This window comes from Cotesia glomerata, linkage group LG1, assembly GCF_020080835.1.
Source record: "Cotesia glomerata isolate CgM1 linkage group LG1, MPM_Cglom_v2.3, whole genome shotgun sequence".
Classification (NCBI taxonomy): domain Eukaryota; kingdom Metazoa; phylum Arthropoda; class Insecta; order Hymenoptera; family Braconidae; genus Cotesia; species Cotesia glomerata.
In genome coordinates this window covers 34,968,417-35,040,505 of record NC_058158.1, presented here as the reverse complement: position 1 = coordinate 35,040,505, position 72,089 = coordinate 34,968,417, and the positions used below count along the sequence as shown (strand labels likewise).

The 72,089-nt window shown below is 27.2% G+C and overlaps 1 protein-coding gene across 2 annotated transcripts; it reads right to left on the bottom strand.

Moving 5' to 3' along the window:
- Positions 1-19,153: 19,153 nt before the first annotated feature.
- Positions 19,154-54,964, bottom strand: LOC123263326 (netrin receptor UNC5C). Of its 2 annotated transcripts, XM_044725989.1 has the most exons (12): positions 54,339-54,964; positions 50,337-50,596; positions 46,794-47,519; positions 44,436-44,726; positions 38,475-38,642; positions 36,750-36,782; positions 36,244-36,408; positions 32,799-32,855; positions 32,427-32,570; positions 24,862-25,473; positions 21,501-22,518; positions 19,154-19,439 (listed from the first exon to the last, which is right to left on the bottom strand). In XM_044725989.1, exons 2-12 carry the CDS (start codon positions 50,437-50,439, stop codon positions 19,268-19,270), a joined length of 3,489 nt encoding a protein of 1,162 aa, XP_044581924.1. In that variant the 5' UTR covers positions 50,440-50,596; positions 54,339-54,964; the 3' UTR covers positions 19,154-19,267. The 2 variants fall into 2 exon arrangements, with proteins under 2 accessions (XP_044581924.1, XP_044581928.1); XM_044725993.1 differs by lacking the exon at positions 36,750-36,782 and having other exon boundaries at positions 19,155-19,439; positions 54,339-54,963.
- Between the last annotated feature and the right edge of the window lie 17,125 nt (positions 54,965-72,089).

Below are 72,089 nucleotides of genomic sequence, written 5' to 3'. Positions count from 1 at the left end.
CGAAGTTGTATTGGCAGAAGTAAAAATTTTCCTTGAAATTCTAGTCTTGGTATAAGTAATTTTTTCTTAATTCAAATTATCATAAATACTTGATACAATAAATTTTTATATTTGATCAAGATTTTTAGATACTTTAGGGAAGCAGCGCCACCTACTTCAGCTAAGAAAAAAAATTTTCTCACCGTGAGAAAATTTTTCTCTTGAATATTTGAAACCCATTTTATATTATTTTAGCGTGCAATTATACATATTGAATGAAAAAAAATGATGAAATATTATTTGATCTTCATATTTGACATGTTAATCAATAAAAATATTAATGAAAATTTACTTTTATCTTTATATTTAATTTTTTGGAACAAGAGAGAAATTTTCTCAAGACAAGAAAATTTACTTCTATTAAGAACTAAATTTTTTGGAGCAAGAAGCTGAATTTTCTTAAAACAACAAGATTTTCTTGACTTAAATAAATTTTCTTGGATCAAGATACGTATTTTTTAAAGCAAGAGAATTAATTTTATTGGATTAAGTAAAATTTCTTGTCAAAAAAAAATTTTTTTTCGCTCAAGAAAATAATTAGGAAGAAAAATATTTTCTTGGCTCAAGTGAAACCTTTTTTTTCTGATTGTACCTTAATATCCTTGAGAATTATAAAAAAATTCAGGAATTTTATGTCTCTCTCCAGCGCGACAACTGCTGTAATAAATATACAAAAAATTAAATACGAGACAAACTAAAACACGAACAAAAGGTTAAATTAAAAAATTAAAAACTGTTGACTTCTGTGGGATAAAATTTATCGGAAAAGTTAATAATATTTTTAGCTCCGCTTGGGAATGTAAAAGTTGGGAAAAAATTTACGTGGTTAACGCACTTCGAATAGTTTAAAAGTTCGGAATCATAAATTAAGGATACATTCATTGAAATTTTTAAATTAAATTCTTGTATTTCAATTTTTAGGGTTGAATTTTTTAAATTTCATCGTAGGCTAAAAAGAAGAAATAAATATCAATATTGTAAAAAATATGTATTACTTTGTTAATTTTTCACAGAAAAGTGGACAACTCGGATTATAATAATTAAGACAAAGCGAATCATTTAAAGTCAAATTTTTTTCATTTTATTTTCTTTTTTTAAGCCTAAGAACTAATTTTTTATATAAAATTAGTGACAAAGTACTTGTAAGGCTTCAAAATTTTTGCAAAAAAGTCACAAGTGTGTTAAATATAATTATTAAGGCAACCTGAGATGTGTATTTGCTCTTTCTCTGAATAACCATCCGTTGAAAAAAACATTAGATCAAATTATTACAAATTTTCACAGCTCTATTGTAAATTTAGAGATTAAAATAACAATATAAAAAATAAGACAACTAACCAATAGTAAAATTTGAAACTATGAAAAATTTTCAATAATTATTGTAATTAATCAATGACCGTGAATTCAATTAATTTTTAATAATAATCATGAAGAACTACATATTATGGTAAATATTGAAGTGATTTTTGTGTAATCATATTGTATTATATATCGACATGCACTGATAGAAGGATTTATTAATTATTGATTATTTAATTTATTTGAAAATTATTTAATTAATTAAATTTTAATCAATTGTTTTTAACATTTAATAAATATTCATTTGGGAGGAAAGTACATTTATTAATAGTTAACAAATATTTATTAATCATCTTTATAAATTATTTGCATTAATTATATTACATTATAATAACGTTTATTGTAAAATATCAAATTCTATCACAGCTTATAATTATCTTTTATATTTTTAAGTATTAAATACGTTAATTTATTGAGTGAATTGAATTATTATCATGTATTTCAGCTGTAGGGTTATAAAAAGTGTCAGTAGAAAATTGCTATTTTTGCTTTTTATTTTAAATAAATATTTGTTAACAGTTAATAAATTACTTATTAACTGTTAATAAATCGTATTTAATAAATAATTTATTAATTTTTAATAAATATTTATTAAATCCTATGATCTTAAAAAATCATTTATTAACAGTTAATAAAGCTTATTAAATATAAGCAAATCCTTCTATCAGTGTTTCTATCGAGTGTTTGTCTATAGATGCCTGATGATCAAATAAAATGATCGAAACGTCGCGTAATCAATTTAAGTAATAATATTAAATCTGTCATCTTAATTATTATAGCTTGAGTTGTCTACTTTCCTGGGAAAAATTAACAAATTATATTAAGATGAATGAAAATTACAACATGGATAATAAAAATTGCTTTTTTTGATTGAAAAAAAAAAAATTTATTAAAAAATATTTTTGAATTTTTTGATAAACTAAAACCCTCGTTGTCTCAATTTGATCCCTTGATAGAAAAATAAAGCTGTATGTAGAAGCGAAGATAATAGCGTGTACGTTGTAAAAGTAATAAGAGACGGTGGTGCGTCATATCACCGTGTCGCGGTTGACTAGATCGGAGCATCTCGGCGTAAAGAAGTAAGAAGCATCAGCCGTAGAGCAGCACGAATCATTAACCACGCGGCGGGCCAAGAGCCCTCCGTTCTACTCTTCTATACACTGTACTCGGTGAGTCGGTGAGTTGAGCTTTGGACCCTCTCTTTACTTTTCAGCTCATCCTCAGCGACCCCACAGCCAACTCCTTCATCACTGGCATAGCCTCTTACTCTTCTCTTATTCTCCTGCTGTTCTGCAGCTCAAACTCAAAGTCTCTTTCTCCCACACATTCTCATTCTTCAGCTTCCACTGAGGCTACTTATTTTTTTTCCTCCAACTTTTATTATTATTATTATTATTATTATTATTATTATTATTATTATTATTATTATTATTATTATTATTATCATTATCATTATCATTATCATTATCATTATCATTATCATTATCATTATCATTATCATTATCATTATCATTATCATTATCATTATCATTATCATTATCATTATCATTATCATTATCATTATCATTATCATTATCATTATCATTATCATTATCATTATCATTATCATTATCATTATCATTATCATTATCATTATTATTATTATTATTATTATTATTATTATTTTTATTATTATTATTATTATTATTATTATTGTTATTATTGTTATTATTGTTAGTATTTTAATAAAAAAAAATGTAATTACAACACTAGATGTTAAATATTTATAAAATAATGATATGAGAGTGAAAAGTAAATAAATAAATACGAATGTGGTATAATGAGTTACCCACAGCAATTAAGAATTAGTCTAGACTAAACAATTTTTAAAAGACAGCCCAGGAGGTCTGATCATTGCCGACGTTTAATATAATAAGAATTTTAAGTGACATAATTATTAAAATTGATTTTCTTGTGATAGTTCAAGGAAAAATATTATTTTATGTAATTATATTTTTGTTTTGATTTTTTTATCAATGATAATTTATTCAATTAAGGAAATAATGATAAATTTTTTAATTTGGTACTCAAAAAGAAAAAATTTTTAAGGACCTTTTTAATTTAAAAAAATGCCATTCGGCCTCACCTGAAATGGAAGGTAGATTTCATTTGATATAAAATTCTCTTTATTTTCACTATTATAATTTTTTGAAAACCAAATTTTCAAATTAATTACAATATAAAAGTTCTGCAAAAGTTTTCTTGGTGTATTTTAACTAGTTTAAAGATGAGCAAAATCTGTAAATGATTTTTTAATAATAAATGATCAATCGTTAGGTTATGTCTACTAAATTCACGGTGATATGAATATTTCGATCATTGATAAGTAAAATAAATTAAGTTAATGAAAAATATTTAACTTTAATTATAATATCGAAGGTAAAAAAGAAAAAAAAGTCCATGTTATGTGCAACAAATCAAAGGCAATTTCATGAGATTTCACATGAATTTTTCGAAAATTAGCTATCTTTTTTCAATCGAAAGTTATTCATCGATGAAGCCACAAAAAACGTGATTTTCACTATCTTAATAATTTTGAAGAGCTACTACTTCGAAACTAATTTACTGATTTCGTCTATCCTAGGACTCATGCGAGCTAATTATCCAAGAAATCTATGTACCAAATTTCATCAGTATTTGTTGAGAATTCTTGATTGAATAACATTCATAAGTTGGTTGTACTACACATTGCCTGAAAATGGTTGAATAGACCTCTTAACTTTCATAAAATAACTACAAATTGACAAAAATTCAATGTTATGTATGTCAAATTAAAGGCAATTTCATGAGCTATCACATGAATTTTTCAAAAATTAGCTATCTCTTTTCAATCGAAAGTTATACATCAATGAAGTGACCGAAAACGTGATTTTCACTATTTTGAAAATTTTTAATAGCCGCTATTTCGGAACTAATTGACCGATTTTGCTCATCTTCGAACTCATTCAAAGTAATTACCCAAAGAATATATGTACCAAGTTTCATAAAGATCGGTTGAAAACTTTTGCAGATATCCTGATGACAAGGTCGGTTATATTACATATATACATACATATATAAATTTTTTAACTGATGGTATTTTTGGAACTTACTTGACTAATTATGACACATGATAGCAAAGTCAGGTGAAAATTCCACCATGAGGACTAATGCAATAGTTAGATTTCTATCAAAATCTACCTAAAAATAATATTATGCTAGCTTCACCATTGTCCAGAATATTAAATATTAAATATATGTAATTATATTTCAGTAAATTAGGAGACTCTTGACTTCACGAGTTTCAATCAGAGTCAAAACTACAGCACCAATGTAATCTCAGCTCTGTTAGTATCTCTCAGATAAGAAACAAGTCAAATTAATAAATTAATAATCATGTCCACATTCAAACTAGCAAAATATTAATCTCACTTTCAATTTATTCCTCATATCTCTAGTTAAGAACATGTAGGACAGAGAATATTCAAATTTTGGACAAAATACTGAGACGCTTTTTGACCAAGTAATTTTTGAATAAAAAATCATTAAACTTGGCAGGAGTATGTTAATAATAGTCTTTCGTAAATTGATTCTTTTATTTTTAAATTTAATCATTGAAAAAAAATAACAAAATGATAAATAAATAGGTAGAGTTCGCGCGTAAAACTGCCTTATCTCCGGGTCCATCACATATTCAAGTAAATAAACTTTACTATAAGGAAATTACTAATAAACTTACAACCAATATAATCTTCGTGATTGATTTATTTTTTTGGTTAATCTTTACTTTAGTTTAGATTACTTATAAGACAGAATTATTAAAATGCAGCTAGGTTTGGATAGAAAACTAATTATCAACAAAAAATTTCATTTACTATAGTAAATAAACTATAGTTTAATTTTTTTGAACAGTGTTTGGAGTATTGACAGTCAGCCTGATAACCTCCAGTACATTTTTATGTGTTTCAAATAAACAATCCGATATATTCAATTAGAATTTTTATCACTAGTCCAGACTGAATCACCGACAACAGACTATACTACATGCTCTTAAACATCTTCAGTTAATTTTTAGTAGATTTTATAAAAATCTAACTATTGCAGCCGTCCTCGTGGCGCAACTTTTAAAAAATTTAGCCATTTTCTGACTTAGTTTGTCGAGCTGAGTCAGAAAATATATATAGTTCAAAAGTTTATATATGTATGTATTTATATATATATTTATACGATATAACGCGGCTTGTCAGCATGATAGCGTTTTCAATTTATGACCGATTCTTCTCAAACTCAGCATGCTTTATCTATCGATCAAGACCAAGGTTAAGTTCGAAGATGAGCTTAATCGGACGAGTAATTTGGAAATGACAGGATTTTGAAATTTTGAAAATCGTAAAAATTGATGTTTTTACTACTTCAACTTGGTATAATTACTGAACTAGACAAGATATTGAAATTCGGTAAAATGCATTGTAAAGCTCTTTTAATAAGCTTCAATTTTCACTACTTAAAAGTGGTAGTAGCCTCAATATTACTCCTTTGAGAGTTCGTTTAATGAAACAGTTTTACTGTTGCAGCCGTTTTAGAATTATTGTCTACATCATAGCTTAATCATGATGTAAATTCAATAATTACGATATTGATCAGTCTTTCGTGTAATGTTTTCAGGAAGGTTGTCAGTAAATATGTCACAAATTAGTTCTAACCATTGTTTTCTTCAACTAAAATTTTATCCGGTTGCAACATTCTGATTAACTTGAAAACTGTTGTTTCTAAGCAGTTACTTAAAATTTGGACATTTATAATTCAAATCTTATAATCTGTGCAATTCTTTGGTAAATATTTGAGAAACTTGTTCTTCACAAGATAATTTTTTTTCCAAAATTTGTTGTAAATAGTTTTAAATTTATTATTGAATTTTGATTTTAATTCATGAATTAAGTTATACATTATCAGTGTTATTATATTATTTTATTAAAAATCAATTTTTTTTATTTGAAAAATCTACTTCCATTTCGGCTGCCGAATGGCCTTTTTTATATATTATAATTATTATTAAATTAATATTATATTATATCTATTGGAATATCTCTCAAAATTCCAGTTTTTTTTTTTTTTTTTTTTTTTTTTTTTTTTTTTTTTGTATTATTACTTCTCTTTTGTAAATGCTACCAGTACAGCGCACTTAGTTTTAAGTTATACTATGTAATCTGTATAAATTTATTTAGAGATTCTGTTATTGGCCTTTTGGCTGTTGGATTGTATAAAAGGAAATAAATAAATTTAGTATACTCGAAAAAAAAAAATATTTTTCAAAATTTTATTGACGCAAGAAATTTTTTTTTTTTTTGATAATTATAGAGAGCTTAACCTGAATTTATGTTTTGTCTCGGTTAGAATTTAGAATTTAGAATTTTGTTTATTAATGCCAAGGCACAGGACAAATGAGAAATTTCATTACATAGTACATTTATTACATAAGGAAACATATAGTTGTGAGTACATAGTACAAATATATGAAGTAAGAATATTTTAAATAAATTTGGTTTATAACTACATCGATATTCACTAGGTAAATAATTATTTAAAAAATAATAGTTTAAAAAAACTAAAAACACGCTTTTTATAGAAAACCAAACTAAAAAATAGAAAATAAATTTAAATTAAGAATAGTGTTAAAAATTTCAATAAATATAAATTAATAATAGTGTAAATAAAAAAAATGTATTTTATTTTAAAAAAAGCGTGAGGTGCATGGTGTCAATAGTTATAAATATTTTATTGACAGATATGAGTAGAGTGATTATCATTTTGATAATATCTTAAAAAAGCACCCCACGCTTTTTTTACAATAAAATACATCTTTTTAATTTACACTATTATTAGTATATGTTTATTGAATATTTTAACACTGTTCTTAATTCAATTCTATTTTCTATTTTTTATTTTCGTTTTCTATAAAAAGCGTGTTTTTAGTTTTTAAACTATTATTTATTTTTACTTTTAGTTTGGTTTATTTATAAAAGCGTGATTTTTTAGTTTTTTTAAACTATTATTTGTTGATTATCAAAAATATTCAGGCGCGCAAATTACCCACGGAGAGTTACATACTGACATACAAGTGAAGCTAATAAAAAATAATTATTTATAAATATTATAAATACGGGGAATCAGAGTTTGATTTCGGAGAGGGAGCCTGAGAAACGGCTACCAGAACCAAGGAAGGCCGCAGGCGCGCAGATTACCCACGGAGAGTTACTGACATACTGACAAACTGACAAACAAACAAACTGACATACAAGTGAAGCTAATATAAAGCGTGTAAAAAATAAGAATTTAAGGTACAAAGCTTTAATTTCACTTTTACTAAGTTCAACTAGTAATTTTACGAATTACTCTGAGTTTTTAATATCATAGTCACTAGAGAATCAAATTTTTGTCTTAATATACAGTATTTGAGAGTTTATCATATACTTACTCTTCATTAGACGTTATTCTATCTTTCTATTATTTAATAATAATAAATAATTGAAGACTTCTTTGGGTTAAGTATTTTGTAATTAATAATTAATTTATCATTTAAATAATTAAAAGAATAAGCAAAATTTTGTGAAAATTTTATTTTTATTTTAAAAGAAATTTTTTAAGTTAAATTTGATTTTATCAAAAATTTTTTTGACGACTTTATATATTTTGTAGTTAATAAATTTTTTAGAGAAGTTTTGAATAGTTTTTTGGTTCTATAAATTTTTCCAACAAAATTTTATATTAAATTGTTACCAATTAATCCAATTATATTTAAAATTAATTTCAAAAGTCTCCAAACTAAGTACAAAGGAAACAATTTAAAAATTCATATTGATACATAAGTAAAAAAAATATCTTCTTAAAAAAAAAAAGAATTTTAAATTTATAAAAAATCAATACCATTATGCAATTCAGCAATTCTATTTTCTGCATAAAATCTTGCAACCCATTTGATAGACTCGCCAGATTTTTCATACGATCAACTCGGATATTAAACCCCAACTTCATATCGAAACAATCGTCTTATCGCTTTGCCGCATACAAATAAACAGGACATTACGACGTCCCTAAATTCCGGTCGATTGAATAATATCAATAAAGACAGATAAATTAAATTACGTCTTCATGTTTTAAATCTTACCCAAACAATAATTAAATAACTTCATTTTTATCGCGATCTAAAGACATATCGTGTCTGTCTTTTAATTTCTGTCTGGAATTTAAGCCCGGCAATCGAAATCTCAGAGGACGTGACGCTTAGCGAGCACGTTTCGGGGACAATTCATCCACACAATATCCACCCACTCTATCCTTACGGCTTACCCCATCCTGGTCTCCCTCAGCAAAGAAATCTCAGTTTAATGGCCGGACCACAATGACTAGGATCTCTCCGGAACTGAGAACAGAACAGAGGACTGAGATCTGGGAAACGGAAAATAGACGTTCTTATTCCCAGGAAGAGTCGCCCGGAATTTAGGGGAACTACCAACTTTTCCGCGAGTATAAAAGTCAACCCTCTAGCTGACTTCGCTTTGGCTTTCAGAGTCACTGCTATGCTGTATACCCGAGCAGAGGCAGAGCGGCTGTTGGTGACTCTGCTCTTTCTCGATGACTCACATAATAGAAAAAAAAAATAAAAAAAGAGAAAGAGAAAGAAGAGAGAAAAGAGAGAATAATACCGAGAGACACAAGAGCAGTTACGTCCGGTCCCCTAACGATTTATATGCGCATCTTCTTTCACCGATGATCGAATGTATCAAGCTATAACACACACGTCAGCAAATGTCCTCTATATTTATTTATTATATTTATTTTTTGCTCTACCCCAATTCCATTTAGATTTCCTCATAACATCCTCTCAGTTTCACCCCGTCCCTGTTTTTATTTATTTATTTATCTATATGCTCCTGGTTCTTGCTTCACATAGCATCGTATAGTATCAGTAATAGTTGGTGTATAGACAGAAAAAGATGACTTAGTATTTACTACACGGGGTCTATCTCCTGCCGCGTGGCTGTATAATTGAAAATAAATTGAATGCCTTATACTTACGTGTGTCCGTGATTCCAAGAAGTCTCTCTTCTTCGCTTATATAAACCCGTCACATAATAAACTCATCGATAAATTAACAACTACAAAATACATATGTTATTATAGCCCCTATATACTTTATAGATACTACTTGTACCAGCTTTCTTCCTATTCTGTATCAGGTATCAAGTATCGCTTGTCCTTATTGGAGCATTAGCCGGATCCTCCAATTTTAGATGTAGTGATGGCTTTGTAGATCTATTAATCGATCCAATTACTCAACTATTTTATTGTTGATTCATTCGAATTGAACTTTTTTTTTCGAGAGGTAATACAGAGTAATAATAATTAATAATTGGATTTAATTGAAGGAACAATTGGGGGGAATTATAGAGGGTTTGATAAGAAGAAATTAGTGTTTATTGTTATTAAATGTTTTTTTATTTTTTTGATAATTTTGTTTAATTTATAATTGATTTTTATTTTTATAAGAATTATTAGTGATAGAAAATTTTCTATTGAATTAAATTAATTTTGTTGCTATGAATAAATTTATAAAACTTATTAATTAGTATCAAAATTTAAAAAAAATTTTTTCTGCTCGTAATAAATTATCAAAAATTTTATTTTATTTTAACTTTAAAATTAAAAAAAATTTTTTTTTTAACTAATCAATTATAAAATATCAATTTCAATTTAAATTTTCACTAATAAAAATTTAACTTAATTAAAGAGTAAAATTCTTGAACTAAGAAAATATTTTTTTTATTCTGAATCAAGACAAAAAATTTTGAAATTTTTTTTCCAAAACTTTTAATTTTGATTTTTAATCTATATTTTTAAAAAAATAAGAAAAATATTTTTTCCACTTGAATTTGTTCCTTTTCAAGGTTTCATTTCATTCTCATCGATAGCTTATTCATTATGATAAATATATTGAGGCTGCATTCGAAAATACTCTATATCTAGATACATAATTAAGAAATAATCTTGTATCTTGGGAAATATTGACATTTTCAAAGATATAAGCTCACCCCGACATTACACTCATCGAGACCTTTCATTTGAATACCCACATCAATTTTTCATATATTTTATATATTTATATATTTATGAATATATGAAAAATATATCAAAATGCATGTTGTTACTCAAATGAAAGCTCTTGATGAGTGTAACATCGATATAAGCTTATATCTTTAAAAACGTCAATAGCTAAGAAATTACAGTGCAATTTAACATAATTAAGAAACGACCTTGTATCTTGTGAAATGTTGACATTTTTAAAGATATAAGTTCACTCCGACATTACACTCATCGAGACCTTTCATTTGAGTACCCACATCAATTTTTCATATATTTTATATATTTATATATATATTATATATATGTATATATGAAAAATATATAAAAATGCATGTGGGTACTCAAATGAAAGCTCTTGATGAGTGTAACATCAATATAAGCTTATATCTTTAAAAACGTCAATAGCTAAGAAATTACAGTGCAATTTAACATAGTTAAGAAACGACCTTGTATCTTGTGAAATATTGACATTTTTAAAGATATAAGTTCACTCCGACATTACACTCATCGAGACCTTTCATTTGAGTACCCACATAAATTTTTCATATATTTATATATATTATATATATGTATATATGAAAAATATATAAAAATGCATGTGGGTACTCAAATGAAAGCTCTTGATGAGTGTAACATCAATATAAGCTTATATCTTTAAAAACTTCAATAGCTAAGAAATTACAGTGCAATTTAACATAGTTAAGAAACGACCTTGTATCTTGTGAAATGTTGACATTTTTAAAGATATAAGTTCACTCCGACATTAGACTCATCGAGACCTTTCATTTGAGTACCCACATCAATTTTTCATATATTTTATATATTTATATATATTATATATATGTATATATGAAAAATATATAAAAATGCATGTGGGTACTCAAATGAAAGCTCTTGATGAGTGTAACATCAATATAAGCTTATATCTTTAAAAATGTCAATAATTAAAAAAAGTACAGTGCAAATTAACTATAAAGTTACTATTTAATAATGCAAAATTTTATTCATTTATAGTTCACAAGTCACAGCGGTCACATACTAGTAAAATATTAAAATCCCACAAAATAAAAACCTATATAAAAAATTTTTCCTATAAAATAAAATGATCCGGAAAATTTCTTATCAAATTTACAGCTTCTATCACTCGAATTTTTGTTACTGGCGATATAAAATAATAGATAGCGTGTCCTGGAACATAATGTCCTCGAATAATGTGTGTACAAACCACTAGACAGAACCACTCTTGTTACTCTATACTCTGAAAGTTACTCTCGTTTGATTTTTTTCATTTCTCTTTCTTACTCTGAAACTAAACTCAGTCTTTATATTAGAGCCCTGCAAACGTAAACGGTGAACGGCGAAGACTCTGGCCTCTGGTACGATTTTATACATAACATTAGCCGTCGTGCCCGTCTTCTGGTGCTTCAGTCTCTTACTTTAATACCACGGCAAGTTTAAGTCAGCTCTCAAATGCTAAGTCTCGGCAAAAGCTTATACTTACTTATACAGCGTTCATATCAGCAAGCACCAACACATAGCCATCAGTAGAAGCTAAGTAAACCGGTTTTTAGTGTTGAACGTGAACGTGGCTCTTACTCTTACTCCAATCGGTTCCTCGTTGTTGTTCCTCGTCTCTACTCTACTCATGATCCACTCAGCCTCGAACCGCGACTTAGACTCGACCGCGCTTTGTTTACAGCGACCACCAGGATCGCCGGCACCAAGCTATGCTATACTAAGAGTTGTCCAACGTCAGACCACGTATGAGTATGAGAATAAGACTGAGGCATATTTAACCAAACCGCGAACCGCGAGTTAATAAACTACCATTTTAATTCCAGGCTACTATACGAGAAATGATATGTGAGGCCACTCCGACAATAGAATTTAAATTATACTCTTCGCTGCCAGATCCAGGATCAAAAGACCAGGCAAAGTAATGCAAAGAAAAAAATTGTTATAATTGCCGAGTATGCAATTATAGGAAATTTAATTAATTGGGCCACGGGGCAATCAAACCAATTACCAAACCAATCAACGATCGGAAGCCCACTGTGGCGCCGGTTTTTTCTCGGATGACAAAGTCTCTTAATTACAGGGAGGGTTACGTTGGTCATACCCAAGTGATAGTGGGTAGATGCGAGCATCGAGCTTTGACAGTACCAGCCTACGGGCGACGGGTAAGTTACGGTGATAAGTTATATTCTGGGGAATTTCGAGTGGGAAGCAAAGGAAATTTTTTGGGGTGCTAAAAAGAGTTTGTTTTTTTATTTTTTTATTTTGAGATTGAAATTTTGGGAGCAAATATTTGGAATTGGATATCTTAAGGGAGAAATTTTGAGTTTCATTGAGAATTTTAGATACAATATCAAAAAAATTAGAAATTTTTTTGTAAAAGATCAATTTTTATATAACAAATTTTCTTCAATGTTGATAATTAATATTCTGGGGAATTTCGAGTGGAAAGCAAAGTAAATTTTTTGGGGTGTTAGGAAGAGTTTGTTTTTTTTTTTTTTTTTTTTTTTTATTTTGAGGTTGAAATTTTGGGAGTAAATATTTGGAATTGAATATTTAAAGGGAGAAATTTTGAATTTTATTAAGAAATTTTTTACAATATCAAAAAAATTAGAATTTTTTTTTTAAAGATCAATTTTTTTAAAACATTTTCTGTTTTTTTTTTCTTCACTGGTGATAAGTTATATTCTGGGGAATTTCAAGTCGGAAGCAAAGGAAATTTTTTGGGGTGCTAAAAAGAGTTTATTTTTTTATTTTGAGATTGAAATTTTGGGAGTAAATATTTAGAATTGGATATTTGAAGGGAGAAATTTTTATACAATATCAAAAAAATTAGACTTTTTTGTAAAAAATCAATTTTTTTATAACAAATATTCTTTTTCTTTTTCAATATTTTACTCAAAGTTAAAATTTGAAACTTTTAGAATTACTGTTTATATTTTTTGCCCTTAAAAAGAAACTATTTTTTTATTTTTGACTCAAATTTGAACTATAAAATACGAGATATTTAAATTGACAAAAGTTTTTTTTTAAATTGAATTTTTGGTCAAAATTTTTGTTATTTTCATTTTTGTTTCAAAAATTTGAGTAAAAAATTTTTCTCTATGATTTTTGACTAAAAAAGAAAAGATATGAAAAGATCGAATTTTTCATAACAAATTTTCTTTTTTTTTTTTCAATATTTTACTCAAAGTTAAAATTTGAAACTTTTGGAATTTCTGTTTATATTTTTGCCTTTAAAAAGAAACTATTTTTTTTATTTTTGACTCAAATTTGGACTATAAAATACGAGATATTTAACTTGACAAAAATTTTTTAAAATTGAATTTTTGGTCAAAATTGTTGTTATTTCCATTTTTGTTCAAAAATTTGAGTAACAATTTTTTTTCTATGACTTTTTACTAACTAAATTAAAGATATGAAAAATTTGATCAAAATAATCTTTCTCACAACTTTTTGTACATGTCACCTCCAATTAAGCCTTAAAATTTTCCAAATACCTCTCAGCTTAATTAACCCATCTAAACTCCACTAAACCCGTCAGCAATTCAAAATACTCTTGAAGATTCCCCTAAAATCTCAGAATTAAATCCAAAAATTCGCCTCCACTAACTCACTGGCGTGTAATAAATGTCAGAGAGTTGGTCGTCGGCGTGCGTGCCTGGTTATTTCCGTCTACTCTTCACCTTTCCGCGTACATCAGTTATTTTGCGCTTAAAGAGCAAAAAGAAGTAAATAAATTCAAGCATATACACAATAATATACACAGATATTAATACATAAATACAAAAACATACACCCAACATTCAACATTAAGTGCCCGGGCGTAGAGAAAATAATAAAAGGTGTATTTACAGTTAGTAGCAAACATTGTTGACATTCGCCTCTATTCCCTGAAAACAAGCTCGACAAGATACAAGAGACAGTTGCCGGATGACGGATGGCATATTTGACGATCAGAAGAAAGAATCAGCCCGAATTGTAAACTAATTTTATTTAATAATAATTATGATTGTGATAAATGTCGGTTTGAAAAGCCCGAGAGATGTGGATGTAAAATGTAAGATGAAAGATGCGTATGGGAGATATCGCCAAGCAGATGGTAAATTTCATACTTAAGCGATATAAGATGTTGATGTCGGGGTTGTCGTTAATGCTGACGTATTCGTAGATCTTTCCGATGCGATGGACATCGTTATGTTGAAAAGGAACTAAATGAACTACAACTACAACTACAACTACAACTACTGCCACAACTACAATTCAGACAACTACAGACGTAGTTTGTAAGAAGGAGAGAAGAAAAGCCGAGATGAGAGCTATTTTTACGAGTTAGAGTTAGAGTATCTCAAGTTGACGACTGTAGTAACACGTTGAAGCACTTGAGCAACACTCAAGAGCGCATTCCTCTGTTTCTGAATCGTGCTCTACGTCTATTCCATGCGTGGTTACGTCGAACACACGCTCAAATAAAAAAACCAGACGAAGACTGCTCGCCGATAAGACACATCATGATAATAATAATGATAATAATAATGGAGGACTGAGTTTTAGTGAAGAACCACTTCAGCTCGACTTCTTCCAATTCCATCTTCCATCCCTCTTGTCTTTCGCCTGCTGTCGGCTCATTTAATGCGACGTCCAAATAAATCTCAAGTGTATCTTAGTTTTTATTTTTAATAGTCTTTCTTTAATAGTTTTTTACCGTTTGAGTACATACAAGAATATTTTAATATTTTATTCATCCAAAGTAACAAATTTACAATTTTTTTTAAATAAATCCGGCCTTTTTTTAATAATCAAATTCTTTTATATAAATAATAGAAATACAAAATTTTGATTACTGACATCAACAATTAATTAATTACAAAGTTTAGTACAAATTGGTTCAAAGAGACAATCATCTCGGTATTTATAATTATAATAATAGTTACAATTTTAATTTAATTAAATTTGTCCGCTAAAGTAGTAAAAGATTTTTTTGTGGGTTAGTGTGAGATTTTATTCGGCAGTGATTTTTTATGGTTTGTTTATGAGATGAGAGCAGTTTTTTGAGTCGCTTCTGAGTAATGTTATATTATATATATTTTGTGTATAAGAGCTTTTTATATAATATGTAATGGCAGTTTTAGGGGAGACCGAGGCACGAAGGTCCCCTGAGATTAATTATTTCTTGAGGCTTTCGAGCACCGGATACAAATTGTCTCGGGCTATTTCAACAAATTCAACATCACTTTTTGATAATGTCATTTAAAGAGCTTTTTTTCTAGGAACCACAGCTCCCCTAACCAAATTTTATGTTTTTTTTTTAGTGTTTTAATTATCTGTACGGTTATTTTTTACTCGTTTCGGAGAATCTTTAATAAGCTATCAATAGTTTTTTTTTTATTTTTTTTAACTCAATAAAAAAAACTTCAACTCTTTTTTTAAAAAATAAAATTCATATGTTTAAAAATTTTTTTAATAAAAAAATTAAAACATTTTTAATAAAAAATAACAATTTTCTTAATATAAAAATTAAAATTTTTTTAATAAGAAATGAAAATTTTTTTAATAAAAAAAATTTTTGGAAACTTATGCCGCGATTTAAAAAAAAAATTGTTTGATATAAACTCAAAAAATGGATATAAAAAATCCACAAATAGTTTTCATAACTTTCCAAAAAAAATTGAATTAATATTTACGTATATTATTTTTTACTCGTTTCGGAGAATCTTTAATAAGCTATCAATGTCTTTTTTTAATTTTTTTTAACTCAATAAAAAAAATTAACTCTTTTTTTTAAAAATAAAATTCATATTTAAAAATTTTTTTAATAAAAAAATTGAAACTTTTTTAATGAAAAAATTAAAATTTTTTTAATAAAAAAAATTTCGGGAACTTTTATGCCGCGATTTAAAAAAAAAAATTGTTTAATACAAACTCAAATAATGGATATAAATAATCCACAAATAGTTGTCATAACTTTACAAAAAAAAATTAAATTAATATTTACGTATTTTATTTTTTACTCGTTTTTGAGAATCTTTAATAAGCTGTCAATAGATTTTTTTTAACTAAAAAAAAAACTCTTTTTTTAAAAAATAAAATTCAAACATTAAAAAGTTTTAGTAAGAAAAATATTTGGGAACTTTCATGCCTCGATTTTTCTAAAAAAAAATTATTAAATTGTTTAATACAAACTCAAAAAACGGCCATAAAAAATCTACAAGTAGTTGTCATACTTTACAAAAAAAAATTAAATTAATATTTACGTATATCGTGTAGATAAAAAAAAAGAACTAATAAATTTGGCACAATCCGCTTTTTATAACTCAGTTGCGTACTTAAACGGAAAAAACGCGGCTTACAAATGACTGGCCATCTGTCTTCAGTCTGCATTAATAAAAATGTTTAATATAACTTTATCTTTTATTTACCATTTATCATCCATTAATATTATATATGTACACATATTTTATACTTCATATATATCCATCATCTAAACGTTATCATATATACTTATACTTAATATATAATTTTCCTCAATTTAATTATCAATATTATTTAATTTTCTATTTTATTACTACAAAAGTTGGTATCGTTGCGATTCGTCGTTCAAATTTAATATATATTTATCTCTATATATATATTTATATATATCCATTCAATATTTCATATATCCATTTATAATATTTACTTTTTTAATATATATTTATATTTATATTCAATATTTATAATTTTCGCTTTCTAATATTAAATTCGATGGTTTATTTACAAGGGAATTAATGAGACAATTATTTACTAAATTAAATCTTTAAATATTATTTTTTTTTTTTTTTTTGTTAAAGGAGACCGAGAATTTTCTTTTTTTCTAGCAAAGAGGGAGATGGCAAGCAAGCAAGATGAGATCGAGTGCGTACGCACCGTTTTTAAGGCAATGTTTTTCGATAGACCCCATCGGAATTTAATATTATCTTTTTATATTTATTTTAATTCCATTTGGCACGTGTTATCTCACACGAGTTTTAAATTTTTCGTTACTCGTTTTATTTTTATTTTTATTTCTTCTTTTTTTGTTCGCTTTAATTCATTTCGTTTAGTACGGCGTTTAATCTCCCTCGCTTTAATCCTTTTTTGCTTATTCATTTTTTTTTCTCTACTAGTATAGTTTTTATCATTAATGTAATTACTATTATTTTTAATAATAGTACAATATTTTTATTTTTATTTTTATTATTACTACTATACCGCTATCACTATACTTTACTTAATCGCTTTTGTTTAATTGGCACGGTGCGAGCTATCTATCGGAATGCGCCGCTGCAGGTTATACATTTTACATTAAACATTATTTATTATTCTATTTGTAGTTTGTAATGCATAAAAGCTCGAAAGAGGAAAAAAAAATTTTTTTTTTTCTGTAATTATTTATACAAGTGGGGTCCACGATTTTTATTTTCATTTTTTTTTAACAAAATTTCTATTTGATTTTATTGATATATTTTTTTTTGAAAAATATACATTAAAAAATGAACAATTAAAAAAAAGTTTAATTATTACAATTTTAACAAATTTTCAAAAAAATTTATAAATTTTTTTGAAATAAAAATATTGTTTAAATAAATTATAAATTAATTATTTCTTTGTAAAATATTTTAGATGTTAAGGATTGTTTATTATTTAGAGCAAGTAAAAAATATTAAAATTAATTTTACGAATATTTTCAACAATTATTTGCATATTATTTTGTTAAAAATATATTTTTAACAGAATATTTTTTTTTCAGTGTTTGATTTAAGAATTTATGATTATTAATTAATAAATTTTTAAAAGAAAAATTCTTGATTAAAAAGAATTATACTTTCAATCACTGAATAATTAAAGAAGAAAAATTCGGTAAATATTTACAAGTTGTTTTAACAAATTTTCAAAAAAATTTATAAATTTTTTAGAAAATTCCGATATTCAATTTTTTTTAAATAATAATATTGTCCAAATAAATAATAAATTAATAATTTCTTTGTAAAATATTTTAGATGTTAAGTTTTGTTATTATTCGGGGCAAGTAAAAAATATTACAATTAATTTTACGAATTTTTTCAAAAATTATTTGCATTTTATTTTGTTAAAAATAGATTTTTAACAGAATATTTTTTTTCAGTGTTTGATTCATAAATTTATGATTATTATTAATTAATAAATTTTCAAAAGAAAAAATTCTTGATTAAAAAGAATTTTAATTTTAATTACTGAATAATTGAAGACGAAAAATTCGGTAAATATTTACAAGTTTTAACAAATTTTCAAAAAAATTTATAAATTTTTTCGAAAATTGTGATATTCAATTTTTTTTTTAAATTGTTCTTTTTTTTATGTATCTTTAAAAAAAAAAAAATAAAATAGAAATTTTATCCAACTTTTGAAGGCAAAAAATCTTTTTTTTTTTTCTTTCACGACATTTTTTATCATAAATGCGCCGTAAAAACAAGCAGAATTAAAAAAAAATTAACAAATGTCAATTTTTCACTTAAATATGGCCAAAAATAGAGTGAACCCCATTTTTAAATACTTACCAAAATTTTTTTTTTTTTTTAGTAAAAATTGTTTTTTTTCGGTAAAAAAGGCAGATAATTAAAAGTAAGTGGATAAAAAAATAGTAATAATAATAAAATAAATGTAAGTATAATCTAAAACAGTCTATTGGCGTCTAGGTCTAGAGCCAGGCTCCCAATTGTGCTTCGAGGATAGTCGCCGCGTCGGTTCTTCCCATTGTACGTAAATGGTTAAGTAGATCGGTAACTGCGCTTGCCTCGCGATGTCGTGCCTCCCAAAGATCCAGAATGTGCTCCGTGGGGCTGGCTTTTGTGGCGAAGTAATTGATGTATCTACGGGACAGACAAACCTCAAGTAAAGGAACTTACTTTTTAATCTGGTATTTGTCAATGCCAACAAAATAACAGAGTCATATTTTTTACGGAGATTAAAAGATAAAGGATAGTGTTTTTTTGTCCTTTTTTTTGCTGGGGGTCTAAGAAAAGAAATTTATTGTTGGGAAATTTTGATGAAAGATATGGAAACAATAGGAAAATAATTTAAATATCATTTTTTTAAGTTTCTTTGTTGGGAAAAAAAAAAAAAACGTTTGACGGGTTTATTATTTTGTAAAGGTGGGAACAACTATCGAAAGTTTTAGAGGGGAATTAAAATTGAGAAGAAATTTAATAGTATATTAGATTAGATAGGTTTTTTATGACTTCTCTGAGAAGAAACTTTGTTCGGAAAAAATCGTAAAATCTCAGCTTGAGGCGGAAGGTCGTTTTATTATTGAAATGTGAACTAATTTCTTTGTGATAAGATGAAAGAATTTTTTTTTTAGCTGCTGAAGATATATAGGGTGTTGAATTCTTCTGAAAAAAGATTGGGTCTTTTATGTTGTACATTTGAGATGCATCATAATAAAAAAATGAGGATGCTTTTATCACTTTAAGAAAATTTGAGATAATTTTTTTTAAGTACAGAAAAAAATTGAAATGTTTTTTGTGTTTTGTTTGTAATCTAAATTTTTGAGCTTTTTTTTAACACACTTGTGGCTTGTTTGAAAAAATTTTGAAGCCTTACAAGTACTTTGGCACTAAATTTGAATAAAAAATTAGTTCTTAGGCTTGAAAAAAGAAAAAAATGTGATTTCAAATGCTTCTCTTTGTTTTGAAGTCTCCTTTAATGACAAAGTAAGAATTTGATTAATCTTTTGGAGACTCGAAAGTGGTTAGATAAGAAAACTCAGATTTAATGGTTCAAAAATTGTATCTCGGTTAAAAACATATGTTTCTATGAAAAAGATGATTAATTGTTTTTTATAAAGAAGAAAAGATTTTCTTGTCTCAATAAATCATTTTGATGGATAATTTTGTAACTAGATACTTTCAATTTGAAATAAATGGAATGTAAAGTGTTACAAAAAAGAAGTTGATACCAAATTTAAGATAAAATTACTTTCTCCACTACTCAAGATAAAAAAAACTAATTAAATTTTCGTCCAATATAATTTTAATAATAACTTTTCTTTAAATTTCCATTTCATCTTTGAAAGTAGAATCAAACTTAATTTTTTATCTTTCAAAAATTGTTCTACAAAATTTATTCCTTTAAAAAGTATTTCTGCATTTAACAAATCAATTTTTGATCATCTTCATACATTGATAAAAAAATTACTTTGATTCAAGAGAAGAAATCTTGAACTAAAAAATAACTTTTAAGAATTTCACTGTCTAAAATTACACAATAAATATTTAAATAACTTAATCTTGGGAATTTGGACAATAAATGAAGATGGTAAATTATAAGAATAGTAATTCAACAATTTAGCATATTCATTTATTGTCCAAATTCCCAAGATTAAGTTATTTAAATATTTTAAATATGGACGAGAACTTAAATATTAATTACACAATAAAATTTTTCGGAATTAAGAAATTTTTTTTTGTTCAATCGAACTTCCAATCTTTCTTCAAAAAATTTTTTTCTGCATAATTTGTATACTTATTGTTTCAAAAATTTAAGATTTTACTAACTTAATTTAAAAAAACTAGTTAAACATTTCTCTTCTTAAACCCAATTAATTTTTTTATTAATACACGGAAAAAAAAATTAACTTAAAAAATTTTTGAACCAAAAAATGAATTTTAAAGATTTTATCGTCTTCAAGAGCAAAAATTCTTAAATTAAGTAAAATTTACTTGAATTGCAAAAAATTTCTTAAACAATTTTTCTACTCAAATTAAAAAGAAAAAGTTCTCCAAAATAATTTACTTGATTAAATAATTTTTTTTCTGTGTAAAAATCAAAAGCCTATTAAAACCTCATTTCTCTTTGAATAATGTAAACTTTACCCAGCATTTCAAACAAAACCAAAAAAACAAAGTGTCTTAAGCAAAAAAAAAACCAACCTGTCAACTTGTAGTCTCTGAGCGAGCATTCTCCAGTCATTGCCGAGTGCGTTGGGCGGGTCGAGGCACTGGCAGAGTTGTTTCCTGAGGGATCTGGTGAACCTGAAAGGCCCGCGGGCAGAGGAGTCCGTAGACGTAATATTATTGGCACCAACACTGCTAACGACGGTAACTTCCCTGAGCGGGCGAGTAACACTACCCGAAAAGACCCGTTGCTTAATCACGTCGTAGACGATGCGAAATACCTGCCTCTGGGCGTCAGAGGTCCGGCCTTGGCATACCTGGAGCTTGTAGCTCTTGGTGGTCGTAACCGCATCGAAACTTTCGTCTAGAGTAAACGCGACGTGGCTCGAATTGCTGGGACAGTTCCAGACATCAGCAAACGCGATTTCCTGGTGCTCTGTCGGGGACTTGCTCTGCCACTCGTTGCCGACCTGCTCAAGGCTGACCCAGAGATTTTCCCCGCTGTCGCGGAAGAGGAGAGGCCGCGGCTTGTCGAGGAGGTATCCGCGAATTTGAGCCTCGCGGTCAGCGATTATCTTTATTGCGGCTTTTGTGTCCTCGATTACGTAGACCCGGACGCAGTATTGGCTCGCGTAGAGCAGGACCCGGAGTCTCTTGGCGGCGATCGCGTCTTCCGCGCTGGACCCGACCAGGACGTAGCTCCGGAGCTGCTCGGTGACGATAAAAGCCTCAGAGTGGTCCAGTTGGGTGAACAGCGGCGTGTTTATCGTCTCGCTGCCCAGCGTGAGGACTTTTGTCCAGGTGACTGGGCTGAGCTTGTCCAGGCTGGAGTCCCCGCTGGACGTATGGTGCGGGTGCATCAGCTTGCTGTCCTGGGCCGTCTCCTCCTCATCAGCTGGCCCGTCAGGCTGGTCGTCAGACGCCCAGACGCTCAGTTCCCACGTACCCGCGGGGTGCAACATCGCTGCGTGCTCGAACTGGAGGATCACCGGCTTGTCGAACGCGACAGCAGGTGGCCCGCAGTAGATCGCTGCCGATAGTTGAGTCATGCCCTCTGGGAACAGTTTTTAATTGCGTTTAAGGGTATTATATGTGCACGAGGATGATTCGAGAGTAATTGGAAGGGAATAATTGTTTTTTGTCGAGGGGTTCATCGAGATTTTGGGGAAGCGGGTGATAACCATTGAGATTTTGGTTTTTAATAAAGGAAATTTTTATAGACGGTCTAATGGAGTTTTTATCGAGTTTAATGGGGGTTTCAATATAAATTTTTTAGTAAAAAAAATACTTTAATTTAAGGGAGGAGAATTTTGAGTATTAAACTGGTTATAATTTTTGAATTTACAGAAAAAAAATTTAATTGAATCAAGTAAATAATTTTGAAGAACTTCATTTTCTTGATTTGAGTAAAAAAATTCTTAAACTACACGGAAAAAACAAGATGACACTGGATATCATCCCAGATTATACTCAGTGATATCTGTGGTGAAAAAAAATTTTAGATAGTAGCTAAAAAAATCCAGATTATACTGCGTGATATCTGGATTATACTCATTGTAATCGGGATTATACTAGCTGCTATCTGAAATTTTTTTTCGCTCAGTATAATCTGGGATGATATCCAGTGTCATCTTGTTCTTTCCGTATAAGATGCATAATTTACATTTATTTAGGTTTTTTAATAAAAATTTTTTACCTAAGAAAATAAAACAATAACTAAATATGTAAAAATTATATAAATTTATAATAACAAACAATATCTGATACAATTATAAGCAAAACTCGCGAGAAATTGTATATTTAATACATTTACAATAAGGCAATTGCAAGAACTGATGTACAAATTTAATTATGTCAATAATTATCTTTAAAACTGAAAACTCTTAAACTAAGAAATTTTTCTTGGTTTAAGTAAATTTTACTTGATTCAAGAATTTTTCTTTTGATTCAATTTAATTTTTTCTGTGTAGAAGATTAAGAATTTTGATACCGATTGCTTTAAAAAAGTTTGAGCGAGGGTGTGAAAAAATAGTTAATTTTTATGGAGGGAAGGAAAATAATATGAGTTTAATTTTTTTTTTAGGTTGAGCGGATGCATAGTATTTTTAATTTATTAACGGGTTCCTGAAAATATCGACTTTCTTATAATTATTGTTGTTTTTTAAGCTAATAATTATTTAACTTACTAATATTTGATGATTTATAATGATATCTAGGGTAGAAGTACCGTTTGTGACCACTGTACCGTTTATGGCCATTTATTGTTCAAATAAACGATAGAAATGAATTTATATTAATAAACCATTAAAAACTCAATTTTTTTTAATATAAATTTTTTAAAATTCAACAAAAATATGGTTATAATATTATAATTTTTTATAAATTAATTCAAATGTTAACTGGCCAAAAACGGTGCTAAGATGGCTAAAAGCGATGCTTCTACCCTACTAATTTTCAATCATTATTTTCTTTTAAATCATTATGTAAAATTTTGGTTACACAAGTAGGAAAATTTTAGTAAATTTTGATATTATAGTTTTTCTTTTTTTTAAGCGATTTATTAATATTTCTGATGAAAATATTTGAAGATAATTTTTTTCAGTGTTAAAATCACTGTAAACATTTAAAAATTCACTCAAATTTCTATATTTAATACCATATTGATAAAAAAATAACTTTGATTCAAGAAAAAAAGTTTTGAATAAAAAAAAAAGTGTTTTAAACCAAGCATAAAATTTCTTAAACCAAACAAAACTCATAAATCATAAAAATTTATAATTGAATAATCAAATTCTTCCAAAACTTTTTTTCTTGAACCAATACAAACTATTTTTTCTATCAGTGTCCAATAAAATTAAAAAACTCTCTTATTTATTTTCAATAAAAAAAAACACGTATATTATCATTAACCACAAAAAAAAAAAAAAAAAAAAAAATCAGGACACTAAAAAGTAAAAAGAAAACAACAATATTGACTCTTAAAAATATCGAACAGCTCCAATTCAAATATTTATTTTCCAATTACTCACACCCAAGCATATCAATATATAAATTAACCCATCGAAAGTAAACAAAAAAAAACTAAAAATCGGTCAAATAAAGAAGCCGAATAAAATCGATAAAAAATTCACTAAAAATAACAACAATAACAATAACAAAGATGAATAATATATTGTAGCATTAAATAAATTAGCATAACAATGGAGGTGATATTTACGATAAAAGGACGATCGGATTGTTAAAAAAAAAAGACGATGATGGATATGATGAATGAGTGAGTGACTTTCCGACAATGGGACTTGATAATTTGAATTTTATTACCGGCTTAAGCGACTACTAGCTCCGCTAATCATAAGTCATTATTCATTATTCAAAACATAATTACAGATAAAAGTACCTGGCAATCTCGGGCGGAACCTGTCCTCGTCGAGAACAGATAGGTCGAGCTGTCGCCGTCCTTGGGCCTTGGAGATCGCGCCCTCCGGTACCGAGAGGGACACTCCGGAGTCCGGAAGGACCAGGAGGGCCCCCCGTGCGTTGACCGCGGCCCTCGCGACGTTGCCGGACTGCTCGAGCTTGGCCGCGGCGAGCCTCACGCGCTCCGAGGCGACGTTGTAGGTCGTCGTCGTCGAATCTGAGGACGGGTACGAGGAACTTCCGACGCTGGTCCCGCTGTTTTCACTCCCGGAGTAAATTTGCTTGTCGGCGTTCGCCGCGCCGCTGCAGGACTCCTGGCTGCTGAGGATGCTCGGGCTGGGCGATGACACTGACGGCGACGGATGTTGCTGCTGATGATGGTGTTGGTGCTGTTGCTGTTGCTGTTGTTGCTGCTGTTCCTGGGCTATTGAAAGATGGGGCACGTCGTAATGGTGCTCCGAGAGGGAGCGGGACAGAGAGAGCTTCGGATCGAAGGGATACTCGTAGGAGGCTTGGACTGTTGTTCCTGCTGTTAGATCCGGCTGGAGACACATTTTCTTATCGTGTTCTGGAAAGTACTCCGGCTGGAAATCTTCATGCGCAAATACACATATGTGTTGTTAGTTTTTTATTTTATTTTGTTTTATTGGGGTTTTATTTCTCGGTTTTGCTAAGCATAAACAACGGTGAATATAAATATATTATTCTGCTATACTACCGCTGGCATGTTGGGATTGTCAGTAAGATAAAAGAATAAAAAATAGTACAACAACTCTGACATTTATATGTGACTCTGACGAACAAAAGATGTTGCTTTTTTAAACAGATAAACTTTTGAGCTTTTAAACGTCCGGCTTAAACTACACATTCTTCTATCTTTTATTTTATTCCCCCTTTTTTTTTTTATTTTTTATTTTACTTTGTTCTTTACTGGTGAGTACCCGCACTCACCTACACTCTACATTGTCAGTTTACTTTTACGATGATTGTCGGGAACTATGTTTCTTGGGAATAAATTTTTTATTTCAGAATTTATTTTATTGATCGAGAGTATTGAAACTTTTCGATGGTAAAAATAGAATTCGGCAAATGGAATATTTTTTTATAATAGATTTTTTAATATAAAATTTTTTGATTAAAAACTTGAAATAAAAATTATTTACTTAAAAATCTATTCAATAGTAAAATTTTATATTGTCTAAATGAATTATAAATTCATAATTTCTATGTAAAATATTTTTGATGTTAAGGCTTATTATTTGGCAAGTAAAAAATATTACAATCAATTTAACTAATTTTTTGAACAATAATTTGATTTTTATTTTGTAAAAAATATATTTTTTTCGGTGTTTGATTTATGAATTTATGATTACTAGCAACCTTGCAGTCACTATGTGACTGCCGTGACTTGTGTACTAATTGAATAAAATTTTACTTTATTAAACAATGAATTTTGTTAAATTACACTGAAATTTTTTAACTATTGACTTTTTTAAAGAAATAAGCTCATCCCAGTGTTACACTCGTCAAGAGCTTTCATTTGAATACCCACATGCATTTTGATATATTTTTCATATATTCATATATATAAATATATAAAATATATGAAAAATTGATGTGGGTACTCAAATGAAAGGTCTTGATGAGTGTAACATCGGGATGAGCTTATATCTTTAAAAATGTCAATATTTCTCAAGATACAAGGTCATTTCTTAATTGCACTGTACTTTCTTAACTATTGACTTTTTTAAGGATATAAACTCATTCCGATGTTACACTCATCAAGAGCTTTCATTTGAGTACCTACATGCATTTTGATATATTTTTCATATATACATATATATAAATATATAAAATATATGAAAAATTGATGTGGGTACTCAAATAAAAGGTCTCGATGAGTGCATCATCGGGATGAACTTATATATCTTTATTATCTTTATATATCTTTATTATATCTTTGAAAATGTAAAAATTTCTTAAGTTACAAGGTCATTTCTAAATTGCACTGTATTTTCTTAACTATTGACTTTTTTAAGGATATAAACTCATTCCGATGTTACACTCATCAAGAGCTTTCATTTGAGTACCTACATGCATATTGATATATTTTTCATATATACATATATATAATCCATATAAATATATGAAAAATTGATGTGGGTACTTAAATGAAAGGTCTTGATGAGCGTATCATCGGGATGAGCTTATATCTTTAAAAATGTCAATAATTCACGAGATACAAGGTTATTTCTTATTTCTGTATAGAGCATTTTCGAATGCAGCCTAAATACTTATCATCATAAACTGACTATTGGTAAGAATGATATGAAACTTTGAAAAGGCACAAATTCAAATCAAGACTTTCAACGATACCAAATTTAACCATAAAAACTCATTTTATCATATAAATACACTGGCCACAAAATTTTGCTTATCCTCTTAATAATATAGATTATTAATTAATAAATTAAAAAAAAAAAATTCTTTATTAAAAAAAATTTTAATCACTGAATAATTGAAAAAGAAAAATTCTATTTAACTCAAAATAAACTTTTTAAATTCAAAAATTAGTTTTTTCAATCAATAATTTTCTCTAAGATCAAGTTAATTTTTTTTACTGTACAAAAATTTGTCATCTGAATTTAGACGGAAAAATTTTAATTCTAAAATTTTGGAGTACAAATTTCTATAAAATATTATTAATTTATTTAATTTGTCAATTTTTTTATAATAAAAAAAAATTGTCACAAAATCTGTTAAAGTTAATTAATCACATGATTGAAAAACTCGAGCAATATTAATTGTTTGCATCGTTGCCAAAAGCAAGTGAAGCTTTAAACACTATCATGTGCCATAATTGTACGCATGATAACTTCAACGTCAAATTAAACTCACAAAATAAGTCGCGCAAGAGACAAAAAATCCATTCTATTATTTTATATATTTTACACGCCAGAGAGTTTATATTTTATATTTGGAAATAAAATCACAGCTATAAATAATAAATATAGGAGTTTAAAATTTGGATGGACTAATCGTGTTTAGGTTATTGATACGATCACTTTAAATTAAAAGGCGTGGATTTCTAGAGAACATGACCGATGAAAAGTATAATCTGAGATATATTATATTTTAAGAAGTAATATATAATAAAGAATAAAGAGTAGAGATTTGTATTTTATTTTTTATGTGTTCGCCAGTGAAAAGTTGAGATAAATAAAGTCGTAAAAATTACTCGGCGGATTTGAGAAATTTCAATGCAGGAATAACTGGCATCGACTAATCGTGTTTACTTTTTCGATATAATCAGCATTTTAAACGGGGCGGAGATTCTCTCGAGCGGCCAATGGAGCATTAAATATTAAATATAAAAGGTTAAATGTAAATTCGGTGTATTTTTATAAAAGTTTAACCAAGGAGAAGATGAGTTAATGTTGGCGGGTGAGTGAAAATATAAATAATTACTGTCGTAAAGATTATTTTAGAGAATTGAAATATTTCGATGCAAGAACAACTGACGTCGACAAAGTATTTTTATGTTCGGTGATAAAATCAATTTATTAAAAAAAAAAAAAAAACGGGAATTTTGATGACAGTTTAAAGAGAAATTTTTTTTTTCAATTAAATTTTTAATGTTTCAATTTTAAATATAAATATTGTGGTAATTATTGAAAAATAATGACTATTTTTAGAGCCGTATATTTATAAAAAAATTCTATCTTTTAACGACCATTAAAACCGGGATTTTTCTCGGAAATTTATCTTCACTATTAAGAATAAAATGAGTCAAAAATTTATTTACTAAATTAGAGAAATATTTCTTAAAATTTATGTCCAGAGAAATTTATTTGAAGTTACATTTTTTAAAAGATATTAAATAAATTTTAATTAAGTAGGTTAGTAGAATTTTATTTTTTTGTAATGTTTTATTGAAAAAAAATGAAGTTTTAAATACTCTTTTTTTTTACTGAAAATTGTAAATGTTTAGAAGAACGTAAAAGATGTTTCACTTTGACCGTTTTTTTTTTCGAACATGAAAAAATGTGTTAGATTCGAAGAAAGACAGTTGGAGACCCTCCCACACAAATAAATTTATTTTTATATACTGCTAGTATTTTTCAAATAAATAACCCCTTTTTCCATTCAAAATTGGTAATTTATTTCCAATAAATAATTTTAAAAAATTCAATTTTGATTTCTTAATAAAATTTTTTTTTTGTTTTAAAGTTAAGAAAGTAATAAATAAAAAAAATGAATAATTTTGAAATTATCTGGGTTCAATAAATAATTTAAAAAATTCAATTTTTATCTTTTAATTTAAAAAAAATTTGTAATAAATGATCAAATTTTATTTTAATAAAAAATTAAGACACTAATAAAAAAAAAAATTCGCTTTATAATTTATAAATTACAAAAGTCTAATAAATAATTTTAAAATTGATTTTTTAATTAAAAAAAATTTTTTTTCTAAAAAAAAAGTAAAGAAAATAATAAATAAAAAAAAATGAGTAATTTTGAAACTACACGGGTTTATTAAATAATTTTTAAAATCTAAATTTTATCTTTTAATTGAAAAAAAATTTACAATAAATGACAAGATTAAATTTTTTTTCTAAAATTAAGACACAAATAAATAAAAAAAAAATCTCTTTATAATTTATAAATTACAAAAGTCCAATAAATAATTTTAAAAACTCAATTTTAATTTTTTAATTAAAAAAAAAGTAAAGAAAGCTATAAATAAAAAAAATGAATAATTTTGAAATTACAAAGGTTCAATAAATAATTTAAAAAATTCAATTTTTATCTCTTAATTTGAAAAAAATTTTGTAATAAATGACAAGATTAAATTTCTTTATAAAAAAAATTAAGACTCTAATAAATAAAAAAAAAAAATCGCTTTATAATTTATAAATAATTTAAAAAACTCAATTTTGATTTTTTAATTAAAAAAATTTTTTTTTCTAAAAAAAAAAGTAAAGAAAGTAATAAATAAAAAAATTAATAATTTTGAAATTACAAGGGTTTATTAAATAATTAAAAAAATTTAATTTTTATCTCTTAATTGAAAAAAAATTATAATAAATGACAAGATTAAATTTTTTTATTAAAAAAATTAAGACACTAATAAATAAAAAAAAAATTCGCTTTATAATTTATAAATTACAAAGGTTCAATAAAGACTTAAAAAAATTTCCTAATTACAGAATATTGCCGACTTATTTTCCAGTTTCTTAAAAACTAAATTTATATTACTCGGTCAGTGAGACGGGCGATGGATAATTTCAGGTTTCTATAAAATTGATGATACTTTTATTTAACGATCGATAATTGACAGCTGGATGAAAAAAATAAAAAAAGGCGTTTTAAAAGACCAGACAGGGATAAAATTATTTGAAATATCGTTATTAATATTTTTGACGTTAACATTTAGCATTAAATTTGTTTTAAAAATAAATTCGATGTGTAGTTGAACGAGACTGGCTTAAGTGGTCGGCAATCGAGCACGAGTGCCGTTATTATATATATATTACGTATATTGTGTATGTTTATATATATAGACAGATATATCGTACATCAAAAAATATATTTCGAAATGTAGTTTCATTGGTTCCACTCGTACATCGGTGTAGTACCGTACTGATAAAATGTAAATACCGACTGTTTGCTTTTAACCTTTATCGATTAAAGTAATCTTAATTACCACCAATAAAAAATTAAATTAAATAAAATAAAAAGTAAATGGGCGGAATAAATATATTACTAAATAATTCAAAGATGTGTCGACATACCTAAATAAATATAAATATATATTATATTGAATTATCTAATAAATAACTAAGCCCACTGTCTTTTAGAGTCACAATAATAGAAGCGGAATAAAGGATAAAAAAATCTCGGAATAAATTTTAAGTTTCTCTATCCTCTACTCTACTCTGCTCGAATAAATATGGAAATAAATCAACTCTTTATTTTAAATTCAATTTTCATTACCTTTTTTTTTAAAGCTAGGTTAAATTAAAAATTTAAATAAACGCCTACCGAATACACAATTATAAATATGTCAATGCCCGTAATCACGTGTACCGGCGAAAAAATGAATAAATTTGTTGTATGTATATTTCCTAACTCTTAAAAATAAACGGAAGTACTTTTTTTTCAGACATAAATATAAATATATGGAAATATTCATCGAAAAAAAAAAACATTTGTTTCAAAAAGTGAATTTTACTGTGACTTTTTTTCTGATGTTTATTTATGAGAGGTAAATTTATTTTATAGAATTATTTGAAGTTTTTTCTCTTTTAGATACAAGTTTTTTTAATTCGGATTAGGATATATTTAAACTTTGTTAATTCTATCATAGACTTATTGAAACTTTAATTAGACTTGATAATTAATCCCGATGGAAATTTAACAATACTGTCGTAAATTTAGCCTGAATTTAAATTTAGTTGCGACAATTATTTATTTATTTAAAAACTTTGGCATGAAAATTAATTTAGCATATAATTTTTAAAATTTTATAGCAAATAAATTAGAAAAAAAAATGGAATGTAAAAATTTTTAAAAATAAAAAATGCAATTTTTTAAAAACAATTTTTTGGAATAAATTTTTTTTGATAAATAAAATTAAAAAATTAGTTTTTCCCAAATTTTGATTTACAATTTTTTTTCTTTATAAAAAAACAAATTTTAAGAAAAAACTTGTAAATTATTGAATTTTTAATTTTTATTAAATAATTTTTGAACACAATTTTGGTCATATTAAAATTTCAGACTTATTAATTAATTAAAACTAAAAATTTAAACAATACTGACATAAATTCAGACAAGTAGAATTGAAATTTAATGCTATACAATAATTAATTTATTTAAAAAATTTATTTTTGAATTTTTTAGTGTTTAGATAATCAGATATAATAAAAATTGATTAATGATCACTTATGGATTATGTTTAGCTCATTTTTTCCGAACTTTAATATAAAAAAAACTTTTTTAATGGAAAAGCAAAATCTTTTAAACATAAAATTATCAATTGTTGAATTTTTAATGATTATTTAATAATTTTAAAAATATTTTTGCTAATATAAAAATTGTCATAAGTAAATTGTTTAAAAATTTTAAAAATGTCAGTTTTTAAGGAATTTTTGCTTTTTTTATTACTAAAAATTTGTTACATAAAAATTAAAAATTAAAAAAATAGCCAATTAAAATTTTAATATCGAAAAAATAAATTTGTAATTACATAATCTATTTTCTAAAACTTTTAACCATTAAATATTGAATTAACGTATATTAAATGGAATATTAAATTTTATTATTTATTTACTCATGAAAATTCTTAAGCCAAAGTATGAACTGAATTTCAATATTCAATAACAGCGATAATAATAAAAATAGTCGCAATAACAGTAAATGTAGACATATATATGCATATACGTGTGTATTGATATTCATAGTTGTATAGTAGAGTATACGGTTGACTATTATACTCGGTATTGAATAGGCATAAAAAGCGAAATAATAAAAAATATTTACCTGCATTACGTGCCATAGAGTAAAGAGCGTGGTCGCGGCCTTTCCGGCGTACAAGTCTGATTAAAAGAAGTGCAAGCCCGCCGCCAAAAGCGCAGGCGAGTGCGAGCCCAACATAAAGCGCCACGTCCATTCGTCGATTGGCCGCTGAAAAAAATTTTTCACTCTACATTCTACGTTCCTATTTTCATTTATTTCCCTCCCGCATTTGCAATATACCACAAGAGTGTACAAGTACGCCGTACACAAGATTCAAATGGAATAGATTCGGACTTTTCCTCGCTGAAGTATCGCTATCGCAAATATAAAATGTAATACGCGGGCTAATACTCTCGCTGTCCACTGAAAAATTAATTTTACGAATTCATAACTCACCTTTTTGCGTAGTCGTTGTCGTCGTGAATTGAACGCCACCCATTTTTGCTCTATCTACTGCAAAAAACATAAAAAAATAGAATTATTAATTCTAAAAGTTTGAAGTATATATCAAAAATTAATTTTAAAAAATAGCTGTTAATTTTTAGTATAAAACATTTCAAATATATTCAATATTACAACAATAATTATTATCAAAAATTACATTTATTTATTTTTAGTTTTATTAAAATTTTAAAGTCAATTTTTAGAAATTTTTCAAATTAAATAATTATAATAAACATAAAAAAAGAATTCTTTATATAAAAACTTGACTGCAATTTTTTTTTGAATATTTTTTTAGTACTAATTAATTTTTCTAAATAAAACCAAGAAAAATATCAAATATTTGCTAATTTTTCTACATGGAAAAAAGAAAAATCGAAAAATTACGTTATAAATAGTAATAAGCGTCGCTTCGTATAAAAAAAAACTAGAAAAATTGTAGTTCGAAATAACATTTTTTTAAATTCAAACTTTGAATGGTAATTTTCAGAGTTTTCAATGTAATAGATAGATAGATAGATAAAAAATTTTATTTGACTCGGCAACTTAAGCTCCCTTAGAGTCTTTAGTATTCAAGGCACATTGGTTTAAATCAATTTGCATTTGTATATAATATAACTCAGTACAAGATTATTTAATTAATTAAAGGTTTAAATTTTATATTTTAAAATGTAATTCTTACAAAATCTATACTAATTACAATCTGAAACTGTAATTTTTCCCGATTTTTATATTACGGAGCGCCACGTTTCATTATGTAATGTAATTTATATATTTTTCTTTTTTCCGTGTATTATTACTGTTATTATTATTGTTATTCCTTTTTTCACCTAAAAATTATTAATTTCTAAATTTATCATAAAAGTTAAAATTTTTAACTTCCCGCTAAGAAAATTGAAGATTTTCAAAAATCGGGAAGTTATTGTTTTCACCCCGTTTAGCAAAAATCGAGTTTTGATCAGATCTCGACATTTGAAGGTCACAGGAAGCTTCCCTGACTATCCCCGCGAGGTTGTCACGGTTTCTGTATGTGTGTGTGTGTGTGTGTGTGTGTGTGTGTGTGTGTGTGTGTGTGTGTGTGTGAAAGTATGTGAACCGCTTATAACTTTTGAACGGCTTGACCGATTTCATCGCGGTTGGTGCCATTCGAAAGGGCTTGACCAAACTTAGATTTTGAAAACTATTTGGACCGATTCAGATCAATAGATTTTGAGAAATCTTAAAAAAACTGAAAAAAAAAATTTTTTTTAAATGTGATTTTTTTGGAATAACTTTTAAACGGCTTAAAGCTTCAATTCCAAAAACTAATCAGCTCTTAACCTCAAAAAACCACGTCGATCGCCACCAGTCCGGTCAAAATCGGTTGATTCGTTCGAGAGATATCGTGAACGAAAGAAAACCGAAAAAAGTGTTTTTTCGGAATAACTCCAAAATTTCTAGCGCGATCAACTCAAAATTTAAGATTCTTTGTGAGGCTTAAAAAACTGCGTCGAATGCTGCCAACCGCGTGAAAATCGGTTTATTCATTCAAAAGTTATTGCGGTTTAAAAATTCAAGAAATAGTGTCTTATCAAATCTCTATCAGACTTTTGAGCTCGAAGAGCTTTAAAGCATAGGAAAGCAATCTCTTTGAGCTCGGAGAGCTCAAAATAACCCATAAATTGTATTTTTGAGCTCGAAGAGCTCAAAAACGTCATTGGTGCAATTTTAAGCGCCTAAGTATGGAATTAGCGGGAAGTTGCAGGGATGGCCTTCAGGGTCAACCGTTTTCCTAATTTTTTTTGGATTGATTTATGTATTATTTTGAGCTCTCCGAGCTTGGAGAGATAGCTTTTCTATGCTTCTTCGAGCTCAAAAGTCTAAAAATTATACTATCTCATCAAAAACGATCCGAAAAGAAATGTTATGTGAACTTATGCAAAATTATGTAAAGTTATGTGGAAAAAACACTTAAACGAATTGATTGAAATTATGTGAAGTTATCTCTTGAATGAATCGACTGAAATTATGTGAAATTATGTGAAATTATGTGAAGTTATGTGCAGAATACACTTTTCGGTTTTCTTTCGTTCATGATATCTCTTGAACAAACTGACTGAAATTATGTGAAATTATGTGAAATTATGTGAAGTTATGTGCAGAAAACACTTTTCGGTTTTCTTTCGTTTATGATATCTCTTGAACGAATTGACTGCACTGATAGAAGGATTTATTTGTATTAAATAATATTTGTTAATAGCTAACAAATCATTTATTAGAGACCATTTTTTAATGTTAAATAAATATTTCTTAGTATTCAAAATGATTTGTTTGTATTCAATAAATCTGATATTCATTTATTAAGTATTAATAAATCTTTTTAAATACTAAGAAATATTTGTTAAGGCCTAACAAATGGCTTCCAATAAATGATTTGTTAAATATTAACAAATCTTTTTAACCATAAACAAATCTATTAGTGTGAAGTTATGTGAAATTAAATTCTATGTCAAAAGTATAGAAATACTATCTCTTTGAGCTTGGAGAGCTCAAAATAAGACATAAGTTGTTTTTTTGAGCTCGAAGAGCAATTATTAGTGCAATTTTAAGCGCCTAGGTATGTAAGTGGCGGGAAGTTGCAGGGATGGCCTTCAGGGTCAACCGTTTGTCTAATTTTTTTTCTGTTATTAAGCTTGCTATAATTTATTCTCTGCACTGAAAAAAAAAAAAAAACATAATTTAAATCAAGAGAAAAATTCTTGAACCAAGAAAATAATTTTAAAAAATTTCATTTTCTTGAATCAAGACGAAAAATTCTTATATCAAGTAAAATTTACTTAAAAAAAATTCTTCATTTGTGAATTTTTCTACTCAAATCAAGAATATAACGTTCTGTAAAATTATTTACTTGATTCAAGTAAATTTTTTTTTTTATTTGGAGTTGCTCAGAGGAATAGAGCATGCGCATTACAACTTAAAAAATTGCGCGGAAATTTAAATACACCAGAAAATCGAACGCGATTTTGTTCAAATGTTTATTATCGACAATTTAATTAATTAATATTTTTATAAATTTTACTCATTAATATTTAACCATTGCCAAAATGGTCACCATAGCAATGAAAAGCGACAACAATGAAAACTTTTAAATAAAGGATAATAAATAGATTTTTTCTTAAAAAAATAGCTTAAACCTTTAAAAAAATGATTAAACAATTTAAATTCCCACCAGCCTCTCACAGAACCTAATCGCATAAAAATAAATATAATGATTCGACTCGTCAATTGTCAGCCAGTAACACTTTGTTTTCTCGATTGTCCAGTTAACTAAACTAACCCATTAGAAATTATCCACATACTCAGATGCTGACATACTGGACGTTAGTTGTCACATGGTGATCATTTAATAAAAAGTACTCACCATTACATAGTCCCCCGGTACAATTGGCAACAGCCGTGTCCCTTCCTTGACAATGCCGACCACCATGGGCCGGAGTGGGCTCATCGCAGGTCCTTGTTCTTATGTGAGTGCAGTCGCTCCCGCAGACCGACCAGGCCGACCATCTGGACCATCCACCGTCTACGGCTGACGACAGGCATACGATTTACGTTAATACACTGGTACTGGTATGGTGTAAATACTTATCGCACTCTCAGCATCTAATCTCCTTTCATTCTTTTCTTTTTTTCGCTTATTATTATTCTATTCACCGAACACAAGTAGTGCTCCTGCCCCCGAACTCAGACTACCATGCCGTAGGACTCGACTCAATAATAATAATCGTATTCGTGTTCGTGTTCATGCGGTGTACCGTATTATTCTATATTGTATTTTGTACTTTGTATAGTATCGAGGATATATATGTTTAGTATTATTATATATACGGATAAAGAAAACCACTTGAATGGATTAAGTCGATGACTCACCTGTCTCGATGGCAGTTCCCTGCGAGACTCGGTCTGTCTCAAAGCAAGCGTGCGCAAGTAACATTTTCAATAATAACAATGGACAAAAAAAAACGACATAACATTTGTGAGTTGAGTTTAAATTTGAGCTTCGAGGTTGAAAATAGAAAGTAGGGGTCGCGGATATGAAATTTTATTTTAGAGTAAAGTGAAAAAAATTTTTTTACGTTTTGAAATGGCTCACTGATTTTTAAAATTAATAATTAATATAATTTTTTGATTTTAACAGAAAATTATTGACAATTTTTAGAGATATGTAAGGGTGTCTTTTTTGGAGTAAATTAAAATTTTTAAATAGAAAAAAAATTTTTTTTCTTGGGGTAGAATTTTTGGCTTTTAAAAAAAAAACTTTCTTATATTTTTAAATGGCTCACTGATTTTTAGAATTGATAATTAATATAATTTTTCGGTTTTAACAAAAAATTATTGACAATTTTTATAGAAATTTGAGTGTCTCCTTTAAATCAAAATTTATGAACAGAAAAAATTTTTTTTTTTGGAGTAGAATTTTTGGCTTTTAAAAAAATAAATTTTTTAACTTTTTAAAATGGCTCACTGATTTTTAGAAGTAATAATTAATATAGTTTTTTGATTTTAACAGAAAATAACTGAAAATTTTTATAGAAATTCAAGGGTATCTCTTTTGGAGTAAATTAAAATTTTTAAATAGAAAAAAAATTTTTTTTTTTGGGGTAGAATTTTTGGCTTTTAAAAAAAACTTTTATATTTTTAAGTCGCTCACTGATTTTTAGAATTAATAATTAATATAATTTTTTGTTTTTAACAGGAAATTATTGACACTTTTTATAGAAATTGAGTGTCTCCTTTAAATTAAAATTTATGAACAGAAAAAAAAATTTTTTTTTGTAGTATAATTTTTGGCTTAAAAAAATAAATTTTTTACATTTTTAAGTGACTCACTGATTATTAGAAATAATAATTGATATAATTTTTTTGGTTTTAACAGAAAATTATTGTCAATTTTTATAGAAATTTGAGGGTGTCTCCTTTGAAGTTAAAATTTATGAACAGAAAAAAAATTTTTTCTAGCTTGGGGTAAAATTATTGAATTAAAAAAAAAAACCTATTGTTAATTTTGTAGTTTTAATAGAAAATTCTTAATTTTGTTCCAGATATTGGAGGGTTTTTTTTTAGCCAATTAAAAATTATAAACGGAAAAATATTTTTTAAAACTATCATTGCAATTTTTTTATAATTTAATGCTTTTTTTTTATAACAATTTGTAAAAATTATTATATTAATCAATTCTTAAATTTTTTAAAAAAAATCTTCCATTAAAACTTAAAATTAAAATTAATTATTAATTTAAAAAATCATCAGCCCACCTTAAAATGTTAAATTCATTTTTTTATAAGCTACAAATTTTACCCCGGGGCTAAAAAAAATGTTTTTTTGTTCCACCCTAATTGTACATGTATAATAGATCTATTAATGTTACGGGCAATGGGCATAGTAGTTTGGCTATTGTTTGAAACTCTATCACATTCATAATCACTACATGTGGTTTATAGTTTGAAGTTTCGGAGTTTTTAGTTTGTCAAGTATAGTTCCTATACTACAGCAAAGTTTACTTTTGGGTTGAGAAGTACAATATAATATGGACTGAACTGGAGGCGGAGAAGTTTGGGCTGAATGATAATTACAAGGCGTAACAAAAATGCTCACCGGGACATGCGGCGTTGCAATCCATCTTCTGGACTGCAGGACCCAGGCAAGGCTGCCCGTCGTTTATGGGCGCCGGATTTGTGCAGGTTCGCGTCCGTTTTTGACCGCCCTTGGCACAACGTGAGTGACACTCCGACCAAGGAGACCAGGCGGACCAGCCGCCATTAACTGTGAACAAGACAGCTGATGTTAAGTATCAAGGTATAGCTATGGCTTTTTAAGTATCAGGGGAAAATTTCATTTTATGATGCTTCATTTTCATTATTCAGTCCGTTGAGGATGCGATCATCAGGGTAATGACAGAGGAGATTTTAAAGTTATGGCTCGAGGGGTTTTTTGTGGATATTGCGCAGTTAAAAATGGATAATTTTAGGGCAAATCAATTTTAAATTTTACTGTTAGTTATTTTTAATCTAGTACGCGGAAAAAATTCAGAAATTTTATTTTAATAATAATAAATAACAAAAAATTGAAAAAATTTCAATTTATAGAATTTTAAGAACTAACAACCTTGCAGTCACTAATGTGACTGCCGTGACTTGTAAACTATAATAAATAAATAAAATTTTGCTTTATTAAATAGTGACTTTTGTTAAATTGCACTATACTTTCTTAAATATTGACGTTTTTAAAGATATAAGCTCATCCCGATGTTACACTCATAAAGAGCTTTCATTTGAGTACCCACATGCATTTTGATATATTTTTCATATATACATATATACATACATACATATATATATATATATATATATATATAGTATATATAAATATATATATATATATATATATAATATATGTAAATATATGAAAAATTGATGTGGGTACTCAAATGAAAGGTCGCGATGAGTGAAACATCGGGATGAGCTTATATCTTTATAATTATCATTAGTTAACAAGATAGCAATATCAGTTCTTAATTATTAATATTTTTAAAGATATAAGCTCATCCTGATGTTACACTCATTAAGAGCTTTCATTTGAGTACCCACATGCATTTTTGATATATTTTTCATATATTCATATATATAAATATATAAATATATGAAAAATTGATGTGGGTACTCAAATGAAAGGTCTTGATGAGTGTATTATCAAAATAAGCTTATATCTTCAAAAATATCATTAGTTGACAAGATAGTAAAGTTAGTTCTTAATTATTGACATTTTTTAAGATATAAGCTCATCCCGATGTTACACTCATCAAGAGCTTCCATTTGAGTACCCACATGCATTTTGATATATTTTTCATATATTCATATATATGAATATATAAAATATATGAAAAATTAATGTGGGTACTCAAATGAAAGGTCTCGATGAGTATAACGTCGAGACAAGCTTATATCTTTAAAAATGTCAATAGTCCACAAGATACAAGGTCATTTCTTAATTATGTATCAAGAGATAAAGTATTTTCGAATGCAGCGTAAATACTTATCATGATAAATTAACTATTGGTAAGAATGATATGAAACCATGAAAAGGTACAGCTCCAGTATATTGATTAAATTTAAAATTGTGAAAATAAATATTTAAAATTGAACTTATGCAAATTTTATTTTTAAATATTATAAAATTGTATGAAAAAGTTCTGAAAAAATTTTTATGTATAAAAGTTGTCCATATTACTCCTATAAAAAATTAAGGATATATTAAAATAGGTATAAATAATAATAAAATAAATAAAATTATTTGAATTTTTGTATTAGTTTGTAAAATATGAGACTTGATACTGCTAATTAGAAATTTATGATAATGTATCTGTTTTATTTAGTTTTTGGTAGTTTAAAGTTGTCAAGTTAATCATTAGGTCACCAAATATGTCACTCACATTTCTAGTTCTTTTATGTAGTCAGTTTTATGCTGAGATGGTATATGTAGGATAGGAAGAAGTAAAACGTGTTACATTTGACACTTGAGCGTTTAGTTAAGTTGGATTTCATAAAAGATTGCGGTGAATGTAAGTTTAACATGAATAGTCTGTTGAAAAATAACATTTGTATTATGTGAACCGTTTTCAACACATTAATCGCATTACTGTACTTCTTTTTCTTAAGATCGAACATGAAATAGTGCTTTAGACTCAAAATTATATGGTGCTTACGTCTGACAGCTGACAATTTTTGAAACAAAATTTTTTTTTTAAATTCTGCAGAAATTAAAAAAAAATATCAATTTAATTTTTTAAAAAATGTTTTTTTTTAATAATAATTTATTTAGTAAAAAAAAACGCAATTTATTGATTTTAATTTCGTAAAATTTTAATTATTTAAACATTTTTTGATTTTGTAATTTGCTTCAAAAAAATAAAAAATAATAATTTTTAGAAAAATTTAAGTGACATTTTTTTTTTAATAAATTTTATTTAATTAATTAAATTTTTTATTTTTTAATCTTTAATTTCAAACTAATAAAAAAAAATTTTTTTGAGTTTGAAAAATTTCAAAAAACTTTATAAAGTATTTAATAATTAAAAATTTCCAATTATAAAACTAAAATAAAATCATCAAGCTGATACAAATAAAGTCCAATATATTTTTTTATATCCGTATTATTTGAAAAGTAAGTGCCTATTGTGTGTTCTCACCAGCTGATGTGATTATCATTAAAATGAAACCTCCACCCGTGAGATTATCAGGGTAATAATAATGGTAATGTTAATAGTCGTAGTAATAGAGTTTTGGAGCAGGAAGATTAAAAAGGTTGAGTTAATAGCCAGAGGTTAAGTAAAAGCTTACGGTCATGAAAAATAATAATATTTTGATGACTTGTGTTACTATTCAAACACTTCTCACCTATTTATATATTGACTCTAGTGGGTGTACTTTACTACTATACACTAGATCCTATTATACAGAGTATCGGATGTATAGCACGTCATAGTATAAACGGAAAGTTAAACTGCAGAGTGCAGATGGGTAAATTGTATATATATACATGGGAAAATATAAAATAGCTACAAAGGAAATTTAATCTTTTGAAAGTTTATTTATAATTTCCGCGGTGCTTTCTTTGCAAAACGGTTCGGTTTTATGAAAAAAAAATCTTTTAAAAGACTTCGAGTAGCTACTTAAAGGTTCTGGTATTTTAGTGAAAAATTTATAAGTAGATTACAAAATAATAATGATGAAAAAATAATTCCCGTACATTGATAGAAGGATTTTTTAAAATTTAATTTAATAAGATTTATTAAATGTACTTTAATTATTTTTTAAGATGAGTTGTTGCGATAAATAATTGTTAACAATTATTAAAATATCATTTAAGAACAATAAATTAATATTTATTAAAAATTTATTAATCGACTGTTAAATATAATTTATATAAAATGTTTATGATTAAATCTACGTTATTAAGAGAATAAGAAAAATTTTGTGTCCAGGATAATCAAATGATAAAATCGGTTTTTTTTGTGAAATTTGGTGTCATTGCAAAGGTCTTGACTTGAATTAGTGCCTTTTCAAGGTTTTATATAATTCTCATCCATAGTCAATTTATTATGATGAGTATTTAGAATGCATTCGAAAATGCTCTATCTCTAGATACATAATTAAGAAATGACCTTGTATCTTGTGAAATATTGACATTTTTAAAGATATAAGCTTATCTCGACATTACACTCATTGAGACCTTTCATTTAAGTACCCACATCAATTTTTCATATATTTATGTATATTATATATATGTATATATGAAAAATATATCAAAATGCATGTGGGTACTTAAATGAAAGCTCTTGATAAGTATAACATCGGAATGAGCTTATATCTTTAAAAATGTCAATAATTAAGAACTTACTTTGCTATCTTGTCAAGAATCCCGGAAAAAATAGACCCGGAAAAAATAAACCTGGAAAAAATTTCAAAGTCATGAAAAATTCATATTATTTCAGATTTATTAAATTTCTATTATTATTATAATTTTTATTTTATAATAATTTTAATGAAATAATATGAATTTTTCATAATCTTAAAATTTTTTTCGGGTCTATTTTTTCCGATCTATTTTTTTCGATTACCCTTGTCAACTAATGATATTTTTGAAGATATAAGCTCATCTTGACATTACACTCGTCGAAACCTTTCATTTGAGTACCCACATCAATTTTTCACATATTTTATATGTTTATATATATATATATATATATATATATATGAATATATGAAAAATATATCAAAATGCATGTGTGTACTCAAATGAAAGCTCTTGATGAGTGTAAATAACATCGGGATAAATTTATATCTTTAAAAAAATCAATAATTAAGAAATGATCTTGTATCTTGTGAATTATTGACATTTTTAAAAATATAAGCTCACCTCGATATTATACTCATCGAGACCTTTTATTTGAGTACCCACATCAATTTTTCATATATTTTATATATTTATATATATGAATATATGAAAAAAAAGTTTGGAAAATCCAAAAGTGCACGCCTCATAACGCTCATTCATTTTTTAAGAAAAAATAAATTGTGTAATTGATTGAAAAAAAAAAAAAAAAATTATAATTAAGTAATTTCTTACAGAGTATTTTTTTTTTTTTTTTCAAATTTCAGCGCCTTTTTTTCTTGTCATATGCGCACGCAGTCTAAAAAAATTTAGCTTGATCAAGTGGCGCCATAGTTTTCACTTGACAAATAAGAAAAATTCGTTTGTCTTTGTACGTTTGTATCGTGGTAAATTTTAATAAAAATTCAATTTAAAAAAAAATACGTAAACTAGGCCACTGATATGAAATACGGACCCAGTTCAGCACATTCTGAAACTAATAAAAAAGGTCTGGTCTTGAAATATCAATTCGTTCGGGAGTAATCGTTGGTACATCCAAAATGGGATGACATCCGGATGTCCACGTAAAATTTTTTTCAAAACGTTTTTTTTTTCAAAATAGCTACATGAAATGATTTTAGAAAATAAAAGATGGATTAATTTAAGTGTTTTCTCGGTGTACATCTACTTATATTATTGTATAAGTGTAATATGGTTATAATAGAGACATTTAAAGATCACAAAATTGCTTGACCTTGACAAGTCGAGTATAAAGCACAACCTCACGCGCTTCGCGCTATGAGGCGTGCAATACATCAAAATGCATGTGGGTACTCAAATGAAAGCTCCTAATAAGTGTAACATCGGGATGAATTTATATCTTTAAAATCGTCAATATTTAAGAAAGTACAAAGCAATTTAACAAAAGTCACGGCAGTCACGCATCGACTGCAAGGTTGCTAGTATTATTATTAATTTAATTGTTAAAAAATATTTATTAAGAGCTTTAAATAAAAAATCATTCTTAAATTTATACTTTTAATCTTTTTACTACCCTATAATTTTATGAGATAAAAAAATTTTAATAAATCAGGTAGATTTCATAGTTCATTTTATAAAAAATTTTTAATTCAAGTTAAATTTTTCTATTTAATTAATGAAATTAATTTCTTTATTAAATTGTTTCTAAATAAATTAATTTATAAAAATTAAATCAATTATTTTTAGACACTTTTTTATCATCCTGTAATTTTGAAAAATAAAAAAAATTCCAATTGATCAGTTTAATTAATTTTTTTTATAAATAAAAAACAATAACAGAAATAATTAAGACTGATAATTAACGATTGCAAAATGTTAATAAATATAATTATAATTTTTTCAAAAAAAAAAAAAAAATATTTATTGCAATCAAAAAATTAATAAATAATTTCTAAATAAAAAAAAAAAAGATTCACTAATTAATGAGCAGCTAATAAATTCTTCTATCAGTGTATATTTTTATTATTTTTGAAATGTTGAGACTTGTTTTTATTTAAGCATACTCGTGATCGTGATGGCAGGGCACGAGATGAGCAAGTTTAGTTTAGTTGTGAAGGTTGTAAAGGTTGTGAAGAAAGAGGATGAGGAAGAAGAGGAGGAGAAGGAGGAGGAGGAGGAAGAGGATGAGGATAAAATGTAACTAACCGTAAACAGTGATGGTCGCTGGGGCGCTGAGACGTTTTGCAGCAATGTTCTCGGCAACGCAGGTATAATTGGCCTGGTGAGTGATCTTGGCTTGACCCAAGAGAAGATGGCCCTCGCTTGAGACGAGGAGAGCCGCGTCGGCATCCGAGCCGGTCGTGATTGCCGCTCCATTCCTCAGCCAGTAGACTCGCGGAGACGGCACCCCGGTGGGTGGTATACATCTGAGCTCGGTGCTCTGCCCGGCTTCGACCGACACCGAGTACGGCGGTGACTCGAATTGCTTTTTCAGATCTGCACATGCATAAATAACACTGATAAAACAGATATAAGATACTACAGATAAACACACACATTACGGTCATTCTAGTCCCCCATTCTCCCCTTCCCTTTCACTTTTTTGACTTTCCGCCTGCCTCTCTTCCCCCCTTTTAGAAGCTAAAAGTTATTATTTATGCCGGACTCTATTTCCCTGAAGAGGGTTGCAAATTATCTCTCGCAATTAAGGTTTGCGGTTGATGTTTTGGTCAAGCCTAAATTGAAATTTTATGGTAAAATGACAATGGGTTAATTTTAGTCTCAGATTACAGACATTATTTTTCGTTTTAAATCAAAGAAAAATTTATTGAAATTTAAAACAATAATTTTTAGCTTAAATATTCTATTATTTGGAATTTTATTTTCTATTAATCATTTAGAATTTAAAATAAGGCTTTTAATTGGTAACTTTAAAAAATTTGACTAATTCCCAATAAAATTAATTCATTTTTAGAAACTCAATTGTAAATTTTTAATTAATTTTCAAATCAAAGATTTTAATCATGAAAATTTTATTAAAAGTGAAATTTTAATTTAATTATTAAATCAAAGATTTTTATCTTGAAAATTATATTGAAAAGTAAAATTAAAATTTTTTTTTCATGTTAAAATATTAGAACTTGATTTTTAATTGAAATTTTGAAAATTTTTATTAATTCTTAATAAAAATTTATTTAGTTTTAAGTATTTAATAAAAATTTTAAAGTTACTCTAAAAATTAGACAATTTAAGTCAAAAATTTTTTATCAGAAACCAGAGAATTAATTTTAATGTCAAAACATTAAAATTTGATTCTTAATTATATTAAAAATTATGGACGGAAAAAAATTTTTTAAAACTATCATTGCAATTTTTTTTAAATTTAATAAAATTACATGCTTTTTTTGATAACAAATTGTGAAAATTATCATATTGTTCAATTCTTAGATATTTTAAAAAAAATCTTCCATTAAAATTTAAAATTAAAATTAAATTCTAAATTAAAATTATTTAGAATTTTATTTTTTATTCATCATTTAGAATTTAAAATAAGGCTTTTAATTGGTAACTTTAAAAAATTTGACTAATTCGCAATAAAATTAATTCATTTTTAGAAACTTAATTGTAAGTTTTTAATTAATTTTCGAATCAAAGATTTTTATCATTAAAAGTTTATTAAGAAGTAAAATTTTAATTTAATTTTTAAATCAAAGATTTTTATCATAAAAGTTATATTAAAGATTAAAATTTTAATTTATTTTTCACGTTAAAATATTAGAATTTGATTTTTAATTGAAATTTTGAGAATTTTTATTAATTATTAATGAAAATTAATTTATTTTTAAATATTTATTAAAAATTTTAAAATTACTCTAAAAATTAGACAATTTAAGTTAAAAATTTTTATCAAAAACCAGAAAATTAATTTCAATGTGAAAACGTTAAAATTTGATTCTTAATTAAATTAAAATTAAAGACTTTAATAGATATTTTTGAAACTTCTGTTCAAAAATGAAATATATTTATTTTATTTTAAAAAATTGAGAAAAAATTAGTTCAATTTTTTGAGCACTAAAATTACACATTACCAATTCAATTTCAATTTCCAAAATTTCAAATTTTTATAATAAAAGTTAAGAAATAAAAATTAGATTTTTACACTGAAAAAAAAATTTTTTTTCCACCTAGAATATTAAATTTTTTACTCGAGTTTTATTCTAATCATAAGAATTTTATTCTAATTATAAGAATTCTAATCATAAGAATACCATTTTTTTATCCATAGAAAAATTTCCTAGGTAGAAAAAAACTTTTTTTTTCAGTGTAATTAAAGAAAATTAAAGATTGAAATTCTCAAAATTGTACCAAAAAATTTTAATTAAAAATGTCTGTTTCAAAAAATTATAAATAAAAAAATAACTTTACCCCACATTAAAAATATAAAAACCCCAAAATCAAAAGCCAGGAAAAAATGAATTATTTATAAAAAAAACACCTTGCCTATATAATTTGCAACCGGGACCTTAAACTAAAATAAAAGCAAAAAATAAAGAAATTACATACACGCAACATCGACGACAGCTGGTTGACTCTTGATGGACCCGGAGCCAGCCCAAGCGACGCACTCGCACTTGAATTTGTCTTTTCCGAAGTACTCCTCGATGTGATCCCTGGTAACATTGAGCTCAGAATCAACGATCCTGGTCCCCGTGTGGGGATCAACAAAATCAGTCTGATGAGAATCTTCGGCGCGATGCCCGTTGCAGCGAAAGTAAAGCTGGAGCGCGTGGGCGGCCTTGCAGCGGAGCGTCGCCGGTTTGTTTTTGACGACAAAGGCATCCAGGGGCTCCATTAGGAAGACGGGGAGGTGGCCCCCCGTCTCGGAGATTAGCTCGGTATCTGCAGCGGCACTGTTCCCGGCGTTCCCGGTCCCCGCGCCACTGTTCGCATTCCCGTTGGCATTCGTATTCACATTGACATTCCCAATTCCGTTGGCATTGCCATTAGAATTGCCGTTGATGTTGATGTTGGGATTGGAGATGCCGCCTCCGCCCGTGATGGTCGCCAGAGGCGAGTCCTCGTCTTCGCCCAGCAAATACGAGTCATCGTTAGTCCCACCAAGAGAATCTCTGTCTCTTTCGTCCTCGTCTTCCTCCTCTTCATCCTCCTCCTCGTCTTCATTGTCTTGATCCTCGGAATCTTCATCGGGCATCATTCCAGATGCAGTCATCGCGGCTACTACGCCTCTCCCAGCTCCAACTCCTCCGACCGCTGCATTTGACTCTGCAACTGTAGATTCTCATTCCAGTTTAACCTTTTTTTTTTTCTTTTTAAATCTTATGTTATCGTTGCACATGTATATTCCTTCTTAATTAACTCCTGCGGTTTCTACCGACTCCCGACTCACTCTCTAACTACCAACTACTAAACAACAACAACGACAACAACATCAACAACTCCAATATTCTGTTATGTTCTCTTCTGCACTGATAGAAGGATTTGTTTATAGTTAAAAAGATTTGCTAATATTTAACAAATCATTTATTAGAAGCCGTTTGTTAGTCCTTAACAAATATTTCTTAGTATTTAAAAAGATTTATTAATATTTAATAAATGAATATCAGATTTATTAAATACAAACAAATCATTTTAAATACTAAGAAATATTTATTTAATACTAAAAAGTGGTCTCTAATAAATGATTTGTTAACTATTAACAAATATTATTTAATACAAATAAATCCTTCTATCAGTGTGTCAAAACGCTGTCTTGGAATTTCATGATACTGAAATTACTAACCTTACGATTTTTCTTTTTTTTTGTGGCTTTGTTGTTTAAGTTAAGGGAAAAATTTTTAATTGAAATTTTAGTTTTTATTTACAAATTAATAAAATTTTTATGGTAGTACCTAAATCAATATCAAAATTTCAAATCTAAATTTTTAGGGTAGAGCTTTATTAATTTTAATAAATTATAAAGAAAATTTTGTCACTTTTTAATTTATAAACTAAAAAAATACACAGTAAAAAATATTGTGTTAAATACGGTCCTCAAAAAATTAGTGTTAAAATTCAATACACTTTGTGTTATTTTAACACAAAGTTTGTGTCATTTTAACACAAAGTTTGTGTCATTTTAACACAAGGTGTGCTGAATTTTAACACTTATACAAAAAGAAAAATTTCTTGACTGGAGAACAAAATTCTTGGCTCAAGAAAATTTTCGGGTGCCCGAAGAAAGACCGAAGTTGTGTTGGCCGAAGTAAAAATTTTTCTTGAAATTCTATTCTTGGTGGAAGTCATTTTTTCTTGATTCAAATTATCATAAATACTTGATACAATAAATTTTTATATTAGATCAAGATTTTTAGATACTTTAGAGAAGCAGCGCGACTTACTTCACCTTGAGAAAATTTTTCTCTTGAATATTTGATACCTATTTTATATTATTTTAGCGTGCAATTATAGATATTGAATGAAAAAAAATTATGAAATATTATTTGATTTTCCCATTTGACATGTTAATCAATAAAAATATTAATGAAAATTTACTTTTATCTTTATATTTAATTTTTTGGAGCAAGAGAGAAATTTTCTCAAGACAAGAAAATTTACTTCTATTAAAAACTAAATTTTTTGGAATAAGAGGCTAAATTTTCTCAAAACAACAAGATTTTCTTGACAAATAAATTTTCTTGGATCAAGATACGTATTTCTTAAAGCAAGAGAATTAACTTTGTTGGAATAAGTGAAATTTCTCATGTCAAAAAAAAATTTTTTTTTTCACTCAAGAAAAAAATTAAGAAGATAAATATTTTCTTGGCTCAAGTGAACCTTTTTTTCTGTGTATTTTGTGTAGACCGTATTTAACACAGAAATTGTGTTGATTTTACACAATATTTTTTACTGAGTATCAAAAAAATAAATTAGAAATAAAAATGACCAATTTTTCGACTTTTTACTTAATTTTTGTAATATAATATTAAATTTAATATTAAGTTTTAAAGGAAAAGAGTGAATTAAACAATACTAGTAGGAAATTCAAGCTCTATCATGGCTCTACTAATAAATCACTTATTTCGCGCCATTAAATAGCTTAAATGTATTATATCTTTGTCATAAATAAGGATTTTATTATCCACATTCAACTAAACGATGTTTTTATCTTAAATGATTTTTTTTTTAATGAATAAAACTTAAAGATCTATTAAAACTCTTTTTTTTTGCATTTTAAAAATATTTTTCTCTAATTTTTAGATTGAAAATATTTTTTGAAGAGTACTTAGGCGTTTTTATACTTCAAATTTTATATTATAAATATTACAACTACACAGTAAAAAATTTTGCGTCATTGCGTCAAAAAATTTTGTGTTAAAAATTTTTGTGTTAAATATTTAACACTTTTTCGTGTTGATTTAACAGAATAAATGTAAGATCTACAGATAAAAGTGTTAAATATTTAATACAAAAATTTTTAACACTAAGTTTTTTGACGCTGAATTTTTTACTGTTTAATACTTAAAAGAGTGATTTAAGAATATTTGTATTTATTAACAAAAATTAATTATTCTTCCACATATTTAAATGAAAATTTTTTAATAACTACAGACGCTAAAAATAGCCAAAAATTATATTACATTACCCTCGATAATAATTTATTCTTTTTGAAATAATTGATTGAATTATTATTGAGTAAAATTAACATATTTTAATATTTCAAGCTCCAGCGTTTTGACAGAATTATTATCTATTTTTAACAAAAGAAATTTATGATAAAAAAATTAATTTTTTAAGCTTCAAATGTTTTTTTTTTAGTACGATTGATTTTTTTACAGAATAAAAAAACTAAAAATTAATTAAGGTAATAAATAAAAAAACTATCTAGACATTTTTTTAAATAAAAAAGTTAATTATTTCTATTTAAAAACAATGAAAGCTATTTAAAAGAAAAAAAAGGATTCTTCAATAGATAATGATAATGAATTACAACCAAAGCACCGACAATGGCTGAGTAAACAAAGACGGCATCGATTGTTCGATTCCGGATCCGGGATTTTGGCGATTAAACATTATACATTAATCTTTAGCGCTGGGCAGCGTACTCACCATTAACGTGGTCCAGCGTTGTCGCAAAGACTAAGGCAGCATTTAAGAGAACCAGCGGGCCTATGCAAAACATTAAAACCACGAAAAAGGAATCTCGCCTCATCTCTCCGGCCCGACCGAGCAAAAAGTGGCCGCCACGTTATCCAGCCACTAATTTCATCTCACGCATTCCTTTCCTCGACAAGAGTTGTCTTTTAGTCTTTTTACCAACGCTTTATTTCCTCGGTGATGGCTCCCTACTTTTTCCTCGCTCCCAGTACCTGAAATATATATTTACAACATGTCCATTGGCAATTCGCTAGTCTTTCTCTCTTATTATATTTCTTTTATTTTATCTACCAATCATGAGAATGTTTTTACGCGAAATATTGTTCTGGTGTTGTAGTATATTAAATTATATATATTTTTTTTTCTATTGATTTCTACTCGTCAGAATGTCAGAATGTCAAACTGTAGCTTATTATTTTTTTTTGCTTAGATAAATTTCGATAAAAATATATAAAGTTCAAAACTTTTTCCTAAAAACTTAGAAGATTTTTTGAAAGTATTCTTTTTCTCAGTCTAAGATTTTTTGTCCTATCAAAAAATAATTTTTAATAATAATCAAAAACATTAATAAAATTTGTTTAAAATTTTGATAAATATTAAGTAAATTAATTGTCAGAAATTTTAAAATTCAAAGATATTTTTTTCAATATTTTTTTAGACTTAAAAAATATTTAGAAAAATTTTCTAGACTGAAATAAAATTTTATTGACCCAAAAAAAAATTTCTTCTTGCTCCGAAACAATTTAAGTCCTCAAAAAAAATCTATTTTTAAGTAAATTTTTTTTCTAACATTGTCAAAACTAATTAAAAGAATTTTCTTAGCTTCAATAAATTCTCCATCTAAAATAATTTCTCTAACAATTTTTAAATTTGAAAATGTTCAAACCTCACGTTAAAATTTCTAAAATTTTCACACTAAAATTTTTTAGGCTGAAATAAAATTTTATTAACCCAAAAAAAAATTTCTTTTAGCTCCGAAACAATTTAAGTCCTCAAAAAAAATCTATTTTTAAGTAAATTTTTTTTCTAAAATTGTCAAAACTAATTAAAAAAATTTTCTTAGCTTTAATAAATTCTCCATCTAAGATAATTTCTCTGTTAACAATTTTTAAATTTGAAACTATTTAAACCTCACGCTAAAATTTCTACACAGAAAAAACAAAGAAAATTTTAAGGAAGACAAAAGTTATTTTGGAGCAAGAAGAAATTTTCTCAACTCAAGAAACTATGTCTTCATTTTCGAAATTTTTAATCTTCCTTAATATTTTCTTGAGCCAAGAAAATTTACACTATAGTCAAGAATTTTTTTTTTCAGTGTACGTTCTATAATCCAAAGCTAAAAGATCAATCCCCAAAAATTCTCTCTACAGCTAATAAAAAAAAATCAAAACGTCCGCAAACTTCAGCAGCCATTTCTCTGAACTTCTCAGTACTTCTTCTAACTTATCAAGGTACTTAGTACTTAGACAAACTCTTACACGTACTTGTATTGTAACGTACCGCTTATATTAACTCGCCTGGAATTATGTATGGGCGACGGCAATACATTTTTTACGACAATAAAAAGGCTATAAATACGTAAAGTGCCATATAATACACTGAATGTGTGTATTCTGTGTTTATATATAAATCAGAGTCTTCATTCACATCACGTGCGTCGTTCAACTTCCTGCGCGACACTCTAACTCTCAACATATATATATATATATATATATATATATATATATATATATATATATATATATACTTCTTGCGGACAGCTATTTTTCCCGGATCGTGTTACACTCTCTATATCCACGACACTCGAGTTCTGATGCGGTCCCGAATCCCGATTACGATACCACGACGCCCAGATATAGGATATACGATATAGGATACTATATTGGACTCCTATTCACTGAATGAACAAACCTGGGGCCAATTTCCAGCCTCTGATCCCAATTTCGTCTCCACCTTTGCGCCCTACACCCTATACCTACTTCTGGCATCGGAACACGTTGTCCTTCGCTCAAAACTCCACTAAATTGTCTTTTTATTCTCATTATATATTTATTTACTTAAAATTTCTCTACCCATAATACGGTTGTTATTTCTTCTCATCTTTCACTCCAAATCCTTTGATCTTACACAAGTTCCACGTCTTTTTATCCGGCTATAATATAACAGACATCTGAAAATTTTTAATTTTAAACAAACAAATAATGTCAAAATTTATGTTAAGACTTTTTTTTTCTTTAATGTGTGTTTTTTAGATTTTTTCAAGGCTTCTTTTTAGAAACGGGTTTTATTTGGTAATTAAAATTGATTGATGTCTTTTATTTTTAACACGATTTTTGGGTTACAAAATAAATTTTTATATTTTTGGAAAAATTTACTTGCTTTCTAACTATTTTTTAATGACATTATTGAAACATTTTTCTACGGTTTTTTCTTCTAAATTTTTACACTAAATTCTTTTTATTTAAAATAAAAATTTTCATATAAAAAATTGAATTTATACTGAACTTATTAAAATTTTTTCATTTCTTAAATTTCACATAAATTCTACATTTTACCAATTTATATATCTTTTTAAATATTAATTCCAAAAGAAAAATTTTTAATAAAAAATTTTCTAGTCTAAAAACTAAAAAATTTAACTTTTATAAGAAATTTTTAAATATTTAATTTTTTAATAACATTATTGAAATATTTTTCTACGCATTTTTTTCTTCTAAATTTTTTTTATTTAAAATAAAAATTTTCATATGACAAATGGAATTTATCAACATCCTTTTATTTCTTAAATTTCACATAAATTCTATGGCATTTTACCAATTTATATATCTTTTTAAGTACTAATTCCAAAAGACAAATTTTTAATAAAAAATTTTCTAATCTAAAAACTAAAAAATTAACTTCTATAAGAAATTTTTAAATAGTTAATTTTTTAATGAAATTATTGAAATATTTTTCTATGCAATTTTTTTTCTTCTAAATTTTTACACTAAATTCTGTTTATTTAAAATAAAAATTTTCATATAAAAAATGAAATTTATACTGAACTTATCAAAATTTTTTTATTTCTTAAATTTCACATAAATTCTCTAACGTTTTACCAATTTATATATCTTTTTAAATATTAATTCCAAAACACAAATTTTTAATAAAAAAATTTTCTAATCTAAAAACTAAAAAATTTAACTTTTATGAAAAATTTTTAAATATTTAATTTTTTAATAACATTATTAAAATACTTTTCTACTTATGTTTTTTTCTTCTAAATTTTTACACCAAATTCTTTTTATTTAAAATAAAATTTTTCATATAAAAAATGGAATTTATACTAAATTTATCAAAATTTTTTTATTTCTTAAATTTCACATAAATTCTACATTTTACCAATTTATTTCTTTTCTTAAATATCAATTCTAAAACCCCAATTTATAATAAAAAATTTTCTACTCCAAAAACTTTAAAAAATTAAACTTATGAGAACTAAGAATACTTTCATTTATTTTTACCTTAAATTTATCTACTTTTCTCTAAATTTCAAATTTCCTTTACAAAAAAAAAATTATCTTTTTCCCCAAAAAAAAGTATTAATAACTAAAACTTTACTCCAAAAAAATAATTATTCACTCAAACATAAAATCGTCAAAAAAACAACCAAAACTAAAAAAAGCACTGCCTTTATAAAACTTTCGCAACACTCCAATTACTCATAATTCAGTCTTATCTTCCCGGTAATTTCTTAATGAAAAATAATCGTCGTCTCCAACAGCAACAGCAGCAGCAGTATCATTCTATCTCGGGGTTTTTGCCGAAATAATAAGGAAACTTTTCTTCGTTGATTTCGCGCTCCGTTTGAACCGCGACTATTTTATTATCATCATTATAATTATTATTATTATTACAACTATTACTATTGCAATTGCTATCATTGCGGGTCTTTTTATTGGAAACACAACTCACCTAGACGAGAAGATAACAAGGCCGTTTAACTGCAATATCCATCAAGTTATATTTCAGGCACTTACATACAATAATATAACAACAAACATAACAACTATCTGTGTACACTATTATTATTATTACAAGTATATTTATAATATAATTTTTACAATTATATTTAAGCACTTTCCACGCTTAAAAAACACTCCAGGTCTTAAATTTCAATTTCCTGGGCATAAAACTCCAAAAACTAATATGTGAAAAGCACAAATAGACACCTAAGTACTTTCAAACTTCATCAAAATAAATCCCACATGTCACAAACACAAGAAATGAATTTTAAAATTTTTTTAAAATTAAAATTTTAAAAATAAATTTTAGCGCGAAATTCAAATTTTAGCGCGAAATTCAAATTTCAAAAACCGGCAGGACAAAAGGGAAAAAAGTGATAAAAGTAAATTGAAAAAACGTGAAAAGACGTGAAGTAGATAGTCGCGTGTGTAAACGAAGGAGTAAGACAGAGCGTAGCGGCAGCTATGGAAACGCGAGTGGCTCATGGCGGCCGACTGAGTGAGCTCACGGTGCTCAAACCTCTTGGAGCCGCTATCGCTGTACTCTATACTGTACTCTATACTAACACTGCTCGTGTTGGTTGGTTCTCTTCTACTATATACTACTTCTTCTCTGTTCTGTTGAGTCTCCACATTGCCACGCTACACTACTACACTCGAAGTTTCGGTGTAGTAAAAGCGCACACACACAAGAATCACCTCTAAGTGGTGGTGGATGGCACACTGGCAGCTTTCGAGGCATAACAGGGTTTGTTTTGCCAGTGGTGGTGAGCCCACGGGGAGGAATATATATATGGATGTAAAAGTGTGTGTATGTGTGTGTGTGTGAGCCACAGTAGGAAGGGCAACCGTGGGATGAAACAGGGACGACGGCGCCGGAACGAAAGCTATGCAGATAGAATGGAAGAGTAACAGGAGAAAGAGAGATAAAGAGGAGCAGAGGAAAGTTAACAACGCATTGGCATCGACTCTTCTATCTGCTATGTACCGCGGGCCTGAGCAAAGGACGGAAGAAGCTACGGACAATATATAACACTGTTATATATTTGTTGGATGGCAAGCAAAGCAGTATGGGGCTATGATACAAGCTGAGGAAAGTCCTAAGAAGAACAAGAAGAGGTATCACGCTGAGAAGAATATTACCATCTCACTTGTCGAGAGAATATCTTACTCTTGGTAACCATTGCGCTTAGCTGCACCGCCGCTCGGGAAGGCACCTAGTCTGTCCTTTGATTTTGTATCGCAGGCTTGCATTTGTAGGCAACGGGAATTTCAAGGGAGAACATATCTACGAGCTACATGCCGCGAATTACTCCAGACAAATTATTGTGTATTCATGATCTGATTGCGGGAGTAGTTTCGGATGCTGTTTTGGTGATTGTTAATCGATACTACGACCTGGGGGTTTTGATTTGGAAATTTTTGGTGGGATTTAGTGTAAGGGAGGACAAATTAATGTTTTGATAGTAATTGGTCTTTTTTCAAGCACGGAAAAAAGAATAATTACATTATAAATAGTAATAAGTGTCCTGTCGTATTCAAAACGAACAATTACAGTTCAAAATAACATTTTTATAAATTCAAACTTTGAATGTTAATTTTCAGAGCTTTTAATGTAAATATTACATTCTACAATTTAATTCTTATAAAATCTGTAATAATTACAATCTGAAACTGTAATTTTTCTATTTTTCTTTTTTCCGTGATGATTTGGAAATTATTTTTTGATTTTTTATTAATAAATAAAGATTACTTGTAATTTTTTATATTTTTACTTTTTATTAATATTTTATAAGCGGTATTAAATTAATATTTATAAAATTAAGTATTTTTATAATTGATCTGAAAAAGTGAATTATAAAATTAAAATCAAAAAATATTTTATTATTTTTTAATTTTATTTACTGAAAAAATTAGGACTTAAAAATATTTTTAAAACTTTAAAAAGTTTTTATAAATTTCTAAATTTTTTTATTTATAAATATCTTTTTATTTGATAAATTTTCAAATTTATGCTTAAAAATCATAATAATTTGCCTTTCTGATGTATAATTTAATTTTTTATAAATAAATAGATAGAAAAAAAAAAAAGTTAAACTTATAGACGGAAAAAAGTAAATTGTAATAAATAATAGTCGATTTATAGTAAATAATGATCAACTGTTAAAAATTACCATTTCAAACAGTAAAATCGTGATTTTACTAATCACTTTATAATATTTATCATTTAAATGCTACAATTTATACTTTACATGTAATAAAATACTATTTCAAACAGTAATATTCGCTATGTAAATGTCGAAAATGTTAAAGTATAATAATTAAGAATTTTGACTTTGATATTAATCATTTAGTACCTAAAAAATGATCACATGATATGTAAAAAATATAAAATATAGTTACTAAATTTCCAATACAAGCAACGTCAATATTTACAAAGTAAAATGGTAAATTTTAAACGCAACGCTTAAAATCAAACTATAATTATTGACTTGCTTGGACTGGTAAAATATATATTTTAAGAGTAGAATTTTTACTGTTTCAAATGTTAAATTCTCCTAGATTGAGACTTTTTCCTTCTCCTCATATAATGGACTATATATTGAAACGGCAATTTTTACTGTTTGAAACTGTAATTTTTTAAGATGAGTCTTTATTTACTATAGTGACAGCTACTAATCACATTTTCGATATTAAATTATAAATTGTGGCTTTTACACTTTCTACATTAAGTTTTGTAATATTTATATTTTTGCCACCCCGATGTCCGCTGTACTGTTTGAAACTATAAAAATTAACCGGAATCTGAGTGAATTATACAATATACTTTATAAAGAGAAAAAATTTTGAACCAAACAAAAAAATTATCAAACTAAGAAATTGCCATTGAGTTTTTGAAGTTTTTAAAAGAATAATATTGTACAGTACAAATTAATCCCTCAAAAATTTCATTAAAAATCTATACATATAAGAATTTATTAAATGAGGAGTTGAGTTTCAAAAGGGTATCTTCAATTATAAATATTTTTTCTAGAACTTTTTTAATTTAGCTATAAAGTGCTATCGGTTATAAAGCTACAATTAGATTTTCTTTTAGAAATCTTTATAATTCTCGAAGTAATTAATATTTGAAAGTTCAAAAAACTGCTCTTTTAAAATATCAAAAGATACCCTTTTGAATATCAGCTCCTCAAATGTTAAAATTATAAAAAACAATTCCCTCCAAAAATTTTATCTCTAGAATCAATAAAAAATTTTTTTTCAATGTCTGATATAAAATAAATAAACAAGCTATGACATAAAATGCATAAATACAGATAATTGTAGGATTATCCTTAAAACTTGTAACTTAGCAATTTTTCACGACGAAGCTTGTAGTAATAAGAAAAAGAGGATTATCCTCCTCCTTTTCTGGTGGTTCTGATTCTGGTTCTCATTCTGATTCTCATTCTCAGCTCTTGACTCAACTCATCTTTTAATTTCTTTATTCTTTATTTCTTTTATGAGTCTTTGAAGTTTTAAATAGTCCTGATGAGTTAGCCCGCTTTACTTTATACCAGAGCATACTTTGGTACGCTCTTCTCCTCTCGTCTCCTCTCTTTCCCCCTTTATCTCCGTTCTGTTCTCAAGCTAAGTTAATGTAAGTTATGTTACTGTATAGAGTGTAAGTAACGAAGCCGAAGCCGAGCTATGCATACCGATAAAGAGCCGATAGGCGGAATGAGCGACGAGGAGATTGAGAGTGGTATGCTAGTGGGAGTACGGCCTGAAAAAGTAAAGAGTAAAATAAAAGAGGAACTATCGAGTACGGGGGAGTAAAGGGGCTTCGGTCTAGGGGGGCATGCGACACGCCCTCAGAACGGAGACAATTAGGGTCTTTATGGACCATCCGGAGCATGGCATTTGCACGTTGCATGGACCTTCCCGTGCCGCAAAGGAGTTGACGATGTGCTATGCTGCCTTTTGCTGGTACTGCGGATGTAATAAGGCTACACGACTACACGACTACACGAGTACGAGCGTGTACTTACTCAGGCCACTCACTACTGTGTATGTACTCCACTCCAAGATATTGTACGTCGACATCGATGGCCAAGTTATACATGTAGTATGTGAATTTGTCGATGTATGGATGTAGACAGCCACGGGTAACAACCAAAGAACCTACCGCTTTAGCTGACACGGTATAATAAACGCCAGTGAAAGGACCAGAAGAGGAAATTGCTCGAAATGACGCATATACTCTCTCTATAAAGACTCACCAAGACCACCACGTGTTACATTTGTTGCCACCATCATTTCGGGCTCACTCTCGATAACTCACGATTCGGCATAAGTGCTTTTGCTTTTTATTTGCCTCAACTTCTATTAACTTTTGTCATAAGTCATATCATGAGAGATTATCGGCTGCCCTGTTTCAAAATACTTACTGACGTTTCTTCGGCTTTATTTGGGGGGAATAAGTTTGGACTAAATTTATTAAATATTTTTTTTTATAAAAAAGATAAAAGGACAAATTATTTTTTAAGAAAAATAAAATCTACCTGAATCAAGTAAATTTTGGAGAACATTACGATGGTCTAATTAGCTATTTGTCTAACTCCTTATTTTTTAGAGGGTGATTTTTTAACATTTTAATGTAGCAATAATCCAATTATAAATTATTTGAATGATTCAAACCTAAATATTATATCTCTATTAGATATTAATGATATTAAATGGTTTTTTAAAGTGATAATAAATTTTCAACTAATATATATTGTTTTTTTCGTACAAATAGAAGATTATCTAAAATGAAGTTAGACAATTTGCTAATTAGAACGTCGATTAGTTTTTTTATTTGAGTAGAAAAATTCTTAAGCTACACTGAGAAAAAAAAATACTACTCTTGGGAAAATTTTCTTGTCACAAAAATATATATTCTTGATAATTTTCAAGAATATATTTACTTGTCTCAACACTGATAGAAGGATTTAGTACGGAGTACTAAACTGATTTAGTAACAAAATTTTTATTCATTTATTTGGGAGAAACAAATATTTTGTACCCATCAATATTATTTGTTACAGTTTAATAAATGATTTCTTTATATGAACAAAGCCTTATTACATGGAAATAAATATTTAGTACCATCAAATAATATTTAGTAACAGGTACTAAATATTTCTTTGGCAAGTATTGTCAGTAGATGGCTATGCTTTAATTCCAATGTTTATGTGATACACAATCTATTTACTGACTCAGATTATTTTATTCAGCTCGACTTTTGGGAAATTTATTAAACTTTTAGAAACACACATACTTTCAATAAATGTCTTCTATTTATGTCTTTCCTCAGTGGAGTTTAGTTTACATTTATTAATTTGTCAACATTTAAAAACTTGTTTAATTTTAAATTTTATAAATGTCTCAAACGAAAAAATATAATTTAATGAGATTCTTTTCTTTATAATACATTATATTTTTACTTAAAATTATTTTTATTTATTTTAAGTTAAAAAGTTAGGTTACACGCTAAAATTAGTTAAAAAATTAATTTCTTTGATACCAATAAACGATTTATTGAGTACCAATAAATCATTTGTTAAATACTACTAAATATTTATTTGGTGGAACTAAATGAGCTTTAGTAAATGATTTAGTACCTATTACTAAATATTTGGTAATGAAAGGTTTGTTACTAAATCTTATTAAATAGAACTAAATCCTTCTATCAGTGAAGAATTGATCGAATTAATCGAGTTATTTTTTGTTTAATTCAAGTGAATATATTCGTTTGTTAATCTATCAAAATTAATGTCAATCTTTTATTATCATAATAGATATTGATATTCTTTTGTCAAAAAACCAAAATTTATTTTAAACGATTTTTGAGCCAAGAAATTTTTTTCTCTCAGCGTAGAGAATTTTTGGTTTAATTCAAATTCCAAAAATTCAAGAATTTTTTGCCTTGATTCAAGTCAATAAAACTCTTCAAAATTATTTTCTTGGTTCAAAAATACTTCTTTTGATTCAAGTTGATTTTTTTTCTGTGTAAGGTGAGATTGTTTATTTGAAGGAAAAAATTGCAATAATATTGAAAATAAAATTAGGCAATTACATTAAAATTTGCGGATGTTCTGTTGACGTGAATATTAATAAAAAAAATTAAACTTTATTCGAAGAAAAAAAAATTAAACGAAATAAATCATTTTTTAATAATTAAGCAAATTTTTGAATTAAAAAAATTCTTTTTCGTTTTAGTAAATTTTATTTTATTTAAGAATTTTTCTTCTTTATTTAAAATAATCAAACTTTTTAAAATAATTTTTTGGGTTAAAGATTTTTTTTATTTGATTTTTTACATCTGCAATTTTGAAAAAAAAAAATGAAAACTCAATATTTTATCGACAAAAAAAATTTGTCTTGTTTAAGAAAATTTGGTAATTTTTTTTCCAAAAAATTTTTCATTGAAAATTTAAAAAAAATTAAAGAATATTAAATTAAATTAGAAAATAATTTTTGTGGAGGATAAATTTGGTTCCTTTTTTCAGAGTTTATCCCAAAAAATTGAGAATTTTTAAAAATATTCATTTTTATAATTTAACTTACTGTCATAATTTTTATACTAAATAATTTATTGTTATCTTGATCACGATATTGTCATTAGAATCTATTTATTCACAAACTATAAATTACAAAATATATGTTGAAAAAAAAAAAGTTGAATAGAATTCAAAAAAACATATACCAATCCTATAATTTCAAGTTTCTACTTGTTAAAACTTGCTAATATAAATTAGACGTATGTTAGACTATAGAAACGATTTAAGATTGAAAATTGTGACAAGCATATCGATAGTAAAGTACACCCACACGCTGTCGCGGGTAATTATAGTTTCGTATAACAGCATGGCGCTTAGAATATCTTATTTTTTAACTCGAAACTATATACTAATTTTACGAGTTGAAAGTGTAGTTCGATCCAAATAATTTACAACTGGAAATTACGGGTGGTATTGTCAGAGAGAATTTTGTTTAAAATTTAATTCGAAACACTGGTAAATTTTTTTTTATTTTTAACTATCATAAACTTTATTTTAATTACAGTTGAAAATTGTTTATGCGAGTCCGGAACATGAGTAACGCCAAAATGTTACGATGATTATTGTTGTTACGTGTCTGTAAAAGTTATACCGAGTTGAAGACAATAAACAAGGGTAATTGGTAGATTTCACTGGGAAAAACTCGACGTTAATAAATCATAGTTCGATTTTCCTGAATGATGTAGAGAGAAAATTGGTTTAGTAATTTCTACTGTAAATTTTATTTTTTTAATATTTTTATTTATTCGCTCTCTCCGATTTCCGATCGCGGAATGTCAGATGAAAATAAATAACTGATACATCCGCGCGTTAATAATGAACCACAATGTCTGCTTATAATTTAGAAGGAGCTTTATTACCTGATTGATCCATGATTCACTTGAAACGCAGGAGAGCTCTGAATTATTGAGCGCCCGTAATAACGATTTTTTAACGGGAGGATTTTATATTTCGATCCGATGTAAAATGTCGCTTCGTGGTGAGGTTTATGCAAATTATATGACAGTTATTGGCGGTGCAGATCTTTGTTAATAATTCAGAGCGAAGAACGTACTTCGATGGTGAATTATTTAATGAAGATTCTATTTCTTAGACTCCACCATGAAAGTTTAATCTCTACACGGATCATTTTTCCTTATTAATGCTTACTGGGAGATAAAAGATAAGTTTATTACAGTGCAATTGATGAGGAACAACCGAGTTATGAGAAGCGAATTAAATTTTAAATTTTAGTTCGGTTATTAGATATGATTATGATTAATAATTCTTAGGTAGCGGTTTTATGTCAAATTTGAAATTCATGTCTGTGGTACATTTTATTAATCATATTTATGAATTATTAAAATATAATAATTATTTAATTTAATTTTTTTTGGGTAGAAATTTTTTTTAATATTGTATTTTAGAAACATAAATTTTTTAAGATTTCAAATTTATTATTTTGTTATAATTTATTAGAATAATTTTATCAAAAATTTAATTTAAAAATTTTTTTTTTCTCAATATAATTTATTAAAATTTTTATCAATTTTTATTAGTGATTAATCAAAAAATAATTTTTTTATTTAAATATTACCCTTAAAAAATATTTTCTATAATGATCAATGTAATTAAGTCCTAATTAAACCTAAAATTAAAATTAACCTTTTTTTTAAGCAATTCTTGCTTCTAATTTATAAAAAGATTAATAAAATTTTTTAGCAAAATTAAAACAAACAAAAATAAATTTTTATAAATTACCAAAATTTTTAAAAACCCTTTTTTAAATTATAAATTTTACAAATATTTTTTTAAGATTTCAAATTTTTAAATTATAAATTTCACAATAATTTTTTAAGATTTTTAATTTATCATTTTGTTTTAATTTAATTTAATAATTTTACCAAAAATTTGATTAAATTTTCAATCAATATTTTATAAAATTTTTTTAAAATAATTTAAATTCATTAAAAAAAATTCTTAAGCTAATAAATACTTATTTAAAAAATGTTTTTTCTCTCAATATAATTTATTAAAATTTTAAACAATTTTTAATAAAAGAGATTAATCAAAAAATAATTTTTTTATTTAAATACAACCCTTAAAAATATTTTCTAAAATGATCAATGTAATTAAGTCCTAATTAAACCTAAAATTAAAATTAACCTTTTTTTTTTAAAGGAATTCTTGCTTCTAATTTATAAAAAATTTAATAAAATTTTTTAGCAAAATTAAAATAGCCAAAAATAAATTTTTATAAATTTCTAAAAACCCTTTTTTAAGTTATAAATTGCACAAATATTTTTTTTTGCTTTTAATAATAAATAAAAAAGTAATTAATTTTTTTTAACCCCAATATTTTCAATCCTTAAAGTTAAAATAAACAATTTCCAAAAAAAAAAAGTTCTCTTAAACTTTTAATAAAATATCTTCGCACGCAAATTTCCCAAACTCATTTCCTCCATCGAATTAATAATTAGCTTATTTTTCCATCCGTGAAAACACTTCTTTGGAAAGTAAACTCAACTCTTGTTCCTAAAATTTTTACTGAGCAGTAAAGTTAAGTGTTTCTGCAGGAAGTGAAGACAAGGAGGAAAGAAGCAATAAGAAATAAATAGCACGGCACGGTAGCTTTCGGCACTTGGACCCACAATAGAACAAACCCGTCTCAGTCTTAGTCCGTGTGATTGTGATTCCGATAGTGACTGTGATTGTGAGGGTAAGTGCAGTCTTTCTGCCGGATAAAAACAACCACTGTCTTAGTCAGTCTGTCCCAGCTCCAGTGTTCTGTCTAGTGTCTAGGTCCAGAAACTACCACGCGGCTGTATAGTACTACACCCATCCTCCGGCTAACTTGTCCAAGATAAATGCTCGCTGCCGAGGATGTAGGATATAGGATATGGGATATGGGAAAGGGATGCCATGCTGGAGAATAGAATGGAGCCCGAGATATATGAGATGGAGATGGAGAGTCGAGAGTGGACAAAGGATCCTTGCCCACGGTAGTCTCAACCAAGGAAAAGAACTATTATATATTATATATATACATATATATAGAGCTTAGATATAAAAGACAGGATCCTACTCTTGCTCCTGCTCCTGTTCGAGCTACTGAAAGTTCCTCGCGCGCGCAAACGCGAAAACGACCAGCAAATCTTCGATTGAAAAAGAGGGCCATTGAACACTACATATATTACGTGTCTTATACATCTTATCCATACAGGGAAAAAAAGTTCTCGAGGAATTACAGGAAAATCTGTTAAATTTACAGTTTTACTCCTGTCAAGGCGTAAATGTCTAATTTATATTTTTAGAAATTTTATTTTTACAGTGTGACTTTCTACTTTTATCCATAAATTAGTTAATTTTATATGGAAAAAATGTAAATTTAACACGTGCAGAAAATTTTTTAATTTGCATCAATAAAAACTTCATTTTTGTATAGGAAAAAAATGTTTAATTTACATGGAAAAAAGCGTTAAATTTACATTCGACAAGATGTAAATTTTTCATGTAGAAAAAATGTTAAATTTAGATGAAAAAATATTGATTTTATGATAGGGAGTCTTAATTTTACATTGCAAAAAAATGTAAATTTAGGATGTGGAAAAATGTTAAATTTACATGGAAAAAAACATTAATTTTATGTTTGGAGAGATGTAAATTTTAAATGTAGGAAAAGGGTGAAATTTACATGGGAAAATTATTGATTTTATGGGAGGAAAAATTTTAATTTTACATTGCAAAAAAATATAAATTTGGAATGTGAAAAAATGATAAATTTACATGGAAAAAAACGTTAATTTTACATTAGAAGAGATGTAAATTTTGTATGTAGGAAAAGTGTTAAATTTACATGGAAAAAATATTGATTTTATGGTAGGAAAAGTCTTAATTTTATATTGCAAGAAAATGTAAATTTAAGATGTGGAAAAATGTTAAATTTACATGGAAAAGAACGTTAATTTTACATTTGGAGAGATGTAAATTTTGTATGTGGAAAGTGTTAAATTTACATGGAAAAATTATCGATTTTATGGTAGGAAAATTTTAATTTTACATTTCTAGAAAATGGAAATTTGTCATATGGAAAAATGTTAAATTTACATGGAAAAAAAAGTTTTAATTTACACCGATAAAAATCTAAATTTTGCATGGGAAAAAACGTTTAATTTACATGGAAAAAAATTTCAATTTTACATTCGGAGAGATGTAAATTTTGTATCTAGAAAAAGTATTAAATTTACATGGAAAAAATATCGATTTTACGTTACAAAAAATGTTAATTTTACGTTGTAAAAAAATGTAAATTTTGCATGGAAAAAATTTTTTATTTACCTGAAAAAAATGTAAATTTATTATTACAAAATTTTTAAATTTTAAGTTATAAAATTATATATTGCCAAAAATTTTATAAAAAAGAAATTTTCTAAAGCTCTATTTTGTAAACTTAACAGCGTTTTTTTTAGTAAGTATAAAATTATCTAGCAATATAATGTTTACATATTCCAACCCATAACTTTAACTTTTTTTTTATAAATTCACCATAAAAAGGCCGTGTAATTTCTTACGTAACCATTTCAGTAATTTTCCCATAACTTTTTTTCCACAAATACATCCCGAAAGATTATGTAACGAAACTTGAGGGATTGGCTGGCAGATGAGACAGCTCATCTCGAATCTTTTTTCCCTCTAGCGTCTTAGTACCGCTGAAAAGTAGCTGCAAGAAAGCTCATCCTAAAATCCTCCCCTGCGCCTTTTCCCGAATTTAACAGGCTCTGTGGATCCTTTTCTCAGAATTTTATTTTATCTTTTAGTGCCTTGGAAGTCGTAAGTTCCCAAGTATAACAACCGGGCTCGTCATCATCCGCATATATGACTCACAGCTCCAGCCTAGCCGGGGAACACGCCTCAACGGCTCGGTACAAAGCTCCATCCCTCTATCTCTTTCTCTTTTGCAGCACAAGAAGTATAGTTAGAGCTCCAGCGACTCATCCCTTTTATTTTACTTTCTCACTTATTGAACGACGGTTCTACACAATCAGTTGTATCTGGCCTTATCGTTGGCCCCAACTACCAACTAGTAAAGGAGATACCGATCAATCTGATGATGCCAGATTGTCACCACCGGCTACAATCAGCACAAAGGAACTAAACAAGGATAAGTCTGAGAGTCTGCCACTGAAGAAGAAGAAGAAGAAGGAGCAAGTTAAGAAAAGATAAAAGAAGAAAAACTGAGTATTGGTTCCTCTAGTTCTGCAACAATCTAAAACATTACGGCACGAGTAGGTATTGTAAGAAGTGTCGAATGACAGCCAAGACAACTTATTTGTCCGGAGTGAGATGAGACTCATTTTCCACAGCCGGTGGCGGACTCACATTTACACACACACAATAAAATTGTACGGGTGGATTGGTATTAGTGGCTCTTTCAGCTTTTTCTCAACTCACCTTATTTTTTCGGGCTTTTATGTCTTCGTTTTGGAGCGGTGTGTAGGTACGACTGTAACTATAACTATAACTATAGGTTGTTGGTGGATATTTTTTTTAGCTGGAGCTTTTTTGTCTGTCTTTCCTTTGGTACCTAGAAAAATTACGGCTTTGAGTCTATTAATTAAAAGAGAACCTCCAGCCGTCGCCGGTTAGGTATCGGGGGCATTTTTTATTCTCAACATCCGGCAGCGGTTATATACCGTAGGATGGGTCGCCGCGGGTTTCGTTTAGTTTCTTCGTATATAGTATTCGGGCTGGTTTAATATTTCACATCCCGAGTACGCTTTCGCTAGTTTGTTGAGGAAGAGTATAGTTCTCATCTGAGGAAATGGAACAGGGTTGCTTTGATATATGTATGTGTTCAAATATTATCATTGTTAATATTACTACTATTATTTTTATTACTATTGTTGTTTTTGCGATTATTATATTTTATTTTTATGTATGGCACATATCAAACATATATGATCAATGATCACTTATGCTTATAAAAAGTAATCATTTATGCGCTATTTTATCCAACAAAAAAAATAAACTAATAAATATTATTTTAGACAGTAAATTCGTTATTATTATAATTATGGAGCAAAAAATACCATTTTAAACGGTGTAATTAAAGCTATGTAAATGTAAAAAAAGTTACTATTAAAATTAACAAGAATCTGAGCATATATATATATTTTTTTTTCACAGAATAAACAAAATTTTGTCTCCGGTGTATTGATATAGTAAAAAGGTTTTTTTGATTGAATTCAATACAATTGGAAAAGTCTCGAACTAAATTTGTGCCTTTTAGAGGCTTTATATAATTTTTGGCGATAGCTAATTTATTATGATAATTTTCCGGAGTAATTTTACATATAGATTCAAATTTGTTTGTTTATTTATTTTGTTTTGGACAGGTCAATATTTTTATATATCAAATATTAATCCATATAATTAAAAAAATAAGGAAAATTTTGTGACGAGCATGTCTTTATTATAAAATAGACTTTGATATTAAAATTTAGCGTCATAAAAAAAAGTTTTGATATGAATTTGTGCTTTTTAACAATTTTATAAATTTTTTGGAGGAGTTCTGAGTAATTTATTGGTTTTATAAATTTTATACGACACATTTATGGATTTAATTTTTAGTAAATAAGTCCTAAATGGTAAATATTAAAAAGTGAATAGTTGAATCACGATTTTACTGTTTGAAATGGTAATTTTTAGCAGTTGATCATTACTTATTGCACTTTTGAATTTTCTAATTTTCGTCATCCATCATTTCTTCTGCCACTTCTTCATCTTCAATATCATTCTCACTATCCATATGATCCTTTTCTTCTTCTGATTTGAGTTCTTCATCTAAAAAAATAATTAGTCAAATACATCATTAATGTAATCATCATGAATGAAACAGAAAAAAATAGAAATATTATAGTAATAGTCTTTCTAGTGGATTGTTATGATAAAGTCAACAATACTTTTATCATATAATCTGCATTAAAACTGCGAGTTTAAATGCCTGTTGAGCCACTGGAAACTAGTCAATTTCAGGCGAATGCGACTGTTTCTCTCTGTGGGCAGAAACCGATGGTTTTCTGCCCGCTGAATGAAGTTGCAGCCTTTTTTTCGATCCTGTCAAAGTATCTTTGTTTATTTCACCTAACTTAGTTTGAAATTCTCTAATTTTGATTGGCTCCAGACATTAAAACTCGCACTTTCAAAGCAAATTATATGAAAAATATAGTGTGACGCGAGATGAAACACGATTTCAGATTTCAGGTGGTTGCTCCACTCTCCGTCTGAAATCATCTTGGTTCATCCCTAGCCATACAATATACTATTTCTACATATGAATACTCATGAAGAAAAAATCATTCTTTGTATTAATTAATTATAAAATCGGAATGTTAGTCACATAAAGATGATTAACCACATTCCAGAGTACTCACCGCTTTCGATTTTATTTTCATTACTAGAATCAGATTTTGTTTCATCTTCTTTAGGCCAGTAATTTAAACAAACAATTCATTAAATAATTGATTATATTTTTATTTATATATAGTTGTAGTTGATTAAGTCGTTACTTACCGTCTACATGTATGCCAGCGTTTTCAATTTTTTTGCAAATGGAGTCGCGGATTATTTTATTTTCAAGTGAAAAATTTACTTCAGTATCGCCACCTATAAAATAGTGAAATCATTTGAATTTTTTAGATCAATTATAAATAAGAACTAAACAATAACCTCTGTTTCTTACCGTTAATTTCTATGTCAATTACATTTTTTTCTCTACCTGCATAGGTAATATCACTAATTAGGAATCGAAAACCCTTTTTTTCGTTATCTTTGATCCACACCAACTGGCTAAATAAATATTAAATATTAAACTTTTATAAAGATCAGTTAACTTTGAACAAGCAATTAATAAATAAGAAAGATAATGTAAGTTTTAACTTACTCTGTAGTAATGTAGAGTGTGCCTATTTGTTCATCTAAATTAGCTGCGACTTTTTGGTAAATATTGTCTCGAGTAATATCGGTAGGGACTTCTACGGAATCATAAACAATCATTGTAGAATCTGTAAATTTAATAAATTATGAATTCAATCGAATAGTCTATAATAAATAATTTTAAAACAAAAAAATCAGTAATTAATTTATTTTGTGAAGTTAATGATAATATAATAAAACTAACGATTTTATATAAGTAAGAAATAAACGAAAATTTCGAAAAATAAATTTGTTATATGATTAATTCGGTCACTTGTCACTTGTAACAACTGATAGTTAAATGCTATTCCATTTATCATGAGTTACCATTTTATACTAGCGGCCGTCAACAAAATTAATTATCTATTTATATAAGTAGTATAGGAAATATTTGATTTGAAGAAACGATCATTAAAGCTTATCAGTAACTAATGTTTAAATACACATAAATATGTGTTCGGAATTTGAAATTTCAATTGATGAAGTAATATAAATGACATGATGTCTTACATTAAGATAACAAAAAAATATAGGACTTGATAAACAACAAGTTTGTAACACTAACTTTTTTTTTTATATCGCTTTTACTTGCATACCTATTTTGGTTTTTACAAGACTGTAACCGAATTCTCCACATTTTTTCTATTACCACTATAATTACACTTAAGTGCCTCTATTGTTATCATACACTGATAGAAGGATTTCTTAGTATTTAAAAAAATTTCTTTGTATTTAAGAAATCATTTCTTAAACATCATTTCTAAGTATTTAAAAAATATTTCTTAAATACAAAGAAATATTTCTTAAATATTAAGAAATATAACTACTAGGGTGTTTCAAAAAAAGACGAATTTTTTTTTTTTCTTTTGGTGTCTAAAAATTGATAGTATACCTAAAAACAAAAATTTTGGCGCCCATGTGAGCTCTTAATATCAATAGTAAGATTTGCCTGTATCCATTTCTTTATTTTCCATTTAAATAACACGGGAAAAATTTTTTTTAATTTTTTAATTTTTATTACTTTGGAACGGTTCATCGTAACAACAATCTGAAAAATGATATTAGTAGGAAATTTTACGCTCTACAAAAAACGTTTGGAGACTAAAGTTCCTCAGATTAACGGCTTCAAAGATATCCGCGGTCAAAGATAACACTAATAAAAAATTTCAAATATTTTCCAATAAAATTACAAAAAAAATATCACATGCTATATTTTTATTATTTTTTATGTTAAATTACTTTAATTCCGTTAACCTGAGACTGTAAACTTTTTTTTTTTACTAATTAATTCAATACTTAACTCACGAAATGCACTAATATATAAATATAAACGTTAAAAATGTCACATAAATGATTTTTTGGAGGAGTTCTGAGTAATTTATTGGTTTTATAAATTTTATACGACACATTTATGGATTTAATTTTTAGTAAATAAGTCCTATTACTGTTTTCAAACTATTGTAATTAAAAATATCGAAAAATCATTAAGCCAAAAGTTCTTTATAGACACGCGGAATGTAAATTTGAAAATTCTAAATTTATAGAAAAATAATAAACTAATCAACTGTTTGACCTAAAAACCTTGTAGAGAATGCTAAAACAATTTAATTGGTATATAATGATCATTGTAAGGAAAAAAGAAAACTAGAAAAATTAAAGTATAAAATGTAAAATCGGTCCCGTCGTAATCAAAACTAGAAAAATTACAGTTTGAAATAACATTTTTTTAAATTCAATTTTTTAATTTAGTATTCAGAGCTTGCAATGTAAATATTACATTCTACAATGTAATTCTTACAAAATCTGTAATAATTACAATCTGAAACTGTAATTTTTCCAGTTTTCATCACGAAGCGCCACGTTGCATTATATACTGTAATTTTTCGAGTTTTCTTTTTTCCGTGTGGAAATAAATTTATCGAGAGTTTTAAAGCCTATTGTAAGTTATTTTCTGTTAATCTTTACGCGGAGATGTAAATTTGAAAATTCTAAATTTCCAAAAAAAATAATAAACTAATCAACTGTTTGGTCTAAAAACCCAGTAGAGGATTCAAAAATAATTCGATTGGTATATAATTATCATTTAAAGCTTAACAATACATCCCGGTACATAAACGCGAGGATGTAAATTTGAAAATTCCAAATTTGTAAAAAAATAATAAACTAATAAAAAATTTTGCCGAAAAAATCTTGTAGGCGATACAAAAAAATTAAATTGGTACATAATTAATCATTAGAAATAAATTTATTGAGAGTTTATTCATAATTTATAATTCTTGATAACGACATAATAACTATAAGTTGCTAGTAATAATTACAATTATCAATTATTACAATAAAAATTCCCTCCAAGATTGATTAAAGCTTACAGAATGAATTTTTCTCTTCAGCATATATTATAAAAATTGCGCTCTCTATTAAATTAAGCTCAGCTCGCCAAGAAATCAATCATAATTATGATAGTTATTTTTAAAATTTTTTCCGTGTAAAGCCGTGGGTATATAAGATAGAAAGATAGACAGATAGAGGTAAATTCTGCGAGAGGGTTGAGGTGTATACCATATACCACATAATGAACGGGTTAGGACGTCCATCAACCCCGCGATATAAGAGACAGCGATGTGCCGGACAAGACGACATGTGGCCACGTCATCTGAAGAAGGGGTTGAGCTCTACACGCCTCTATAACCTGCATATCGATATCCATTTAATTTCGATTATTCGGATGTACACCAGCATTTATTGTTATAGCTGAGGTAAGGAGCCGGTGTATCGTCGCCACGTCAGCACGCACGTAGAATGCGGGAAAAAAATAAGGGCTAAACATGCTCTAAATCTAAATATATATATATATATATATATATATATATATATATATATATATATATATATATATATATATATATATATATATATATATATCTGTAATAGGCATGTTGTGGATTACATTATGCACTCCCGGCAGTCTGGTACTATACCGATCTACACTCGGTAATATTCGAAGGGTAGGTGGAAAAATGAACTCACGAAACAATAAACTTTCTTAGAATTCAAACTTTTTTACGTTGCTATTGCTATTATTATTATATAGAATCCGAGTTTAAAAATACTTTTTTCCCTTCTAGAGGCATTTATTATTAAATTTTAATTTCGCGGAATTATTT

Bases quoted from the DNA above. Each gene is read 5' to 3' on its own strand.
- LOC123263326 (XM_044725989.1), bottom strand. From the start codon at position 50,439: ATGAGGCGAGATTCCTTTTTCGTGGTTTTAATGTTTTGCATAGGCCCG. The intron at 44,727-46,793 runs GTATGTAATTTC...ATGCATGTGCAG, and splicing joins AGCTGTCGTCGATGTTGCGT to ATCTGAAAAAGCAATTCGAG. The intron at 19,440-21,500 runs GTTGGTTTTTTT...TCTGTCCCGTAG, and splicing joins CAGAGACTACAAGTTGACAG to ATACATCAATTACTTCGCCA.